General features: G+C 35.3%; 4 protein-coding genes across 4 annotated transcripts; 2 read left to right on the top strand and 2 right to left on the bottom strand.

Moving 5' to 3' along the window:
* Positions 1 to 10,348: 10,348 nt before the first annotated feature.
* On the bottom strand, positions 10,349 to 16,345 carry LOC138323507 (UPF0585 protein CG18661-like). The gene is made up of 5 exons (XM_069268160.1): positions 16,266 to 16,345; positions 14,266 to 14,325; positions 13,722 to 13,789; positions 13,073 to 13,151; positions 10,349 to 10,634 (listed from the first exon to the last, which is right to left on the bottom strand). The coding sequence occupies exons 1-5, from the start codon at positions 16,296 to 16,298 to the stop codon at positions 10,584 to 10,586; spliced, it is 291 nt and encodes a 96-aa protein (XP_069124261.1). The 5' UTR covers positions 16,299 to 16,345; the 3' UTR covers positions 10,349 to 10,583.
* Positions 16,346 to 44,962: 28,617 nt separating this feature from the next.
* LOC138324376 (uncharacterized) lies at positions 44,963 to 46,002 on the top strand. The gene is made up of 2 exons (XM_069269449.1): positions 44,963 to 45,098; positions 45,302 to 46,002. Exons 1-2 carry the CDS (start codon positions 44,963 to 44,965, stop codon positions 46,000 to 46,002), a joined length of 837 nt encoding a protein of 278 aa, XP_069125550.1.
* A 4,922-nt stretch (positions 46,003 to 50,924) lies between these two features.
* On the bottom strand, positions 50,925 to 51,302 carry LOC138324375 (merozoite surface protein CMZ-8-like). The gene has a single exon (XM_069269448.1). It carries the CDS (start codon positions 51,300 to 51,302, stop codon positions 50,925 to 50,927), a length of 378 nt encoding a protein of 125 aa, XP_069125549.1.
* Positions 51,303 to 56,865: 5,563 nt separating this feature from the next.
* On the top strand, positions 56,866 to 65,244 carry LOC138323506 (methyltransferase-like 26). The gene is made up of 7 exons (XM_069268159.1): positions 56,866 to 57,022; positions 57,642 to 57,846; positions 59,166 to 59,331; positions 61,280 to 61,339; positions 61,818 to 61,885; positions 62,451 to 62,529; positions 64,959 to 65,244. Exons 1-7 carry the CDS (start codon positions 56,983 to 56,985, stop codon positions 65,007 to 65,009), a joined length of 669 nt encoding a protein of 222 aa, XP_069124260.1. The 5' UTR covers positions 56,866 to 56,982; the 3' UTR covers positions 65,010 to 65,244.
* Positions 65,245 to 72,089: the final 6,845 nt, after the last annotated feature.

The raw sequence follows: 72,089 nt of genomic DNA, 5'->3' as shown, positions 1-72,089 counted from the left end.
TGTCAAGGATGTGATGACAAAAGTCAACAGTGACCAATGTAGCTACAGATTCATACCACCTAAAAATGTCACAGTACATTACTGTTTTCTGGATTTTAACTACACAATCATATCTGATGCTTCTGGACTTGACTACAACTCAACTTGTAGTAACCGTGTGGTTAGTCCTATTTATATTTATCTTGGTAATTCCAAAAACATGTCTTACTTCAGAAACGTACAATGTCTTATTGCTGCTATAGGTCCAAAGTATCAGGACCGTCTGGAATTTGTATACTGTATTAGTGCGATCACAAAATACCACGGTACATTGGAAACAACATTGAGCAGTCTTATAGATTTCTCGTCAGTCATTCAAAGACAAACAACTAAGTGTAAAGATGAAGAAATCTATTTATCTGACGAGGTAAGTACATACTGTAAGCAATTTGTTTTTGCATAACAAATTACACACTTGTAAATTACAAACCAAAATAAATAGCGGTAATATGATTTAAGGGCGAAAATGTAAAAAGAATATATATAAAGGCTATGGACAAGTTATTGTTAAATTCACTTTAGTTCCTACAATGTATTTTGAGTTCTTGCTTAATACTTGGGTTGTCAACGGTCAAACAGTTACCCAGTCGGAGGTCTGCTAACCGGTTTCAAAAATCTGAAACGGAATAATCAGATTTGTATATACATTTGTTTGCGTGTGTCATTATTTTGCAACGGGAAACCCTATCTTTATTTAAGTTCGACAGATGTAAAATGTATCTATTGAGACAATACCCAAGACGTATAAACACTTACCGCTAATGCAATAATTTATGCGACTAATGACTTGATATCTTGTTCGTTTTATACAAATATGTATGAAAACGATGATCTAAAGGTAGCCGTATGATGAGATTTCGTTCAACTCGTTGAAAATGTAGCGCATTATTATTAACATTATTACGTACATGTATGTTTAAATGTCAATTTCATCGATTTCATCGATTAACCGGTTACTCGATCGGAAGATATTCTAAGTAAGCGGTTAGTGAATTTTAACCGGTGTGACATTCCTACGTAATATATTTTGTGTATATAGTAATCTAAAAAGGCTACAGAACACGTGCTTTATTCAAATGTTTTAAACAAAACACACAAACAAAACTGTAAATAACACTATACATGTATATTACATTTGCTTGAAATCCGCATGAAATGCGAATAAATAATCACACACAAATATCAGTTTATCAACCGATCAAAGCAGGTTACTACATTTAATGTAATGCCCCGTGGTGTAAAACAAGAATTTTATATAAAAAAGTAAAACATCCAAGAGAAGATATTAAATGATATGAATTCAATGCTCTTTTCAGAAGTAGGTAAAGGACCATGGAAGTATTCAGTCGAGCTGCTATTTGTATTGTTAATTAGAGGACACGACGATATAATGTAAACTTATACAAAGATCTCTTTCTTGTAATGAAAATGAATCCTTTTATCGAAATAGAACTAAACTACCATACTATCAAACATGGAAGCGTATTGTAGAAGAAATTGACTTTTAATATAAACCATTATTTATTTCTTTCCTACATGCACGTTCATATCCTAAATAGGTGTATTGACAATTCATAAAATAATTAAGCTTAGAAAATTAGAAATGTCAGTCATATTAAATTTGCATTTACATCTATTTCAGACTGGCTGTCAGCGTTTGTACTGCCCCGTCCGTTCTGAACCATTTGCTGGGAAATGTGTCGACGTAAAGTATACAAGTGATGGTGTTATACTAGATCTATTGTTTCAAGTTCATTCATACCCATTTTCTAAAAGTGCATTGTTCTTTATGTTCAATTAGATTATACAGAGTTTCTTTACTGCTATAAGAATACAGACAGGTTTAGCTCTGATAACTAATTGGTCTTTTCTCAAATCTGAAAACCCTTTCATACAAGGAATACTAATGAATTCCACAGAGAAATGCTACATTATTGATATATACAATGTATTCGAAGCAACCATTGATCACGCTCTTGAATCAGAAATGTGGACCGCAAATTACTTCAGCAACTTTACCTTCATCGACACAGATGGAAGCATTGTGACACATATATCGAACACTGAGGATATTTCGTGTCAGACAAATGTTTCCTTTCACAACCCATTATTTCTTAAAGAGTTGATTTCAGTCGACAATGATTTACCATGTCCGGGAGTTAAACTACAACACAGTGGAAATGAATCTGATGTTGAAGGCAATATTGCTAATACGTCAAGCTTGCTCTTCAATCTAAATGGAATAAACATCTCACCATCTGATGTTGTATTTGCAAACGGAGATAACTTTTTGTGTGTAGAGACGTTTTTCTCGAAATACATGTATAACGCTACTTTCCAATCATATAATTTCTTTGATTGTTACAGAAGTTACATCAACATAGCATGTGCTTCTATTTCAATAATATGTATGTTGTATTGCCTGGTTCAGTATTGTGTTATTCCAATTTTCCGAGATGGAAAATCTGATCTGTTAGTTGTCCTACTATTGTTCCTAATTCTTGCCCAGACCTGCTTCTTGCTTTTGTCTAATTTGGCAGTTGGAGACCACGTTTGCGAATGGGTAGGAACCTTTCACCATTTTACGTGGTTATGCGCATTTTCGTTCATGTTTCTTGGTCCATATCGTTTAAATAGCGAGATCAGAGACCTTCAAACCTACACCAAGAGAGAGAGATTGGTTATCACAATCAAGTACATGTTAGTTGGAATTTCTTTGCCTACATTCGTAGTCATCTGATCAAAGTTGGAAACCTAATTCTATCTCCTACAGAGAAATGGTACGTTGGGCGTCTCTGTTTTATTTCACAGCCATATATTGTGCTGTTTGGATTCGTTGTCCCAATACTTTTGATTTTATGTGGAAACGTCGTCTTATTTATTTGTATAATTCGCTATATAACATCTACATCCAATTCTGTCAATTCAAATAAGTCCAACCTTTTGGTCTTCATCAAAATATCGACAGTAATGGGGTTTAGTTGGATAATCGGAATTGTTGGAATACTATCGCAGTCGGATGTTGTACTTCTAGTCTTTGAAGTCTTGTCAAATTTGCAGGGAACTTTTATTACAGTTTCCTTTTTGTGTAACAATCGTGTCTGGACATTTTACAAAGATTGGTTTCAGCGACTCAAAAATAATTCTAGGACAGAAAATGTACCCATTTAACTCACTCAAGTAACGAATTCGTTAGGTTGATTGCAAAGCTAATATTTGTTCTTCTGGAAATATTTTCAGTATTTTAAAATTGTTTTTTGATCCATTTATTTAAAAGTCTCAACTTGCGTGTTTTATCATTATAGTGTATTTTATTCTCTGTTAAATGAATGAGACTTCCTCTGTTGTTCGCCTAGACACGAAATTGACAGATTACACACAACACATTATCAATCCTGATAGATCTCGTCCGTAATGTCGACACTACATTCAAAAGTAAAGATAGAAAGGTTAAATGGTCCCTGTAACGCTTCTGTTAACGATACGTCAGATATCACGGGATGCCGACGCATCAGGAAGGAACAATCAATCTTCGGTCCATACACGGATCACTGCCATTTGAGCAATTTTACTAGAAAAGTGTTTGAACAATGTAAAAATGTATTTTTGAAAATGAAAAAGGAAACACACTTATAACAAAAAGCAAAATTAAATCAATCTAAAATAGTACTTACTTGTGATTGTATCATACAGATACAATGGTATTTTTATCCCCCGCCCAACGAAGTACAGAGGAGGAAAATGTGGGCATACAGTTCGGCCATGAAGCCAAGATGTCTGTAATTTCATTTCTCATATTTACAGTATTATTAGTAATTGCAAAGTGAGTTATACCGGTATGTTTCTATCTAAACATAGACATAGATAATAAAAAATAACATTTTTAGGATTTCAATAGTTTAATTCATCAAACCTGATGGTTTTCAATAGATTACAAAAGACAAAATTATGGGTTACAATTTACGCCCAAATAAATTTCCTATTGTTAACGGCACAGTACCTTTCGGAAACGGCTTTTAATTTTCAAAATGGGAAAGAAAACGAGATTGATTTTTTTATTTTCAAAACTCGGGTTGTATTAGGTTTCCCGCCATCGTTCGTATTACCGCGCGGTAGTCTTCTATCACTTCACCGAGCGGCAAAACAGCGACATTAATCTTCACTATTAAAGCATTTGTTTAATTATGCAGGAGATCTTATCTTGTATTTGTTTTGTGTTGTAATAATCTCATTTTATGCCATCGATATGTTCTCATGCTATCATCTGCCCTGCAGGTAGGGCGTTAGAATTGTACCTGCTGCCCCTATTGCATGATCGTAAAAGGCGACTAAATTTAGGATCTTATCTTTTCTCTTCTTCCTAACTGACTTTATCTTTCCTAATGCTTCCCTTGGCACCGCCTCACGTTTGGCCATGAGTTGAGCGTTCGACCCTACGAGGAAGGCTCTGGGTTGTGTCCCCTGGTCGAGACACACCAAAGTCTATAAAAATTGGTAATTTCTTCTCCTGCTTAGCGCTCATCATACAAGGAGTGGGACGACTGGTTCGCCAGTTGTCAGTATAATGTGACCGGGTGGGGTGTGTTGCTTGGTGTCTTCGGCGGCGGTGTGTATTGGAATCATCCATGATAATGATAGCAAGAATTTTGGTCGAACTCATAAGAGAAGGAAACCACGTTGGTTGTGTACATTTCCAATAAAACATTATCAATTATTTAACCTATGTAGTTTTGGCTTTTATTATGCTCCGGTAATAAAATATGGTCTTCCGTAAACGTTATCGATAACAAATGCTATCAAGACAACTTATATACGACGACGGACAGAACAGGATTAGAATAGTAGCATTACTTCAGACTTTGTCATAGTTCCACTATACAAGCAGACACAACACGAACATACCGCAGTCTCCCAGTACACTCACCTCGCACAGCATACACGCAACGCAGTACATACATGGGAGGCCGTCCTTACATTACCATAGCTGTTAATAGGACGTTAATAAATCAAACAAACAAATCAGACTTTGTCTCAGTTAAACTAAAAATCCTATTATGACAATTTATCAATAAGTTAAAAACGAATTTATCGAATTTTGTTGGTGTTATTCTATTGATCCCTAGATTCACACGTCTTATTTGGGAATGAAAACAAAACAAACATCAAGCGACAATATGGAATTTGTTTTTTTTCTTGAATATGAATTGGAGTCATTATGTATCTCCGTATTTATTAACATACTATAGTAACATTTTAATAATGAACATTTCATTATACTCTATCGCAGATAATATGAAAAGTGGCATGATATGGTCAATTTAATCAATCAAAAATGTCAAATTAGAAAGAATCAAATAAATCAGAATATTTTCAACATATTTTGTTACATATACACCGTTCGGTAAAACATTGCTATTTTTAGTTACAGAGTATTGGTGCTTTAGCGTAACCAAGCTACATTTAAAAACAATCAAACATAGGAAAGTTTGTAAAAAGGATTCTAGATATCAAAGAATTATTAATTGCAGTCAATTACATACATTTTATTCAACACAAGAATTCTACGGAAGTGTATGTGTCGCCTGCACAGCAGTTCAAACATTACAAAAAATGGTTATGCACAGTTGAAAATATTGTTAATAGTTAAGTAAAGTTATCAAGTCCCGTAACTCTTGCAAATATCGACAGAATTTGACCAGTATCAAATCCACCTGAGATCTTATTGAAATAAAGCAATATACATAATTTGGTTGGAATGGCATAATAAATACAAAAGTTATTGAGCAGTAACCAAGAAATTGTCTGGTTTGATGATTTTAAAGTCCCGTAACTCTTGCAAATATTGACGGATTTTGACCAGTATCAAACCCATTTTAGACCTCATTCATATAAAGCAATAAATCAAATTTGGTTCATATCGAACAAAAAATACTAATGTTATCGAGCGGAAACCATGGATTTATCTGTTTTGACGATTTTAAAGTACCGTAACTCTCGCAAATATTTACGGACTTTTGACCAGTATCGAAGCCATCTGTGATCTCATTGATATAAATCAATATGCCAAGTTTGGTTGGCGACGACGCCGCCACACTTATACCTGTGTGTCGCACTTGTGTTGCAGGCGACATAAAAAGTATCTGATGTTAGATATGTGACAAACAAGGTGGCAGCCATGTTTTGCTTTCTGATATAGAAATTTAATTAAATATAGTAATAAAATAAAACTAATTCAGTGAATAAATTAGGTTTAAGATTGTCTCTGCACCTGATTGTCAAAACCATTTTTAATAGTAACATCAAATTATATTATTCTAAAAGACATTGTCCCTTCATGATTTTTACAGAATTAGCAGAGAAAATATTAGCTCAGCAAATACAGTGTAAGCATCTAAGAGCATGATTTTTTTACCAGAAACAATTTAAATTAGATATGTCTTTTACAAAATTCGAGTAAGAAACGTATCATATCAGAAAAGAGCTACTAATAAAATAAGCAAATTCAAAAATAAAAGAGAGATTAAGGTAATATAACATATGTATCAGATTATCTGAAAAATTATGGATTTTAGTTTAATTGCGTAATTTTTCTCAATTTTGCATTTTACCGCGTAAAAATTCCCAATTCATTGGACCCTGGTCCCAAGTAAAATATTGTAGAAAAATCCGAAGTTGATAAATCTGCATGATAACTGGCAACGGAAAGAGATCATAAATCGGCGAGACATTAAATTCTTGTAAAAAGAGAAATTTCCCTTCATGATCTCTCATTATAAAGGTACAGAACTGAAATAATGCATACGTACAAATAATTAGTCATTTTTAATCATTCCAAAGCTAGATACATCTGCATAAATAATTATGCATCAAAAGAAATTAAAAAAATCCGTAAGTATAAATAATACTGCATAAATAGAAATAAAAAAAGAACAAACATCGTATGCAGGAACGTCTGGAAATGATACACTCAATCCGTATTTTAATATTTAATTGAGAACAATGTCAGATATCAAGAGATGGAAAATAATTAAAAAAAATTCTTTGGTCTTTGACAGGTTCAACAAAAGTTTACCCATGAATTTGTTTTGATATCATATTGTTGTTATATGTAATGAAATCGATACTCTTTAGGTCCTCAAATATGATTTATTATAATACTATGTGGATGGTTTATTCTTAAATCGTGTCGGAGAAAGGACAAAGAGTTGTTAATGTCAGGTAAATCCTCCCTTAAGGTCTATAAACATGACTTTATAGGGTGGTGTCAGGGTTTGACGTTACATCAAGATAAATATAACTTCGTTTACGGGTACGAGTACTTTATAAATTATGGCAGCTTCATTTTATACTACAGAGATCTAATGTTATTGACTATTTACAGAGTATACATAAATGGACACACAAACACTATGTTACATAGTGTACATATAAAACATGACATATCATGACATGGCAATACCCTGCATTACATATGCATGTGCATTGTATGCATACCAGTACGACACAACATACATACTTGCATGCATACATACATGTACATACACACATGCATACATAGATATTATAGACTTTGAATAGCGCATCGAAAAAGAAAAAAGAAAAAGAAAAACGATGGTTATGAAACGAACTATTTTTGTCTGTGTAGAAATTTTATAGAACCCATTAAAACCCTAGATTTTTTGATATGTTAGTATTATGATATTGAGCGATCTATATATATATCATATCTTACTCAATTTTATCCTTCGATAGAATCACCGGAAATATACTTTTAAAGATGTTCCATCGCCGACAGAGCATAAACGCCACTCATCATGTGAACAATAATTCGTGTTTAATCGTGTATATATATATGTGTCATTAGCACAAAATATAATATAAATAATTTATTTTGCTTTCGGTGCATGCGCACCACACAGAAAACAGTGAGACTGCACGGAATTTTTTCGGGATGCAATTAATTATTTTTCATATTTTCAACTTGAAGTAAAATTAGAATCTCAAACTTTTCGATGGTGGTAATGGTGTTAAGAAACTTTTGTAACTGAAGAAAAAATACTAATTTGTCTGCTCCTGTTTTTGATAGAGAAACAAAAGGCCCAAAGTGCCTGTATCGCTCACGTGGTTTGTAATGCTAAAGGAATTTAATATTTACTTCTAAATTCCCCTATTTGGGCCCTACTCTTTCTGCTCCAGGTGGTCAAAGCCAAAATCTATACAAATTATGTTACCCTTCCTCCTTGGACTATTCTGGACCAAAGGTTACAATCAATGCAGAACTCTTGGACTAGTAGCGATTTAAATGATTTAACTCTATTCCCCCTATTGGGCCCGCCCCTCCTGCCCTGAGGGGTCAGAACCAACATTTATACAAACTCTGTTCCCCCTTCTCCTGATGATTTTGGCAGGATTTGGTTTCAATCCATGCAGAACTTTTTTAAAGTACCTGTTGGCCCTGCCCCTCCTGTCCCCTTTTCTCCTTACCCAAAGATGTTTTTGGCAAAAATTTGGTTTCAATCAATGCAGAACTCTACGACTAGAAGCGTTTTACACGATTTACCTCTATTCCCCTTACATGTATTCCCAGGAGCTCAGATACCCAAAATTACACAAAGTCTGTTTCCCTTCCCCAAGGATGTTTTGGCCAAATTTAGTTACAATTCATGCAAAACTCTATGACTAGTAGCGATTTTAAGAAAATGTTAACGGATAGACGACGAACAGAGGCGACGCCGGACGTCGCGCCATGACATAAGCTCACCAGCCCTTCGGGCCAGTTGAAACAAAAATACAGTTTGTCCAACGGTGGAACATCTTTAATCCTTATATGTAGTCGTATTAATGATTTTATGAAGCATCAAATAAAGCTACTCGAAGTTGACAGGAATTCCCGCAATTCATCAATGAGCATACACATATTATTTCCGTCTAATGAAATATGTATTTTGAGGTTTTCCCGATATGAAACTGTCAATCGTTTTAATAATTTTATCAGACTCTTCAAAACTCCACAAATCAGGTAGATTTTAGGCGATTGCATAAAATCATTACACACACTTAAAATTCATAACATGGCAAGATGTTTAACGTAGTTGCGACGCGGTGTCGGGTTCAAACCTGATGCGTCTAAGAGGTTTGACGATTTGATTTTGATTTAAACATATTTTATTGCAAAATGTGCAATGGGATTCGGCACAAATTGTACAACTTATATAAAGCCCGTTCCCAAAAAATAAAGCATTCAAATCACATAGACAAAATGGCATTTATAAGATATATATATAATATACATGTATATAAAGTTGTATTTGAGACTGAGACAGAGAGAGAGGGAAAGGTGTGACGAACAAAGATTCAACGTTGCGATCACTATAATTCTACTTTGATCAGTACACGTTAAACATTTCTTGAATTCAACGAAATTTTACTGGTTCCGTATATCATTATTTCTGGATTTTGGATGATTACAAACACAAATAGGCCTTCTGCTGTAAACATACCGGATTTAAGAATATAAACATAAAGTTGCATCGTTGTTTCAATTACTTCTGAATCAATTCATTGTATATATATCGATTATAAGTATCATAAAAACAATGACTGAGGATTCAGTTTCATTACTATTTTGAAACACCGAAACAGGTAGAGTAATCTTAATCTGACGAATGGGATTTGTCGGTCCCTCGAGCTGAATACAATGTATTGTTGTGCTACTAGTAGCATGTCCATTTTCAACTGGACAAACTTTATGTAACTCAAAGACTGTTGTTGACCTTCCATATTTCATCCTTTTGCGTGCAACGAAACCAAAATCCACTATACAGATGTGCGATAATGAGCCAAAGGAAGAGGGACAAAATATGTACTGTCGCTATTCCGTCTTTGCATATTACAGAGTTAGCTCCCTTGGGGGTAGGTATCGATTGTAACGTCATTATTTTGTGAGCGCAATTCACGTCGTTTTCTCCGAAAAGTATGACGTTACGCTCGTAAACACATGACGTGATAATCAATACCTACCCACAAGGGCAGATGACTCTGTAATATCCACATACAGAATTTGAATGACGCACAGCTATCGCTCTCCAAATGACGGATTATCGCTCGTCGCATGGCGGGATCGCCAATACAACATTGCCAAAAGTTTCCACCATACGACACGGAATTTCAATTGTAGCAATACATATACTGTTTACAAGTGCTTCATGTTTCTTGCATTCATTTCAGTACTGTCTGCGTTTCGTGGAAACAATCTTTTTTTCTTAGTGAAAGTTTGTATTTCGTACATAAAAATGATAAAACGCTAACATTTGAATTGTTAATTTTTACTCAAACATAGTTTTGAATATGAATACATCCACAAAGCACAAATGGGCATAAATGATGTGGATCAAATGATTTGTGGCACAGGTTCGACTGCCTGGGAGGCCAACATACTTGTACACAGCAATATGTTTGTGGTTATGACACAACATCATTATAGACATGAACGTCAATTAACATAAAACATGTAACACACTTTAAAACGTTAATTGTATCCAATGTCATGACTCTTTAACGAATATCAAAATTTTGTTGTTGGCGGGCATGTCAACCTGTAAATAAATAAGGTAGGTGCGCTTAGTTTCACTTCTTGTATTTGGATAAGTGATATGTTTTAAAAGCAAGATGAGATTGATAGATAACAGAACAGAATATATATATATATGTATATCAAAGCAGAAAAATCAACAAAAGAATTATTATTATTGAGCTTGTGGGTTTGGAGTTTCAGCTAGTCAATAAACTTTTGCATTTTTGTTTTTCTCGCAAATCAACCCTTTTTTCACTAAAACAATTTTTACTCAAGATTAATTTTAAAACAAGAGGCCCATGGGCCTTAACGGTCACCTGAGTTAGAATATATAATGAAATAAATAAATAATGAAACAAATTAAAGACATATAAACACTATATGCTGGGCCTTGAAATTGGTCAGTGATTTATAAATTTGACCTTTTTAGACTATGAAGAGTATTTGCTTCCATCAAACCGGTGAACTTAGAGGTATTTTTTAAAATTTTAATCAATTTGAGTATTTGACCCTGTTTGGTCCTGCCCCTCTGGTCCCCCGGGGGTCATCGAGGACGGATATGGATGTTAAAATGCTATATCTTAGGCTAATAATTCTGATCAAGTTTGACTAATTTCCTACGAAAATTGGGCAAATAATGTTCACAAATATGTTTTTCCTATATAAACTAAAGTAAACTTGACCCCTCCCCAGGGGGTAACGTGAGACCCCAAGGTCATATAATTCACAGTTTTTATAAAACACATGAAGACCTTTCCATCTATAATTATTTGATTCTACTATATCCAGAATTTTAAAAGATTTTTGAAGTTTTAGCCTATTTGACCCTTTTTTAGTCCCGCCCCTCTGCCCCCAGGGGGTCGGCCAGGTTCAATGTGGATATGATATTAAAATGCTATCTGAGGCTAATAATTCTAACCAAGTTTGACTCATTTCCTATGAAAATTCAGCAAAAAATGCTTATTAATGTGTTTTTCCTATATAAACTATAGTAAACTTGACCCCCTCCCCAAGGGGAAACAGGAGATCCCAGGGTCATATAATTTACAATTTTTATAAACAAACTTTAAGATATTTTCATCTATAAAGTGTATTTGATTATACCATTTCCAGAATTTTAAAAGAATATTTTTGAAGTTTTAGCCTATTTGACCTTTTTTGGTCCCGCCCCTCTGCCCCCAGGGGGTCGGCCTGGACCAATATGGATATAATATGGATATGATATTAAAATGCTATCTCAGGCTAATAATTCTAACCAAGTTTGACTCGTTTCCAATGAAAATTGAGCAAAAAATGCTCATAAATGTGTTTTCCCTATATAAACTGTATAGTAAATTTGACCCCCTCCCCAGGGGGAAATGTGAGACCCCAGGGTCATATAATTCACAATTTTTGTAAAGGACCTTAAGACCTTTCTATTTATAAAAAGTATTGGTTTCTACCATTTCCAGAATTTCAGAAGAAGATTTTTGAAGTTTTAGCCTATTTAACCCTTTTGTAGCCCCGCCCCTCTGCCCCCAGGGGGTCGGCCAGAACCAATGTGGATATATTAAAATGCTATCTCAGGCTAATAATTCTAACCAAGCTTGACTCGTTTCCAATGAAAATTGAGCAAAAAAAATGCTCATAAATGTGTTTTCCCTACATAAACTATAGTAAACTTGACCCCCTCCCCAAGGGGAAACGTGAGACCCCAGGGTCATATAATTCACAATTTTTGTAAAGGACCTTAAGACTTTCTAATTATGAAAAGTATTTGATTCTAGAAGATTTTTGAAGTTTTAGCCTATTTGACCCCTTTTGACCCCGCCCCTAAGGCCCCTTGGGGTCAGTCATAGAAAATTTGTAAATATGATTATATGGCCATCTCATACTGATAATTCTGACAACATTTGACTCATTTCCTATTACAAATGGCCAAATAATGCGCAAAAATGTGTTTTCTCAATATAAAGTATAGTAAACTTAACCCCCTCCCCAGGGGGAAACTAGAGACCCCAGGGTAATATAATTCACAATTTTTGTAAAGGACCTTAAGACCTTTCTATCTATGAAGAGTATTTGATTCTACCACATCTGTGAGTAGAGAAGAAGATTTTTGAAATTTTACTCAATTTTACCCCTTTTGGCCCCTCCCACAGCCCCCTGGGGGGTGGGGACCATATAATTCACAATTTTGATTGGCCTTATGCCTTAGAAGGTTTGTGCAAAATTTCATTGAAATTGCTTCAGCAGTTTTGGAGAAGAAGTCGAAAATGTAAATTGTTTACGGACATACGACGGACGACGCACGACGACGGACAAAAGGCGATTAGAATAGGTCACTTGAGACTTCGTCTCAGGTGACCTAAAAATCGAATATCATTATCTTTGTCAACTAGAAAGTGAAGATGAATACAGTGTTTATTTCTAATATTTCTGTAAGGTAGTATCACAAGGGCCAATCAGTTTTATACTTACCATCTGATGTAACTTAAGGAGGTTTGTCTGAGCCAATTTCTCCAGATCATCTATATCCCTCACTCCCCATCTACAATCTCTGTCAATGACATAGTACATGTACACTTCAACAATTCTCCAATGAGCCAGGTTACATAGTTAGAGATTACAGTATTTTAAGGGACTGTCAGAGACCGCCTATCATTCGCACCATTCCCAATGCCAATGGAATTTTTTCTTCCGTGTTTACCATTATTCACAAAGGATGTAAGTACAAAAATGTATTACGTGGTTACGTGCCTTGGTGAGCTACATTCATTGATGCATAATATTGTAAAAATGGTTCAGCAATTTCGCTACATTTCATCAATATTCTTTTAATTAAGGAAATTACTAACCTCAAACTGCCACCATAAAAAATTATACAAAAAGGAAACGGTCCCCAATTTAAGTTTCTCTGGGTAACCTTTATGTTTCTCTGGGTAACCTTTATGTATGGGACATCACTGAATTGAGGATTGTTTATTGAACTGCATATACATGTAGTAATTAAAATTATACATTTTACATTCAATATTTAGAGGACGCTTAGAATTTCGGAACACTTTGATGTATAGTCACGGTAGACTACTGATACAAAAACGTAGCAGGTGGCTGCTACAACACTTACTGTGATTTTAAATACTGGTCAAACTTCACATTACTTTCCGGTGTCAAACTGCCGTGTATAGCGAATGGCTGGAAAACAAAGTCGTAATTACCTCATCATGTTGTTAGAACTCCCGAGGTATCCTCCCGATTTCGGTATTATATAATGACAGAAAAACTAGTGTTGAAATTAGCAATTTAAAATGAACGACAATAAATTCATTTGACTATCAAAGATAACACAATTTATAAAGATTTATAAAATCATTAATTACAATAAATGATCAACTTTTTTTGTTATGTTTTAAGATTTCAAATATCTACTACTTTTTAGCACAAGCGACTCTTTCTTCAGTGATGTATTGAGTAAAAATAAAATAATAGATAACTGGAAAGTCACTATAAAAATGATACACATCCCACAATGTGAGTGAGTATCGAAGTAAAATATTAAAAGTAGAACAATATTACCGCATGTAAATAAATAGTAATCACATGGACAAACTTGTGTGATATGTCACACGCAGTGACGTATCACACACATTTCAGTTCTCTATAGTACTTACTCCGTATATAAAAAGGTATCCTCCCGATTTTAGTAGGTAATTAGCTCCCGCAAAAAGTCCCTTAAAAAGAAAAGGCGTAAATGTAAATAATATGCAAATGTAGTTTTATAGCACTTCCGAGTTCTGTGAACGTTCTCAGAATTATTATATGGTATGCTATCATGAATTTCAAAGAGGTCTTTAACTCATTCACCCCTGAAGACACATTTGAAGTCTTCTAATTCAAAGGCTGGAAGAGTCTATTGTGAATTTTCAGGGGAAAATGAGGTAAACAAATCACAGGTGTTCGTTTCTAATATAAGTATAAGTATAATACTGGGTCAAGGTCTATAACTCGGCCGGCCATATAACACTACCCAATTTCAGAAAAAGTATGATTATTAACCAACCGTATAGGATATAATAATAGGAATACTCTCAATCGACAGCCAGATAATTTATCTTTAATTTGGTATATGATACAATATATATCATGCCGTATAAATGTCACTAGGTATCCAGAAACATCGGAAAACAGCCAGATTTCAACTGGTCGGACACTGTGGTGTCCTCCGATAAACACGCCAGGGCTCTAATGGGTAGCTCAAAAACCACTGCATGTCAACACTTCAGCGTCATAAGAATGAAAGTTTGGTAGAAAACAAACTTACCGGTTAGTAAATCCCTGGATAAATACCATCCATTTGCCTAACGTAGCCCTTTGAAATTTCCGATTGAAAAAAAATATGTCTCTAGCCGCCATGTAAGTATGTGTGCAGTAGATTTGTTTTGTCGGCGTTGATTGGCTCTCGAAAATTAATTGACCAATCAACGCCGAGAAAACAAATGTACTACACACATATCAACATGACGGCTAGAGACACACATTTTTTCAATCGGAAATTTCAAAAGGCTGTATTGCGCAAATGGATGGTACATAGATAAACACTAACATACCGGTAAGTTTGTTTTTTACCAAACTTTAATTCCTATGAAGCTGAAGTGTTGACATGCAGTGGTTTTTGAACTACCCATTAGAGCCCTAGCGTGTTTATCGGAGGACACCACAGTGTCCGACCAGTTGAAATCTGGCTGTTTTCCGATGTTTCTGGATACCTAGTGACATTTATACGGCATGATATATATTGTATCATATACCAAATTAAAGATAAATTATCTGGCTGTCGATTGAGAGTATTTCTATTATTATATCCTATACGGTTGGATAATAATCATACTTTTTCTGAAATTGGGTAGTGTTATATGGCCGGCCGAGTTATAGACCTTGACCCAGTATTATACTTATACTTATATTAGAAACGAACACCTGTGGTCAACTGACTACATTTCATATAAAAGCTATCAAAGTTCGTATTAAACCATAATACACCATTACTTTGGCTGCAGACTTCTAGACAGATAATGGTGTCGTCTTAAGAAAGCTATATTCATTCTGATCATTGCCATGTAATAAAATACGTAATCGCATAACCGGCCCGTCCAGCCATGTCATACGCCAAGTCATAAATATCGTAAGACACATCTGTAATAACATTGTTAGGACTACACATATAGATTTGACATCATAATATTTGTATGACGTCGCATGATTGTTTCAGTATACGGAAATGTCACATCCGAGCCGGATTTCTACTGTTATATAGAGACGAAATTTAAAGTTTTGCTTATATTTCTATTAATAAAAGTTATGTGATAAATAGAATCTTAAAGTCGTGACTAGGTGAAATGAAATTTATCAAACTCGTTAAATACAATTACAATTAAAGTATTGAACTCGTTTGATAAATTCCATATCACATAGTCACTCATGTAAGATCCTCCATCTATCACAGAATCCGCTTGATATCCAGTGGTTTCGCAGATGTAATATTTTTGTATTTGACACTACTGCAATATGATTTGGAGCGATTTTCAATGGCTGAAAATTCATTGTAACGCCAAGACAGAAACAATGAAAAAACATTTGAAAAAAATGACGTGATCTGTGTCCGACAACTTACCACAGCCGTATCCCAGGGCGAGATATGGATCATATTGGCGTTGAGTATGACAGTAAGGGACCCCTCCCCCAGACCTCCTCCCCCCCCCCCCCCCCCCCAATACACACACATACCTGATTGATTGTCATGTTATTTCAGGTTCCTATTCCAGGCATTATTCCTAAAAACCAAAAAGGGTATACACACTGTGTACTCTCAAAGGAGGGGAACCACTTCAATCAAAAATGGAATTTACAATTTCATCTTAATTTTGAAATTTTCAATTTAATTATTAATTACTGGACTATTAAAACAGTATAGAACCCCTCGGCTACAGACAAAGTACTGTGGTACACATTTCTCTTAATTAATTACTTTTCTTCAACTCAATCATCTTTTTCTCCAGAACACAAAAAGCACAGGAAACAACAGAAAAGGAAAGTAACATACATGTAGGCCTATATGTTTTCTGGAAATATATATGATGTGTTAATTCTCACAGCATAGGCCTACATGAATGTAAAGAATTAAATATTATCAATGTTTGAGAGAATTTCCTAGTTGTAATTCTATAGCAGCTACATGGAATGTACGTTTACATATATACATTGTACGATACATATACATCATAAAAGTTTCTTTCCTTCCAGCTGGACATTCATGTCATCTCTCTCCAGAACTCAAATATTGTTTACAAAAAAAAAAACCAGAGACATAGATAATTTAATTAAATCTCTGCAAAAAACTACACGAATAATTGAACACATATATTGTACTTGTTTTCACATCTTTAACAGCTACATGCATGGACGTTCTATGGAACGTTTTCGTGTGGTTTTACATGGGAAATTATGTTACGATTATTTGTATTTAACCTTCATGATTCGGTTGATGTAAAATACGACGAATGCGATGCTGCAATAATTGCCCCTTGCCGGGGCCCCATCTCTGCATCGGCCATCAATATTTGTGTCGATTTCCATGTACAAGATGCTTTTATCGAAAAATGATTACAAAGCATTGTCATTAATGTAAGAATACTTCATTTGCATCAAATGTATCATCTCAAAACAACAATTTGCATACCGCATTAGTGGTTTATCACACGAAACGAAACCGACACGACTGAGAAACACATGTCCATGTTGACATTTCCACGCAGCCTCGTTTTCAAAGAGTTTGGCGAATTTATATTTAGAACTGTGCTAAATTTACACGGGGCTTCCCCAAAATTTCAATGGTCAAAACTAGACACCGTAAGCAGAACTTGACCATCATTATGGTATACAATGACTTTTGGAAGGCCAAAGAACGCATTTAGACTGGTTTCCTTTGCCCGACTATTCACTTTAACTAATAATTAGTTTGTATTTCAACTGGTAGAGAAAAAAAAATAACCAAAGGAATACATATTATAATGTGTTAAAAGCCAATTAATTCAAAAAAAACTATCATGAACTTGTAGTGTTCTATTGGCCTATATTAACTGTTGTTGTGAATAGTATAAAAATAAACATGTAAACTGCGCTTTCAAGCGTTAAAATTAATATAACCGTATGTAAAATGTAACAATATAGTTGTCTTTATCTACGGGTATTATCTCAGGTAATACATTTTATACTTATAACAATTTCATATATGCAACACTTATTGGATAATTATTACTTATTAATCAATGTTTATTTCTTTATGTTGCAAAAACACAGACATTGAATATGTGCAAACTATATGAAAACATAACAAAGGTATAGCATACATGTATAGTTTATGAGTTACTTTCCTTACATTTTTTTAACTCTGTGTTTTTCTTCTTTTTTTTTCTTTTTTTTTTTGAGTAAGTAACTTTGTGAATTGTATTAGATAAAATGTAAAATGTTTTGTTGTGTATGAGAAAAATATACCTATACCTGCAAAATTTCATAAAAATGTGTAAGTAAATATATATAATCAATGTTACTTTATTGATTCGATTAGCTTAACCTTGCATATGATTGGATTGGAATGCTTGAGGGAAAAAACCTATATACTTATGTATCAGCTAATATGTACTAATTACGACCTCGAGGACATGTTCACGATGTTATTGCCATAGGGTAAATGACAAGTAATTAGTAAAGCGTCTGGCCGACGTACGTACTTGCGGCTTAACTCAGACATGATGCAATCTAGATGACCACTCATCAAAGAAAGTTCCATAAGTCTAATAAGTGTATATGTAAAATGAATAATGTAGGAGAAAACTATCAAAAATATAACCTTGCATTCAATTGCATCCGGTAATACTTTCCTCCAATAATGAAATAAATAATATAATCATAATGTGTATTATGTCGTATGAGAACTTGTTATGTATATAAAAAGTATAATGTACGTATTATGTTATATGAGGATCAGAGCAACTACAAATTAACGTGTGTGTTTAATCACATCACTACTCTGCTCCTAACATAATAAATGGAAAGTTACTAAGACATATATTTCTCCGTGAGTAATCACGTGAGATAAAACTTCCCAATAGGTAAAAATATGTAAAATGTGTATTTGTGTAATAGAAAAATAGTATATGTATATAAACATTAAGGAACCTCTTAAATTTATGATGAAAACAATTAACATAATTCATGAACATGTCACAGGAGAGAAATAGTTGAATCAATGATAAAAATGATAAAACAGTGAATATGTTAAATGTGGCAACTTATCGTAGTAAAAAAATAACTAGCAAGGTTATCAATAATTTTATATTATCAAACGTTTCCATAACACTAAGATGAGTTGTTTATTTTGATGTATATGTGTGCGTTAGATGTATTTATGTGGTCAACTCCCTGTGGTGCATGTCTGTGTTTTTGTGTACGTTTTATGTGTGTATTTCAAAGTAAATTTACATACTGCTTTTAGTTAATAAAATTTACTTTATATATAAAGTTAACAATAATTCTCAAGAATAAGTATGGTTCTCAGTGGTGAAATTGCCATGGTAAAACGGTAATATGATTTTGTGCAAGGAAAATTTGTGGTACAAATAATTGCTTTTAAAAGAGTTTAGACAAATCCACGTACCTGTGAACCAATGATCGTTAGTGGCAGCAGTTTCGCGAAGTGTCCAAACCCAGGTTGTTTTTCTCTGCACAGCGCCAGTGAAGTAAAAGCTAATGTCGAGTGGGGTGTAGATGTTGTAGGGTAAAGTTGGGTATAAGTCAAATGCTGAGTTGTGGTTTCAGTACTTTATTTCGCATGGCAAAGTATGGCCCAGTACTCATGGTCAAGTACTGGGGGAAGTTGACACTCTATGCATGGTTTGCTTGCCTTTAAATAGCCCTACATGTTTGTGTTGAGTAATATCTATAAATCAATGTTAATCACAGAGTTATTCTAAGTTACATCGAAATGCTGACCTTTAGCAGACATGATAAATCATAGTCATGTGTAACTGTTTTGGTTAAATAGCTTTCATCAATGTCTCGACAACATGTTACGCGACACGACGACAGGTCCCTAAGGCTAGGCCACATGTACAGACATGGGTTAAAGATATGTACAGTTTACAAATAATATATTTAACTTAAACTTTTCCCTATAATGCCACACTACCAAATATGAACCAAATTGAGTCAGAAATATTTATCAGAGTTATATCACTTTTAAGAGGATTAGTTAATATTATCTATTTTATAACCTAAGAGCTTCTAACCAGACCACACACTTGTACTTTCACATAGGTGCTATCTTTACAAAACTAGATAAAATCGTAAGGAAATGATAACACGGAACACATGGCGTAATATTCGAGTTTTGATGGAACTTTTTGAGAGTATTGGTGGCCTATAATGGCCTTTGGATTATATTTCGTTGCACACGTCAATTGATTCTGGTGTAACGTGTTTGAGCTGTGCTGCATTGTGTCTTCCTCCACCTTGGAACCGTCTTGTTATGGTACTGCAATAGTTGTTGTTGATGCTCCATGAACGACTCGATGTATCTTTGTCTAAAAAGCAATAGGACAAAATGGTATGCCATGTTCTTCACCGTCCTCTTTTTTCTTCCAAATGGTGTGCTTCTTTGTATCAGGGGACCGTAGCGTGGTTTTTGAATGTGTGACAAATCCTCTCCTCTTTTCTTCTGAGTTTCGGTATTGCCTGTGTAGACGTATGCAAGAAAGCCCGTGATTTGTTTCATGTTCCCTTCATCGATGTCATTGATTAGGTTATTGAGCTCGGCGGTGTTTCGATCACTTTACATTCTTATCAAAATATCTATCTCCACTTCTCTAATCCTCGCCATCTTCTGTCTTCAATATTTTTCGTAGTAATAGTATTATGTAGGATCCGCTTTATATATGTGGTTAATTCCACGTTTCCTTATATAAGGTGATCGACACACCGATGGATTGAAAAAGAAGGGCAGGGCTATAACACAACGGTGCATCATAAGGCAAGAACACGGAAATACAGAAGAAATTGCAATGGCGTATGCGTTGCTACCTCGACATCCGAAATTAACAGCATCGGTGAATACACGTGAAGGTAGCATTCCCAGTCTTCCTGATTTCGATATTTTTGACCACCAGTACAAAGAGTAAGGGCGATGGATCTGAAACATATGATAGATAACACAAAAAAGGGAGACAGATCTTCAACGACCTCGCGGAACCCATCGAAGAGTTTAGCAACTTTAATATACCAAACAAATATCACACCATATGGTTAGTTATCATCAGTGTTATACCATTCTTCATAATTTTGGTTAAGTTATCTGGGTTTCGGGTCTGTAAAAGAAAATCACTCAACTCCATCCCTTAAATAACCACAAAAATGGACAATATAAGCAACCACAGTAATGGACAATATAGATAACATCAGTCATTCAATCCCATAGGTGGTAAGAAGCAATTTTTATTTTATTAAGTGATATTTTAAGAATTTTTATATATTCTGATCTGATTATAAAATATGACATCTTTATTCCTGCATGATCATCCAGAGAATATAGTCATCGATGTACTCTATCTTCAGGGCTCTGTGAAGGTGTCTTTGAAGGGTGATGATTCGCCTCTTTTTGGTTGAAATGGAATCTGCCCGTGTGATGCCCCTGAGTAATGAAGGTGCGTGGTTTCTGTCTTCTTCTGAGTTGGCAATGTTTCCTTCTAAAAAGTTGGTGAGAAAGTTGGAGAGGCACATGATGTCCTTCTCTTTAGCTTCGATGATCGTTGTTCTCATGTCTTCTCCAGAGCTTATCTTCCGACAGCATTCGAAGAAAACGCTACGTTAATGATGTCGGGTTGAGCCATTCTGTCTTAATGATACATATCGTGTACGTCTTCATATATGTATATATCGCCTTGGTTGGCAGTGGCCACGCCCACATCATATAGTAATCGGCCAAACAAATGTATTTATTACGAAAACCAAATGCAAATTAACATTACAAGAAACGAGAACAAGCCAATCTAACTCTTTGTTTTGTGTCCGTCTAATTAGACCCAATATCAACGGTCCGAAAACAAACAATCAACAATACACAGCAAAAGTATTCATATGATTAATGTCCATTTCCATTTGTAAAATCACGTTTTAGTTGTTATCTGCGTCTCATCCCATCGGCTCCCCTTGTTGCCATTTCATGTTTTTCATGGTATCTCGTCGTCGTCCTATATCCTTAATGTTTCGCTCGGTTGTTAATTTGCGTCTTATGCCGTTGTCCCGTATTATAAACGTCTTTTTTGGCTGATTTTTGTATCCTTTCCTCGTCCTGTATCCTTGTTTTCTGGAAATATATATGATGTGTTAATTCTCACAGCATAGGCCTACATGAATGTAAAGAATTAAATATTATCAATGTTTGAGAGAATTTTCCTAGTTGTAATTCTATAGCAGCTACATGGAATGTACGTTTTACATATATACATTGTACGATACATATACATCATAAAAGTTTCTTTCCTTCCAGCTGGACATTCATGTCATCTCTCTCTCCAGAACTCAAATATTGTTTACAAAAAAAAAAAAACCCAGAGACATAGATAATTTAATTAAATCTCTGCAAAAAACTACACGAATAATTGAACACATATATTGTTTTACAGTACTTGTTTTCACATCTTTAACAGCTACATGCATGGACGTTCTATGGAACGTTTTCGTGTGGTTTTACATGGGAAATTATGTTACGATTATTTGTATTTAACCTTCATGATTCGGTTGATGTAAAATACGACGAATGCGATGCTGCAATAATTGCCCCTTGCCGGGGCCCCATCTCTGCATCGGCCATCAATATTTGTGTCGATTTCCATGTACAAGATGCTTTTATCGAAAAATGATTACAAAGCATTGTCATTAATGTAAGAATACTTCATTTGCATCAAATGTATCATCTCAAAACAACAATTTGCATACCGCATTAGTGGTTTATCACACGAAACGAAACCGACACGACTGAGAAACACATGTCCATGTTGACATTTCCACGCAGCCTCGTTTTCAAAGAGTTTGGCGAATTTATATTTAGAACTGTGCTAAATTTACACGGGGCTTCCCCAAAATTTCAATGGTCAAAACTAGACACCGTAAGCAGAACTTGACCATCATTATGGTATACAATGACTTTTGGAAGGCCAAAGAACGCATTTAGACTGGTTTCCTTTGCCCGACTATTCACTTTAACTAATAATTAGTTTGTATTTCAACTGGTAGAGAAAAAAAAATAACCAAAGGAATACATATTATAATGTGTTAAAAGCCAATTAATTCAAAAAAAACTATCATGAACTTGTAGTGTTCTATTGGCCTATATTAACTGTTGTTGTGAATAGTATAAAAATAAACATGTAAACTGCGCTTTCAAGCGTTAAAATTAATATAACCGTATGTAAAATGTAACAATATAGTTGTCTTTATCTACGGGTATTATCTCAGGTAATACATTTTATACTTATAACAATTTCATATATGCAACACTTATTGGATAATTATTACTTATTAATCAATGTTTATTTCTTTATGTTGCAAAAACACAGACATTGAATATGTGCAAACTATATGAAAACATAACAAAGGTATAGCATACATGTATAGTTTATGAGTTACTTTCCTTACATTTTTTTAACTCTGTGTTTTTTTCTTTTTTTTTCTTTTTTTTTTTGAGTAAGTAACTTTGTGAATTGTATTAGATAAAATGTAAAATGTTTTGTTGTGTATGAGAAAAATATACCTATACCTGCAAAATTTCATAAAAATGTGTAAGTAAATATATATAATCAATGTTACTTTATTGATTCGATTAGCTTAACCTTGCATATGATTGGATTGGAATGCTTGAGGGAAAAAAACCTATATACTTATGTATCAGCTAATATGTACTAATTACGACCTCGAGGACATGTTCACGATGTTATTGCCATAGGGTAAATGACAAGTAATTAGTAAAGCGTCTGGCCGACGTACGTACTTGCGGCTTAACTCAGACATGATGCAATCTAGATGACCACTCATCAAAGAAAGTTCCATAAGTCTAATAAGTGTATATGTAAAATGAATAATGTAGGAGAAAACTATCAAAAATATAACCTTGCATTCAATTGCATCCGGTAATACTTTCCTCCAATAATGAAATAAATAATATAATCATAATGTGTATTATGTCGTATGAGAACTTGTTATGTATATAAAAAGTATAATGTACGTATTATGTTATATGAGGATCAGAGCAACTACAAATTAACGTGTGTGTTTAATCACATCACTACTCTGCTCCTAACATAATAAATGGAAAGTTACTAAGACATATATTTCTCCGTGAGTAATCACGTGAGATAAAACTTCCCAATAGGTAAAAATATGTAAAATGTGTATTTGTGTAATAGAAAAATAGTATATGTATATAAACATTAAGGAACCTCTTAAATTTATGATGAAAACAATTAACATAATTCATGAACATGTCACAGGAGAGAAATAGTTGAATCAATGATAAAAATGATAAAACAGTGAATATGTTAAATGTGGCAACTTATCGTAGTAAAAAAATAACTAGCAAGGTTATCAATAATTTTATATTATCAAACGTTTCCATAACACTAAGATGAGTTGTTTATTTTGATGTATATGTGTGCGTTAGATGTATTTATGTGGTCAACTCCCTGTGGTGCATGTCTGTGTTTTTGTGTACGTTTTATGTGTGTATTTCAAAGTAAATTTACATACTGCTTTTAGTTAATAAAATTTACTTTATATATAAAGTTAACAATAATTCTCAAGAATAAGTATGGTTCTCAGTGGTGAAATTGCCATGGTAAAACGGTAATATGATTTTGTGCAAGGAAAATTTGTGGTACAAATAATTGCTTTTAAAAGAGTTTAGACAAATCCACGTACCTGTGAACCAATGATCGTTAGTGGCAGCAGTTTCGCGAAGTGTCCAAACCCAGGTTGTTTTTCTCTGCACAGCGCCAGTGAAGTAAAAGCTAATGTCGAGTGGGGTGTAGATGTTGTAGGGTAAAGTTGGGTATAAGTCAAATGCTGAGTTGTGGTTTCAGTACTTTATTTCGCATGGCAAAGTATGGCCCAGTACTCATGGTCAAGTACTGGGGGAAGTTGACACTCTATGCATGGTTTGCTTGCCTTTAAATAGCCCTACATGTTTGTGTTGAGTAATATCTATAAATCAATGTTAATCACAGAGTTATTCTAAGTTACATCGAAATGCTGACCTTTAGCAGACATGATAAATCATAGTCATGTGTAACTGTTTTGGTTAAATAGCTTTCATCAATGTCTCGACAACATGTTACGCGACACGACGACAGGTCCCTAAGGCTAGGCCACATGTACAGACATGGGTTAAAGATATGTACAGTTTACAAATAATATATTTAACTTAAACTTTTCCCTATAATGCCACACTACCAAATATGAACCAAATTGAGTCAGAAATATTTATCAGAGTTATATCACTTTTAAGAGGATTAGTTAATATTATCTATTTTATAACCTAAGAGCTTCTAACCAGACCACACACTTGTACTTTCACATAGGTGCTATCTTTACAAAACTAGATAAAATCGTAAGGAAATGATAACACGGAACACATGGCGTAATATTCGAGTTTTGATGGAACTTTTTGAGAGTATTGGTGGCCTATAATGGCCTTTGGATTATATTTCGTTGCACACGTCAATTGATTCTGGTGTAACGTGTTTGAGCTGTGCTGCATTGTGTCTTCCTCCACCTTGGAACCGTCTTGTTATGGTACTGCAATAGTTGTTGTTGATGCTCCATGAACGACTCGATGTATCTTTGTCTAAAAAGCAATAGGACAAAATGGTATGCCATGTTCTTCACCGTCCTCTTTTTTCTTCCAAATGGTGTGCTTCTTTGTATCAGGGACCGTAGCGTGGTTTTGAATGTGTGACAAATCCTCTCCTCTTTTCTTCTGAGTTCGGTATTGCCTGTGTAGACGTATGCAAGAAAGCCCGTGATTTGTTTCATGTTCCCTTCATCGATGTCATTGATTAGGTTATTGAGCTCGGCGGTGTTTCGATCACTTTACATTCTTATCAAAATATCTATCTCCACTTCTCTAATCCTCGCCATCTTCTGTCTTCAATATTTTTCGTAGTAATAGTATTATGTAGGATCCGCTTTTATATATGTGGTTAATTCCACGTTTCCTTATATAAGGTGATCGACACCGATGGATTGAAAAAGAAGGGCAGGGCTATAACACAACGGTGCATCATAAGGCAAGAACACGGAAATACAGAAGAAATTGCAATGGCGTATGCGTTGCTACCTCGACATCCGAAATTAACAGCATCGGTGAATACACGTGAAGGTAGCATTCCCAGTCTTCCTGATTTCGATATTTTTGACCACCAGTACAAAGAGTAAGGGCGATGGATCTGAAACATATGATAGATAACACAAAAAAGGGAAGACAGATCTTCAACGACCTCGCGGAACCCATCGAAGAGTTTAGCAACTTTAATATACCAAACAAATATCACACCATATGGTTAGTTATCATCAGTGTTATACCATTCTTCATAATTTTGGTTAAGTTATCTGGGTTTCGGGTCTAAAAGAAAATCACTCAACCCCATCCCTTAAATAACCACAAAAATGGACAATATAAGCAACCACAGTAATGGACAATATAGATAACATCAGTCATTCAATCCCATAGGTGGTAAGAAGCAATTTTTATTTTATTAAGTGATATTTTAAGAATTTTTATATATTCTGATCTGATTATAAAATATGACATCTTTATTCCTGCATGATCATCCAGAGAATATAGTCATCGATGTACTCTATCTTCAGGGCTCTGTGAAGGTGTCTTTGAAGGGTGATGATTCGCCTCTTTTTGGTTGAAATGGAATCTGCCCGTGTGATGCCCCTGAGTAATGAAGGTGCGTGGTTTCTGTCTTCTTCTGAGTTGGCAATGTTTCCTTCTAAAAAAGTTGGTGAGAAAGTTGGAGAGGCACATGATGTCCTTCTCTTTAGCTTCGATGATCGTTGTTCTCATGTCTTCTCCAGAGCTTATCTTCCGACAGCATTCGAAGAAACGCTACGTTAATGATGTCGGGTTGAGCCATTCTGTCTTAATGATACATATCGTGTACGTCTTCATATATGTATATATCGCCTTGGTTGGCAGTGGCCACGCCCACATCATATAGTAATCGGCCAAACAAATGTATTTATTACGAAAACCAAATGCAAATTAACATTACAAGAAACGAGAACAAGCCAATCTAACTCTTTGTTTTGTGTCCGTCTAATTAGACCCAATATCAACGGTCCGAAAACAAACAATCAACAATACACAGCAAAAGTATTCATATGATTAATGTCCATTTCCATTTGTAAAATCACGTTTTAGTTGTTATCTGCGTCTCATCCCATCGGCTCCCCTTGTTGCCATTTCATGTTTTTCATGGTATCTCGTCGTCGTCCTATATCCTTAATGTTTCGCTCGGTTGTTAATTTGCGTCTTATGCCGTTGTCCCGTATTATAAACGTCTTTTTTGGCTGATTTTTGTATCCTTTCCTCGTCCTGTATCCTTGTTTTCTGGAAATATATATGATGTGTTAATTCTCACAGCATAGGCCTACATGAATGTAAAGAATTAAATATTATCAATGTTTGAGAGAATTTCCTAGTTGTAATTCTATAGCAGCTACATGGAATGTACGTTTACATATATACATTGTACGATACATATACATCATAAAAGTTTCTTTCCTTCCAGCTGGACATTCATGTCATCTCTCTCCAGAACTCAAATATTGTTTACAAAAAAAAAAAACCCAGAGACATAGATAATTTAATTAAATCTCTGCAAAAAACTACACGAATAATTGAACACATATATTGTTTTACAGTACTTGTTTTCACATCTTTAACAGCTACATGCATGGACGTTCTATGGAACGTTTTCGTGTGGTTTTACATGGGAAATTATGTTACGATTATTTTGTATTTAACCTTCATGATTCGGTTGATGTAAAATACGACGAATGCGATGCTGCAATAATTGCCCCTTGCCGGGGCCCCATCTCTGCATCGGCCATCAATATTTGTGTCGATTTCCATGTACAAGATGCTTTTATCGAAAAATGATTACAAAGCATTGTCATTAATGTAAGAATACTTCATTTGCATCAAATGTATCATCTCAAAACAACAATTTGCATACCGCATTAGTGGTTTATCACACGAAACGAAACCGACACGACTGAGAAACACATGTCCATGTTGACATTTCCACGCAGCCTCGTTTTCAAAGAGTTTGGCGAATTTATATTTAGAACTGTGCTAAATTTACACGGGGCTTCCCCAAAATTTCAATGGTCAAAACTAGACACCGTAAGCAGAACTTGACCATCATTATGGTATACAATGACTTTTGGAAGGCCAAAGAACGCATTTAGACTGGTTTCCTTTGCCCGACTATTCACTTTAACTAATAATTAGTTTGTATTTCAACTGGTAGAAAAAAAAAAATAACCAAAGGAATACATATTATAATGTGTTAAAAGCCAATTAATTCAAAAAAAACTATCATGAACTTGTAGTGTTCTATTGGCCTATATTAACTGTTGTTGTGAATAGTATAAAAATAAACATGTAAACTGCGCTTTCAAGCGTTAAAATTAATATAACCGTATGTAAAATGTAACAATATAGTTGTCTTTATCTACGGGTATTATCTCAGGTAATACATTTTATACTTATAACAATTTCATATATGCAACACTTATTGGATAATTATTACTTATTAATCAATGTTTATTTCTTTATGTTGCAAAAACACAGACATTGAATATGTGCAAACTATATGAAAACATAACAAAGGTATAGCATACATGTATAGTTTATGAGTTACTTTCCTTACATTTTTTTAACTCTGTGTTTTTCTTCTTTTTTTTTCTTTTTTTTTTTGAGTAAGTAACTTTGTGAATTGTATTAGATAAAATGTAAAATGTTTTGTTGTGTATGAGAAAAATATACCTATACCTGCAAAATTTCATAAAAATGTGTAAGTAAATATATATAATCAATGTTACTTTATTGATTCGATTAGCTTAACCTTGCATATGATTGGATTGGAATGCTTGAGGGAAAAAACCTATATACTTATGTATCAGCTAATATGTACTAATTACGACCTCGAGGACATGTTCACGATGTTATTGCCATAGGGTAAATGACAAGTAATTAGTAAAGCGTCTGGCCGACGTACGTACTTGCGGCTTAACTCAGACATGATGCAATCTAGATGACCACTCATCAAAGAAAGTTCCATAAGTCTAATAAGTGTATATGTAAAATGAATAATGTAGGAGAAAACTATCAAAAATATAACCTTGCATTCAATTGCATCCGGTAATACTTTCCTCCAATAATGAAATAAATAATATAATCATAATGTGTATTATGTCGTATGAGAACTTGTTATGTATATAAAAAGTATAATGTACGTATTATGTTATATGAGGATCAGAGCAACTACAAATTAACGTGTGTGTTTAATCACATCACTACTCTGCTCCTAACATAATAAATGGAAAGTTACTAAGACATATATTTCTCCGTGAGTAATCACGTGAGATAAAACTTCCCAATAGGTAAAAATATGTAAAATGTGTATTTGTGTAATAGAAAAATAGTATATGTATATAAACATTAAGGAACCTCTTAAATTTATGATGAAAACAATTAACATAATTCATGAACATGTCACAGGAGAGAAATAGTTGAATCAATGATAAAAATGATAAAACAGTGAATATGTTAAATGTGGCAACTTATCGTAGTAAAAAAATAACTAGCAAGGTTATCAATAATTTTATATTATCAAACGTTTCCATAACACTAAGATGAGTTGTTTATTTTGATGTATATGTGTGCGTTAGATGTATTTATGTGGTCAACTCCCTGTGGTGCATGTCTGTGTTTTTGTGTACGTTTTATGTGTGTATTTCAAAGTAAATTTACATACTGCTTTTAGTTAATAAAATTTACTTTATATATAAAGTTAACAATAATTCTCAAGAATAAGTATGGTTCTCAGTGGTGAAATTGCCATGGTAAAACGGTAATATGATTTTGTGCAAGGAAAATTTGTGGTACAAATAATTGCTTTTAAAAGAGTTTAGACAAATCCACGTACCTGTGAACCAATGATCGTTAGTGGCAGCAGTTTCGCGAAGTGTCCAAACCCAGGTTGTTTTTCTCTGCACAGCGCCAGTGAAGTAAAAGCTAATGTCGAGTGGGGTGTAGATGTTGTAGGGTAAAGTTGGGTATAAGTCAAATGCTGAGTTGTGGTTTCAGTACTTTATTTCGCATGGCAAAGTATGGCCCAGTACTCATGGTCAAGTACTGGGGGAAGTTGACACTCTATGCATGGTTTGCTTGCCTTTAAATAGCCCTACATGTTTGTGTTGAGTAATATCTATAAATCAATGTTAATCACAGAGTTATTCTAAGTTACATCGAAATGCTGACCTTTAGCAGACATGATAAATCATAGTCATGTGTAACTGTTTTGGTTAAATAGCTTTCATCAATGTCTCGACAACATGTTACGCGACACGACGACAGGTCCCTAAGGCTAGGCCACATGTACAGACATGGGTTAAAGATATGTACAGTTTACAAATAATATATTTAACTTAAACTTTTCCCTATAATGCCACACTACCAAATATGAACCAAATTGAGTCAGAAATATTTATCAGAGTTATATCACTTTTAAGAGGATTAGTTAATATTATCTATTTTATAACCTAAGAGCTTCTAACCAGACCACACACTTGTACTTTCACATAGGTGCTATCTTTACAAAACTAGATAAAATCGTAAGGAAATGATAACACGGAACACATGGCGTAATATTCGAGTTTTGATGGAACTTTTTGAGAGTATTGGTGGCCTATAATGGCCTTTGGATTATATTTCGTTGCACACGTCAATTGATTCTGGTGTAACGTGTTTGAGCTGTGCTGCATTGTGTCTTCCTCCACCTTGGAACCGTCTTGTTATGGTACTGCAATAGTTGTTGTTGATGCTCCATGAACGACTCGATGTATCTTTGTCTAAAAAGCAATAGGACAAAATGGTATGCCATGTTCTTCACCGTCCTCTTTTTTCTTCCAAATGGTGTGCTTCTTTGTATCAGGGACCGTAGCGTGGTTTTGAATGTGTGACAAATCCTCTCCTCTTTTCTTCTGAGTTCGGTATTGCCTGTGTAGACGTATGCAAGAAAGCCCGTGATTTGTTTCATGTTCCCTTCATCGATGTCATTGATTAGGTTATTGAGCTCGGCGGTGTTTCGATCACTTTACATTCTTATCAAAATATCTATCTCCACTTCTCTAATCCTCGCCATCTTCTGTCTTCAATATTTTTCGTAGTAATAGTATTATGTAGGATCCGCTTTATATATGTGGTTAATTCCCACGTTTCCTTATATAAGGTGATCGACACCGATGGATTGAAAAAGAAGGGCAGGGCTATAACACAACGGTGCATCATAAGGCAAGAACACGGAAATACAGAAGAAATTGCAATGGCGTATGCGTTGCTACCTCGACATCCGAAATTAACAGCATCGGTGAATACACGTGAAGGTAGCATTCCCAGTCTTCCTGATTTCGATATTTTTGACCACCAGTACAAAGAGTAAGGGCGATGGATCTGAAACATATGATAGATAACACAAAAAAGGGAAGACAGATCTTCAACGACCTCGCGGAACCCATCGAAGAGTTTAGCAACTTTAATATACCAAACAAATATCACACCATATGGTTAGTTATCATCAGTGTTATACCATTCTTCATAATTTTGGTTAAGTTATCTGGGTTTCGGGTCTAAAAGAAAATCACTCAACCCCATCCCTTAAATAACCACAAAAATGGACAATATAAGCAACCACAGTAATGGACAATATAGATAACATCAGTCATTCAATCCCATAGGTGGTAAGAAGCAATTTTTATTTTATTAAGTGATATTTTAAGAATTTTTATATATTCTGATCTGATTATAAAATATGACATCTTTATTCCTGCATGATCATCCAGAGAATATAGTCATCGATGTACTCTATCTTCAGGGCTCTGTGAAGGTGTCTTTGAAGGGTGATGATTCGCCTCTTTTTGGTTGAAATGGAATCTGCCCGTGTGATGCCCCTGAGTAATGAAGGTGCGTGGTTTCTGTCTTCTTCTGAGTTGGCAATGTTTCCTTCTAAAAAGTTGGTGAGAAAGTTGGAGAGGCACATGATGTCCTTCTCTTTAGCTTCGATGATCGTTGTTCTCATGTCTTCTCCAGAGCTTATCTTCCGACAGCATTCGAAGAAACGCTACGTTAATGATGTCGGGTTGAGCCATTCTGTCTTAATGATACATATCGTGTACGTCTTCATATATGTATATATCGCCTTGGTTGGCAGTGGCCACGCCCACATCATATAGTAATCGGCCAAACAAATGTATTTATTACGAAAACCAAATGCAAATTAACATTACAAGAAACGAGAACAAGCCAATCTAACTCTTTGTTTTGTGTCCGTCTAATTAGACCCAATATCAACGGTCCGAAAACAAACAATCAACAATACACAGCAAAAGTATTCATATGATTAATGTCCATTTCCATTTGTAAAATCACGTTTTAGTTGTTATCTGCGTCTCATCCCATCGGCTCCCCTTGTTGCCATTTCATGTTTTTCATGGTATCTCGTCGTCGTCCTATATCCTTAATGTTTCGCTCGGTTGTTAATTTGCGTCTTATGCCGTTGTCCCGTATTATAAACGTCTTTTTTGGCTGATTTTTGTATCCTTTCCTCGTCCTGTATCCTTGTTTTCTGGAAATATATATGATGTGTTAATTCTCACAGCATAGGCCTACATGAATGTAAAGAATTAAATATTATCAATGTTTGAGAGAATTTCCTAGTTGTAATTCTATAGCAGCTACATGGAATGTACGTTTACATATATACATTGTACGATACATATACATCATAAAAGTTTCTTTCCTTCCAGCTGGACATTCATGTCATCTCTCTCCAGAACTCAAATATTGTTTACAAAAAAAAAAAACCCAGAGACATAGATAATTTAATTAAATCTCTGCAAAAAACTACACGAATAATTGAACACATATATTGTTTTACAGTACTTGTTTTCACATCTTTAACAGCTACATGCATGGACGTTCTATGGAACGTTTTCGTGTGGTTTTACATGGGAAATTATGTTACGATTATTTGTATTTAACCTTCATGATTCGGTTGATGTAAAATACGACGAATGCGATGCTGCAATAATTGCCCCTTGCCGGGGCCCCATCTCTGCATCGGCCATCAATATTTGTGTCGATTTCCATGTACAAGATGCTTTTATCGAAAAATGATTACAAAGCATTGTCATTAATGTAAGAATACTTCATTTGCATCAAATGTATCATCTCAAAACAACAATTTGCATACCGCATTAGTGGTTTATCACACGAAACAAAACCGACACGACTGAGAAACACATGTCCATGTTGACATTTCCACGCAGCCTCGTTTTCAAAGAGTTTGGCGAATTTATATTTAGAACTGTGCTAAATTTACACGGGGCTTCCCCAAAATTTCAATGGTCAAAACTAGACACCGTAAGCAGAACTTGACCATCATTATGGTATACAATGACTTTTGGAAGGCCAAAGAACGCATTTAGACTGGTTTCCTTTGCCCGACTATTCACTTTAACTAATAATTAGTTTGTATTTCAACTGGTAGAGAAAAAAAAAATAACCAAAGGAATACATATTATAATGTGTTAAAAGCCAATTAATTCAAAAAAAACTATCATGAACTTGTAGTGTTCTATTGGCCTATATTAACTGTTGTTGTGAATAGTATAAAAAATAAACATGTAAACTGCGCTTTCAAGCGTTAAAATTAATATAACCGTATGTAAAATGTAACAATATAGTTGTCTTTATCTACGGGTATTATCTCAGGTAATACATTTTATACTTATAACAATTTCATATATGCAACACTTATTGGATAATTATTACTTATTAATCAATGTTTATTTCTTTATGTTGCAAAAACACAGACATTGAATATGTGCAAACTATATGAAAACATAACAAAGGTATAGCATACATGTATAGTTTATGAGTTACTTTCCTTACATTTTTTTAACTCTGTGTTTTTCTTCTTTTTTTTTTTTTTTTTTTGAGTAAGTAACTTTGTGAATTGTATTAGATAAAATGTAAAATGTTTTGTTGTGTATGAGAAAAATATACCTATACCTGCAAAATTTCATAAAAATGTGTAAGTAAATATATATAATCAATGTTACTTTATTGATTCGATTAGCTTAACCTTGCATATGATTGGATTGGAATGCTTGAGGGAAAAAACCTATATACTTATGTATCAGCTAATATGTACTAATTACGACCTCGAGGACATGTTCACGATGTTATTGCCATAGGGTAAATGACAAGTAATTAGTAAAGCGTCTGGCCGACGTACGTACTTGCGGCTTAACTCAGACATGATGCAATCTAGATGACCACTCATCAAAGAAAGTTCCATAAGTCTAATAAGTGTATATGTAAAATGAATAATGTAGGAGAAAACTATCAAAAATATAACCTTGCATTCAATTGCATCCGGTAATACTTTCCTCCAATAATGAAATAAATAATATAATCATAATGTGTATTATGTCGTATGAGAACTTGTTATGTATATAAAAAGTATAATGTACGTATTATGTTATATGAGGATCAGAGCAACTACAAATTAACGTGTGTGTTTAATCACATCACTACTCTGCTCCTAACATAATAAATGGAAAGTTACTAAGACATATATTTCTCCGTGAGTAATCACGTGAGATAAAACTTCCCAATAGGTAAAAATATGTAAAATGTGTATTTGTGTAATAGAAAAATAGTATATGTATATAAACATTAAGGAACCTCTTAAATTTATGATGAAAACAATTAACATAATTCATGAACATGTCACAGGAGAGAAATAGTTGAATCAATGATAAAAATGATAAAACAGTGAATATGTTAAATGTGGCAACTTATCGTAGTAAAAAAAAAACTAGCAAGGTTATTAATAATTTTATATTATCAAACGTTTCCATAACACTATGATGAGTTGTTTATTTTGATGTATATGTGTGCGTTAGATGTATTTATGTGGTCAACTCCCTGTGGTGCATGTCTGTGTTTTTGTGTACGTTTTATGTGTGTATTTCAAAGTAAATTTACATACTGCTTTTAGTTAATAAAATTTACTTTATATATAAAGTTAACAATAATTCTCAAGAATAAGTATGGTTCTCAGTGGTGAAATTGCCATGGTAAAACGGTAATATGATTTTGTGCAAGGAAAATTTGTGGTACAAATAATTGCTTTTAAAAGAGTTTAGACAAATCCACGTACCTGTGAACCAATGATCGTTAGTGGCAGCAGTTTCGCGAAGTGTCCAAACCCAGGTTGTTTTTCTCTGCACAGCGCCAGTGAAGTAAAAGCTAATGTCGAGTGGGGTGTAGATGTTGTAGAGTAAAGTTGGGTATAAGTCAAATGCTGAGTTGTGGTTTCAGTACTTTATTTCGCATGGCAAAGTATGGCCCAGTACTCATGGTCAAGTACTGGGGGAAGTTGACACTCTATGCATGGTTTGCTTGCCTTTAAATAGCCCTACATGTTTGTGTTGAGTAATATCTATAAATCAATGTTAATCACAGAGTTATTCTAAGTTACATCGAAATGCTGACCTTTAGCAGACATGATAAATCATAGTCATGTGTAACTGTTTTGGTTAAATAGCTTTCATCAATGTCTCGACAACATGTTACGCGACACGACGACAGGTCCCTAAGGCTAGGCCACATGTACAGACATGGGTTAAAGATATGTACAGTTTACAAATAATATATTTAACTTAAACTTTTCCCTATAATGCCACACTACCAAATATGAACCAAATTGAGTCAGAAATATTTATCAGAGTTATATCACTTTTAAGAGGATTAGTTAATATTATCTATTTTATAACCTAAGAGCTTCTAACCAGACCACACACTTGTACTTTCACATAGGTGCTATCTTTACAAAACTAGATAAAATCGTAAGGAAATGATAACACGGAACACATGGCGTAATATTCGAGTTTTGATGGAACTTTTTGAGAGTATTGGTGGCCTATAATGGCCTTTGGATTATATTTCGTTGCACACGTCAATTGATTCTGGTGTAACGTGTTTGAGCTGTGCTGCATTGTGTCTTCCTCCACCTTGGAACCGTCTTGTTATGGTACTGCAATAGTTGTTGTTGATGCTCCATGAACGACTCGATGTATCTTTGTCTAAAAAGCAATAGGACAAAATGGTATGCCATGTTCTTCACCGTCCTCTTTTTTCTTCCAAATGGTGTGCTTCTTTGTATCAGGGACCGTAGCGTGGTTTTGAATGTGTGACAAATCCTCTCCTCTTTTCTTCTGAGTTCGGTATTGCCTGTGTAGACGTATGCAAGAAAGCCCGTGATTTGTTTCATGTTCCCTTCATCGATGTCATTGATTAGGTTATTGAGCTCGGCGGTGTTTCGATCACTTTACATTCTTATCAAAATATCTATCTCCACTTCTCTAATCCTCGCCATCTTCTGTCTTCAATATTTTTCGTAGTAATAGTATTATGTAGGATCCGCTTTATATATGTGGTTAATTCCACGTTTCCTTATATAAGGTGATCGACACCGATGGATTGAAAAAGAAGGGCAGGGCTATAACACAACGGTGCATCATAAGGCAAGAACACGGAAATACAGAAGAAATTGCAATGGCGTATGCGTTGCTACCTCGACATCCGAAATTAACAGCATCGGTGAATACACGTGAAGGTAGCATTCCCAGTCTTCCTGATTTCGATATTTTTGACCACCAGTACAAAGAGTAAGGGCGATGGATCTGAAACATATGATAGATAACACAAAAAAGGGAAGACAGATCTTCAACGACCTCGCGGAACCCATCGAAGAGTTTAGCAACTTTAATATACCAAACAAATATCACACCATATGGTTAGTTATCATCAGTGTTATACCATTCTTCATAATTTTGGTTAAGTTATCTGGGTTTCGGGTCTGTAAAAGAAAATCACTCAACCCCATCCCTTAAATAACCACAAAAATGGACAATATAAGCAACCACAGTAATGGACAATATAGATAACATCAGTCATTCAATCCCATAGGTGGTAAGAAGCAATTTTTATTTTATTAAGTGATATTTTAAGAATTTTTATATATTCTGATCTGATTATAAAATATGACATCTTTATTCCTGCATGATCATCCAGAGAATATAGTCATCGATGTACTCTATCTTCAGGGCTCTGTGAAGGTGTCTTTGAAGGGTGATGATTCGCCTCTTTTTGGTTGAAATGGAATCTGCCCGTGTGATGCCCCTGAGTAATGAAGGTGCGTGGTTTCTGTCTTCTTCTGAGTTGGCAATGTTTCCTTCTAAAAAGTTGGTGAGAAAGTTGGAGAGGCACATGATGTCCTTCTCTTTAGCTTCGATGATCGTTGTTCTCATGTCTTCTCCAGAGCTTATCTTCCGACAGCATTCGAAGAAACGCTACGTTAATGATGTCGGGTTGAGCCATTCTGTCTTAATGATACATATCGTGTACGTCTTCATATATGTATATATCGCCTTGGTTGGCAGTGGCCACGCCCACATCATATAGTAATCGGCCAAACAAATGTATTTATTACGAAAACCAAATGCAAATTAACATTACAAGAAACGAGAACAAGCCAATCTAACTCTTTGTTTTGTGTCCGTCTAATTAGACCCAATATCAACGGTCCGAAAACAAACAATCAACAATACACAGCAAAAGTATTCATATGATTAATGTCCATTTCCATTTGTAAAATCACGTTTTAGTTGTTATCTGCGTCTCATCCCATCGGCTCCCCTTGTTGCCATTTCATGTTTTTCATGGTATCTCGTCGTCGTCCTATATCCTTAATGTTTCGCTTGGTTGTTAATTTGCGTCTTATGCCGTTGTCCCGTATTATAAACGTCTTTTTTGGCTGATTTTTGTATCCTTTCCTCGTCCTGTATCCTTGAAGCCTCTTTAGGTTATTGTCCAGCGAATTGAGTCGTCGTAGTGACACATCTTGTCATTGTCATAATTTATTGGTCCAACCAGATGATTCTTTGTCCATTTTCCGCATTTGGTACGCCTTAGTCGAAGGTAAATTCTTCATTATAACTAATATCTCTCACTGCCTGTAGAAATATGTGTGGTCTTCTTCTGATTGCCATAGCATTGGATTGCAATTGAAGTTTGTTTTGGAGTGGCTGATTAATCTCCCCACGGTTCCTTTTAACAATCTTGGATGGCATTCACATGGCACTCTGTTTTCGTTTACACACATCTTTTTCCCTCCGTGAGAATAAAAAAGTACATAGTTGGCATCTTCGTCTCGTTCCTCGGTCCTAATGGCGGCGGCTTCTTCTTCAGCGGTTGTGTGCTTTCCGTGATAATCACATATTATTTTCCCTTCCCTCATATATGTCCCGCATATACTTTACACGTCTTATTATCCGTCCTGCAATATCTTTGTTGACCTTGTCGCTCCCGTCAGTGTATAATTCCTTCTACTGATATCATAGATTACTTTGTCTACTAGTTCATTTATCATGACATCTCTGCTGATCCCTTCTGTTTCTTTGTCTGAGCTTATCAGGTGTTGCTTCCCTTAAATCGCACACTCCTTCGCGTATCTCCTGCTGTTCTGCTGCAACTCCCACTGGAGTTTCCTTTGTTGTCTTTGTGATGGTTGTTACTGTCTCAGATAGGTCGTTGCCTCGCAAGTAGTCTATTGCCTCTGCTGCGGTTATTACCTTTGATTGATCCAGGTGTCTATAATGCCTATCTCTAATGTTCTCACTATGGCAGAGCAGCGTAGATAGAACATCTTGCTGATTTTCGCCAAGGATTTGCGAGCTGGTTTCACTCGCTTTTCTGGTAACCTTCGCTGTTAAGATGCTCTTACATTTGCACATCTGCTAAATTTTCTTGACTCCATCCGTCAATATCCTGAACACGTTCCCGTCATGTTGGAGTATCAAATGGGTCTTTTCTCTCATTCTCTCTACGACATATTTCCTGACATTTATGTATATAATGTTCCATGAACGACACCATGTGATCCTTCAACACTAATTTTGCCTCATACTGACTCGCAGTCTTGTGCTCCTTTATGTTGACGACGACATACTCCTTTCCATTACGTGTTTCTTTCTTATGAAGTGCTCTTTGGTAGTCTTCAAGTAAGATGTTCGTTACGGAACCGGGTCGCATTCCAAGGCCTAAGTATGCGTATGCTCCGATGTAGTAATTGAGGTGTGCCACTTCCTCTCGACTCTTTGGACCCGTTTTCTGCACTAGTTTCATCAGTTTTTTTCGCTTTTTCTATTACTTCAAAGCATTCATTTACCGTTGGTGGCGTCTCTGCTCTCACCCTGTTCTGCCTGTGCTCCGCATTTACAGTCCTCTCATTGCCTGTGAATTGGTCGTTATTTTTTATTGAAACTCATTGAACGAGTCGCTGCTGTTCTGTTGTCAGTTGCTCGAATTTCTTCTCTTGTAAGAACTTAATCCATATCTTCAGGCTCTTCAGGAAGTTGGCGATTGTAGACGGTCGGCCCTGCAGGTAGGGCGTTAGAATTGTACCTGCTGCCCCTATTGCATGATCGTAAAAGGCGACTAAATTTAGGATCTTATCTTTTCTCTTCTTCCTAACTGACTTTATCTTTCCTAATGCCTCCCTTGGCACCGCCTCACTTTTGGCCTTGAGTTGAGCGTTCGCCCCTGTGAGGAAGGCTCTGGGTTCTGTCCCCTGGCCGAGACACACCAAAGTCTATAAAAGTGGTAGTTTCTGCTCCTGCTTAGCGTTCAGCATACAGGGAGTGGGACGACTGGTTCGCCCGTTGTCAGTATAATGTGACCGGGTGGGGTGTGTTGCTTGGTGTCTTCGGCGGCATGCTTCAGTGATATAGCACTATAAAAAGGGCAACAGTTCCACTATACAAGAAGACACAACACGAACATACCGCAGTCTCCCAGTACACTCACCTCGCACAACATACACGCAACACACCGCATACATGGGAGGCCGTCCTTACATGACCATAGCTGTTAATAGGACGTTAATAAATCAAACAAACAAACAAAAACTTCCTAACGACTCTTTGGACCTGTTTCCTGCACTAGTTTCATCATTGTTTTTTTTTTTTAGCTTTTTCTATTACTTCAAAGCATTCATTTACCGTTGGTGGCGTCTCTGCTCTCACCCTGTTCTGCCTGTGCTCCGCATTTACAGTCCTCTCATTGCCTGTGATTGGTCGACAATTTTTATTGAAACTGATTGGACGAGTCGCTGCTGTTCTGTTGTCAGCTGCTCTAATTTCTTCTCTTGTAAGAACTTAATCCATATCTTCAGGCTCTTCAGGTAGTTGTCGATTGTAGACGGTCTTATGTGAACCCCCTTCAAAAGTTCTACGAAGTTTTTGAATCCTGCAGCTGACATATGTTCCAATCCAAATATCGGGTTTCGCTCTCCCATATGAAACATAACCCTCGTTATGTAACTGACGTGGTGGTTGTTGATAACATGTTGACATTTCTGTAAGGCTACCTTCCTGTCTTTAAACTCGCAGAAGTAATCTTGGTCCTTATAATCTTGTGGAACACGTAGAATCTAGTCAAGGTACTCCCTCTTCGATTTCGTCTCGTACAGCAAATTTTTTGTATCTTTCTTTTTGTGGCTTGGTGATGGTTTAGAGGATACAGTTACACTGCCCTTCTGTTTATTTTTCTGTAAACACAGAAATGAGGAGACTATTCAATTATCATAATGTACCATTTGTAAAATATTGTAAACATTATGCTTCAAAACATTTGATAGACATTAACCAAAAACACATGTTATCGTTACAGTTATGAGTCGTGATATTAACAACATGTTTATAACGTTATAATTAAGTTTGCATTCCTAAGAACTCCATTTGTGAAGCAAACATATTTATGATCTTCGTATTTATGTTTGTTTGTTTGTTTGATTAATTAACGTACTATTAACAGCTATGGTCATGTAAGGACGGCCTCCCATGTATGTGGTGTGCTGCGTGTATTATATGCGAGGTGCGTGTTTTGGGAGAAATAGTGACACATTGCTTTGAAAGTACATTTAAGTTCACAGGTATTGGTAATACAATATAGACAATATATATCATGTCTGCAGTTTCAACTGCCTCCAAATCACATGATTAGAGAAAGAAAAAACGAATTCTTAAAACAGGAATGAACATTGTCAAATTTCACAGGTAAGCCGGATGTAATAAGATTTGGTTATAGAAAGGGTTAGTATCGCAGGTAAATATACTGGATAATGAACGAGGGTACATCTACCCACGCCTATGACGTAACTTATGCCCGTAGAAAGTGTTGAGATTAAATCACTCTTGGCATCGTGCTAATGGATGTACGTATATAAGATTAATGAACAAAGAAACAATGGGAAACTCTCTATGATAACTTCCTCCTCGCTCCGGAAAGACTCTATCCCAGAGTCTTAATGGAATTGTCATAATGTAAATTTAATAGTTGTTTTTAAAATTTACACATAAAAGTGGATATTCTTGTTTTAAACAGACTTTCATTTCATAACTTCCTAATAATATAGAAGCATTATACTCTAAGCACTGGTTTCGCAAACTACTAAAAAGGTATTTATAGTAGTCCAATTGGTTTGGCCGAAAAGGATGGTTATAATTAGGAGGTGCATAATTTTGGTAATTTTGTTGAGGGGTTTAATAAAAGTTTACAAAACAGTTTTCTTTTTCAGAATTTTGAACTTTGTTTTCAAGATCAGCTATTTCTTTCTTGAAACTTGTGATATCTTTTTCGAGACTTTCAAGACTATAAAACTTTTAGATTTATATTTCTGATTGCATTGGTCCGAAATTGGGAGCTTTTACAAGTAGGCCCCTGAAAAATGTCCGAATTTGCCACATTCGAAGCATTGGGCTGATTTTGCTTGACATGTTCAATTAACGTGCTCTTGAAAACAATGAAATACCCACTTACCACACCTAAAACACTAATCGTGGCGAAGTTGGTCTGATTGATGATATCGGGGGTCCCTGGTGGCCGTTATTTGACAGGCGTCGTTGGGTGCTAAGGTCCATCTCCGGTTGGCCGTTTAGTTGGGTAGGTACATAGTTCGCTTAGTTTGGGGGAATGTTGTCTGGTACGTAATGTTGTTTCGGAATATGGCATACATTTCTTACGTCTTCTCTTCAAAAGCCAATGTTGCGACAATGTTGGTCTTCCAAGGATGGGATTCACTGAGGTTCCCGAGATCTTGTACAAACCTACCTTGGCTTTCAAATATAAATTTGCAAGTTACATCGGATTCTCGCACCAAATATCATTGGAATATTTGTGCTGTGTATTGTTGATTGATTGTTTTCGGATATTGAGTCCAATTAGAAGGACACAAAAAAAGAGTTTGATTGCAATGATTGGCCTGTACTCGTTTCTTGTATTGTTAATAGTGGCACATTGCGAAGAAAGTAAATTTAAGTTCACTGGTATTGATAATCCAATATAGAGAATATATATATATTATGTCCTTAAATGGCAATCCATCAATAAGTCCACAGTTTCACATAAGTTGTTCACTATTTGGAAATCCAACCTTGAAAAGTATAATGAATATCAAATGGTTGACGTCCTGTCCGTTTGATCATTGACAATCCAACTGCCTTCAAGTCACATGGTTATGAATTCTTAAAACAGGAAAGGGGATTGGGCACACATTGTACAACCTATATAAAGCCCTCTCCCGAAATTTAGAATATTTAAATTTTATAGACAAGATGGCATTTACAATTATATACATGTACAATACATATTAAATAAAGTTGTATTAAAGACGGAGAGGAGAGATTTAGTGAGATATTTTATAACCATTATACTACTCAGTGATATAATGTAATCGTCTACTAAATTTTGTTTGTTTGATTAATTAACGTCCCATTAACATTATGTTGCATAGTGCGCATAGGGATCGATTTATTTTCTCGGGTCAATATATGAATTGCAAATGAACTAGAAATGCTGGGGAGCCGTAATGACATTTGTGATCTGTTACCAGATTGCCTTTGAACAAATTATTACGTTAACAACTTTCTTAGCGTAATCATAAATATGTATATGTATTATATAGGGATTGGATTGCGCTTTTATGTTAACCGTGCTTGTATGAAGCAATTCCTCTAAGAATATATTCTATGGGGCGTATTGAATATATTCTTAGAGGAATTGCTCCATACAAGCATGGTTAAGGTAGGTCCATACTTTTGAAAATCGCGCCAATTTATATGACGCTATACCGGAAGTTGCGGAGGTTGTTTTGAATTCCAGAATGGTTTCCGATACGCCACGACATCACACTTGGATATTTTTTCAATGGGTGAAAATTGTCTACATATAATATTGAATGTTTAAAATCATTAAATAAATCAAATAAAGGCAGTGAAGTGAAAATGATATGCTATCTCTGTGGTTTTTGCGGTCCCTGTCGGATTTTTAAACACATGAAGTGGTGTTCGTCGCTATAAATCATAAGAGGGGACCCGGCCGGACCGAAATTCCGGAATTCTAAAAAAATCGCATACGGATTTCCTTTAAACACACAATTTGGAGAAAATCATAAAAAACAAACAGACATAAACCAGATAGTATATCATAAAAACGTATGAACTGATGTGGAATGTTTTTTTGAGGCATGATTTTCAAAAAATAGTCAAATATAACCCATCTTAGCACTGGATGAAATGGGGGTAGGGTTGCGAGTTACAAACTTCAAGCTTACAAAATTGTGAAATTTTGATCGAGGACCCCGTGTTTTTATATGATATTTGAAAAACATATTACCTTGGGCATATCATATACAAATATTGTGAAATTGACATGGGTTTTCATTTCCTTTTTGGTCTATTCATTGATTTTTTACGGGCGAAAATATGGCAAAACATGATAATTACGTATAGAAAGGGTCCTGGGAAATAACAAAAATTAGTTAGCATTTGTAAAAATAAAATAGTTTTGTATATTGTTCTATCGTAAGAAATTTAGGACAAAAAATCAACAGGATCGAGACTATATTCACCCTAATATTACAGAAAACATAATTTTACGAATTTTTCTATTTTCGGTCAGCAAATTTGCATGGATGGTATATTTCAAGCTCAAATATCTCAAAAAGTAGTTCGAGAACACCCATTTATCTTTACAGATTTGAAATCTACATGAAAAATGCAAGAAAATAAGACCTGTAAGAAAAAAAATGACATGGGTTTTCCCAAAAGTATGGAGTTACCTTAACATAAAAGCGAAATCCAATCCCTATATTTACACTCATACGACTTTTTTATTTATATTTTATGGCATAAAATCGTCATTTGAATTTGACGTAATTATTCAATAACAGTCGGTCAAAAGTGGGAGGAGCTTACTCAATTGAACAGCGAAAGATGAGTCTTCACGTAAGTTAGAATTATTCATCCGCGACGACAATAAAGTTCAATATTTCATTGTAAAATAAACATGACAAATAAAGTAAATTTCAGAGGAAATTTTATTTCATCAGATCAGAACTTTAAATATATATTGAATTTTGCTAAAAGTTAATATATAGCGTAATAACATAAAAAATTTGTACTCGGCCACATGTGTGAACTCGGTGACCGTTTTTGTGCAGCGAGGCGAAGCTGACGCACGCTTACACACTGGAGTTTGCCGAAGTTGTTACACCCGGTCCACCCCAACTGCGAATGATAAATATTATGAAGTTCCTTACCGTCAATCGATTGATTTGTAACACAGCGAGAAATTCTGTACCGTGTAGCGATAAACTCTACCACTCTACCGACACAGCGTGGCTATTTTTAACAACGCGGCTATTTTTAGATTTGGGTCATTTACCGAATGCTCGCTGAAACACGGGCTGTGATTGGTCAATTCTACCATGTGAACAGACAGCGCGAAAACGAAAGTAAACAGACCACCATTTTGATCACAGCAAATCAGTCGAGATTATGGACAGAAACGTCGACATCAACGTCAATGGTCGTGTGTATAAAAAGGGAAAGCCGTTAGACGATGACAGTAGGAACACGGTCATTTGTCTTCGTGATTCAGGACTGCCATATTCAAAGATTTCCAAACAAACCGGTGTGTCGGCCTCAACTTGCCATAAGATTGCCACGAACAATTTGACGACACCCATCAGAGTTAAAAAAAAAAACCTGTTTCGGTAGGTAAAAAGATCACAACACCTGTAATGAAATTTATTGAATTCGAAAGTGTTAAAAGACCCAGTATATACGACAGAGAAATACGAAGTAAGCTGTTGACATCAAATATTTGTACCGCAGAAAACGTTCCATCGAAAACTTCCATCAACAAAGTTCGACATCAATATTTGGACATGACTTTCAAAAAAATTTCACAGATACCCGAGGAAACAACAAGGCCAAATCACGAAGACACTGTCACAAGATTTATTGCCAAAATGACAAATTTCACACCACAACAAATGCACTTTTTTGACGAAGCATCCGTAATTTCGACATCAGGAAATCGGTCATATGGTCACAGTACGATTGGAAAAAAAGCATATGAAGTTCAGAGATATGCTAGTAACAAAACATTTACAGTTAATGCGTGTTGTGGATATTTCGGTTTGGACTACTTTGATGTGTTGGAAGGTCCGTCTAATGCCATGGAAATGTTAAGTTTTTTTGAAGAAGCTTTGCGGCAAACGAATGACTTGGGAAACAGAGTGTTCGCAAGGGGGGACGTGGTAGTGATGGATAATTGTGGCTTTCACCACCAGCGAGCCGGGGAGAGAATATTGAGGACAATGTTGGACAATGCGGGTGTGGAGTTAGTTTTCCAGCCTCCGTATTCACCACAATATAATATTGCAGAGTGTGTGTTCCATGCCATGAGGTGCCGTCTACGTGACAATACATCATTCACAGAGAACTTTACAGAACTAGCTATCGTGACAGCATTAGGGGATATCCCAAACCGTGAACTAGCAAATTATTTCAGGTTATGTGGTTATGTTTAGCAATTGTATATTCTCTTGGTTTCTTTGTGTTTAAATATCGGGACCGAAAATATCTGGAATATACATAATTGGCTTCTAAGGATGAAATAAAATTGTGGTTGAACATAATTTTTATTTATTTATTTTTTTTTTGTTTCAACTCAATTCAAGTACGGTCTGTCCCAGTTTGTCCGGAAATGGTCTTTCCAGCAATATTTTCAAAAATATTTAATAGATTTCAATGTTCCACACACCTGAAGCATTTCATTTGTTGCAACAGAAATCAATATTGGCCGAGAAACAAGAAAGTTTCGTTCTTGTTTGTCATCCAATTCAAATATACTGGTAGGCAAATGGAAGGCTGAAGAATAGAACATTAAATTCCGTTGAATATTTTCCAAACTACAACAGAAAATGACATGTCTGTACTAAGGAGGGAAATGGGTCACACAATATAGGTCATCATTAAGAAATATTGGATTTAAATACGAGTAAGTTCTGAAAATCAAGCTGCTAGAAGCATTTTTGATAATTCAGATTCTATGACCTTGACCTCTTCAGTCCATGGTGCACCACCCTAAGCAATTTGAAGATCCATGCAATCCTTGGAGGTATTTTCTGCTCCATTTAGTAACCTGGATTTGTGCGGTTAATTATGAATACAAGGACGATTTATCATTGACCATCCAAATAGAGCATTACTAATTGCTCCAAGTTTGACCTTGACCTCCATACTCAATAGGTGTCGTACTTGGATCATGGTATATGCACCCATTAGTGAAGTTTGATGAAGATCTGTGCAACGGTTCAATTGTTATTGTTGACCATCCATATGTAGCTATATTTTGTTAAAATTCTCTAAGTTTGACCTTGACCTTTTAACCTATGACCTGCATATTCAATAGGCCTCATCCTTGTACCATGGCACATACACCCACCAAGTTTGATGAAGATCCATATGTAGCGCCATTTTGTCAAATATTTCTCCAAGTTTTGACACACTGACAAACAAACACGCACACACATTGATGATTCGCGTTGCTATATTTCCCTAGCGAGGGGATAAATAGGTCAAAAGGAAATAGACTACATAAATTTTGTGATTGAGATTTTATTGGCAAACTTCAAACACAATGCATCACTCAGATTAATGCTCATACCCAAAATAAAACATTGAATGTTTGCCATAACCCAAATATTATATTTTTTACAGTTTCATGAATGCTAAGTTGGTTTTTTTTTAATTGCATGGTGTCTAATTGTCAGGTTATCACTTACAAAAATTAAATAAAGTGTGTATAGTAACGGAAATTTAAAAAAAAAAATAGGGAAGCGGAGAAGTTTTTGTTCCAAATAAGAACATGGTCACATCAAAAGCAGAATAAAAAAAATCCTACTAATACCCATCATAAAACTCAGTATAAAATTGTGTTGGTTTAGGTTATGGCAAACAATATACCGTTTTACCGTCCAACTAGGATTAGCCAGATAACAGAAAATCTTGTAAAATTTCTTAAAGAATTCTCCGATTTTATCAACTCCAGAGATGGGTCAATGGATAAATTTATATTTGATAGACACAACTGGAAAATGAATATAATATTTCTACCTACATAAAATGATGAATAAAACACTATTGATAATAAATATTAATATAGCCTATGCATATGGGAAATCAACATTACAAAGGTCAGATGACTCTTGTGTAAGACAATGAGTGTCCATTGTTCCCATTGTCTCGGATAAGAGTTGTCTGCCATTTGCAACGTTAATTTCCCATAGACAATTAAGTTTGTAAATAGCGTTTTTATTTCATTTCATAATATAAAATTTTTATATTCATTTTGCAGTTACGTCTATCAAATTATATGAATCCAACGAGCCATATTCCAATAAAATCGGAAAGTTTTTGAAGAAATGGCACCTATTTTTTCATTATCTGCCTGTAAAAACTTTTTCTAAATTTATATAAAAAAACTTGGGCTAAATTCCACCAATAATAACTTTGAAGACTGACCAGTCTCCTAAAGGCTAAAATATCATTTATCAAAATGGAACCAAAATGAATAAAAAAACCTCTTTGAAACTAAAATATTTTGACCTTGAACTTCAATATACTGCATCGTATAAGGCGACTAAATTTAGGATCTTATCTTTTCTATTCTTCCTAAACTGACTTTATCCTTCCTAATGCCTCACTTTTGGCCTTTAGTTGAGCGTTCGCCCCTGTGAGGAAGGCTCTGGGTTCTGTCCCCTGGCCGAGACACACCAAAGTCTATAAAAGTGGTAGTTTCTGCTCCTGCTTAGCGCTCAGCAAAAAGGGAGTGGGACGACTGGTTCGCCCGTTGTCAGTATAATGTGACCGGGTGGGGTGTGTTGCTTGGTGTCTTCGGCGGCATGCTCCAGTGATATAGCACTATAAAAAGGGCAACAGTTCCACTATACAAGAAGACACAACATGAATATACCGCAATCCCCCGAAACACGCACCTCGCACAACATACACGCTGCACACCGCATACATGGGAGGCCGTCCTTACATGACCATGGCTGTTAATAGGACGTTAATTAATCAAACAAACAAACAAACAAAACAAACAAAAATCAATATACTGTAGGTGTCATCCTTTAACTGCAAGCAACTTACCACCAAGTTTGAAGATCAATGGAACAGTTCAAATTATCTAGTTTGAAATCGCATTGTATTAGTTTCAATTCTCCAAAGTCAAATCTGCATCCAAAACAATTGACATTTTGTAGACCAAAGCTTGCTCAATTCTAAAAAGCGTTTCAGATAATCATTTTCAATCTCTGCTGATCTCTAATAAATCCATAACAAGTATTAACAACATTGCTCTAATAAATCCATAACAACATTGAACAATCTCAAATTATTCTTCCATATCAATTATCAAAAAAAATAATACACAATACTGATACATTTCATATTGCGGAGTAGTGCTTACCATTTATAAAACTAAAAGTCTAATCTGGATCAAAAACAAAAATACAGCAAAACTTACTGTTTGTCCCATTTTGCTCAGAACAGCCGTTTTCTTCGATATTTCAGAAAATATTCAACAGAATTTCATGTTCTATACATCAATCTGCAGCATTCCATTTGTCGTAACAGCCTACAGAATTTGAAAAAAATCGGATAACAAACAAAAAATGTTCCTTCTTAGACACTAGTAAAAGTTTGTCCCATGACGTCCCTATTACGCCATAATAAGAAATGACGTCAAAACACCATCAATTTTACTAGTGTCTAAGAAGGAAAAAAACTTGTTTGTTATCCAATTTCCTTCAAATTTTGTACGCTGTTACGACAAACAGAATGCTGCTGATTGGTGTATAAATCATGAAATTCTGTTGAATATTTTCTGAAATATCGAAGAAAACGGCTGTTCTGAGCAAAATGGGACAGACAGTAGGCAAAAAACAATTCTACCTTTCCGACCCTGTAAATAGCAAATTGGAACAAAATACTACTTGTATTAAAAGTTAACTTAAAAAATGTTATTTTTATATTAAATGTCCATCCATTTTTCATAAAATGCATCATGGCGAGGCATCAGAATGCTATTGACAAAATAATTTTCTACAGGAAATTAACAATACAGAGGGCAGACAATTCTTATGCGAGACAGTGGTATCAAAAGTCTACGTACTTTACATGTAAGAGGATGAATGTTCATCATTCCCATTGTCCGAATTTGTCTCCGATAAGAATTGTCTGCCCTTTGCAATATTAATTTCTCATAGGCATTTTATTTTGTTAACAATAACCGTTCTTATTTTCACTAAAATTTCACATGATGTTTTGCTTGTATATACTATAGGACATTGGAAAAACTTCTAAATAAAAAAATGTACTCGGTCTCCAATAATGACATTGATCATGCTCATAAAATATTCATCAGAATAGAACCAAAATGGAAAGAAGAAAACGAAATTTCTTAAACTTCAATATACAGTAGGCGTCATCCTTACACTGTGGTCTAAACAACTTTTAAAATAAGTTTGAAGATCAATGGAAGGCTCAAATTTCCAATTTGAAATTGCATGCATTGTAAATGTTCCAATTTTTAAAGCAAATTCTGCATCCAAAACAATTTACATTTTGCTCTGAAAAACACTTTTGATAATTACTCTCAATGTGGTATAAACCCATAACAAAAATCTCAAATTATTTTTATCGAAACATAAATTGTTTTCGACATTTTTGGTTTCTAGCACCACTGATGAGTCCTAAATGGATGAAATAGTACTTTATGGTGCAGCTCAATTCTCTTTTCGACTTACTGCATCGTTAAAAAATAAATTAATTATAATTAGGTGCAATTCAACTGCGTGTATCTTTTGTACATCGTTTTTTATAAATACCGATACATTTCCTGCTGACAGTGCTGTAATGTATTGTTACCGAGTAGCACTTAACAATTTATAAAAGGCAAATAGCTCTACATCAAAAACAAAAATACAGTGAAACTCAGGCCAAGAATAAAATATTTATGTTTCACCCAAAATTTTTTGGGAAAACAATGCTGAATCGATAATTCACCGAGATTTGAAAAATTATATGCATCAAATGAAACAGAATGTAACCAGAAACACATATTATCTTTTTGGCCTTCATACTGTAAAAAGTAAAAAACATGATCATTGAGATTCCTTCCAATGAAATTTCATTATATTCATATTTGTAAACCTGTTAATGCATTTCAGCTTTCAAAATTTAATATGCCATATTATATTCAATGACATACATGTTATTTGAAATTTCTCTCCTACATTGTATACATATATGTGTCCATCTTTCAATGTTATATGTCAGGATTATTATTTAAACTTTAACATTAAAACAAGCATTTGCTTAAAAATAGCAAATTTGAACAAAATACTACTTGTATTAAATGTCCATCAATTTTTCATAAAATGTGTCATGGCGAGGCAGGTGGCGAGTCATCGGGCAGTGGAGGCAGTGGAGGATTCTCCGGGGGGTCCTCTGGTGGTAGCGGAGGAAACACAGGAGGGTTCACATACGATGTCTGCGCAGGCGAATGCATAGGCAAATTATAGGGCGACGAGTTCAGCATAGGATTCATATAGTTAAAGTTCAACATTGGATTCATGTAGCTGTAGCCAGTATAGGGCGATTGAGGCAAGTTCCATCCCTGGAAAACGGGTTGAGCAAGAGGTTGGAGTTGCGGACCTTGCAATGCCGTCATAGAATAAGATGTTGAAGGTGCTGTCATAGATGTTGAAGGTGCCATCATATATGTTGAAGGTGCCGTCATAGATGTTGATGGTGCCGTCATAGATGTTATCAGTGTCGCGGAAGTGACAACTGGAATTGAGGCGGCATTTGTGGCACTCTGAGTCTGACTTTTCCCTTGACGGAGTAAATTTAATATCGTATCCTTGGTGAGGTTTTGTTCATTCGGAATCTTTCCATTGCATGCTATTTTTAAATATCACAGGTCTTTTTGTAGGACTTGACATCCTGATGAACCGATGTATTTGTCCGGAAAATTTGACTTCAAGAAAGGCCTCAATACACTAATGAAGTTAGTTGTGTTATGTTTGAGAAAAACATCTATCGATGTTTTTTCTTCATCTATGCTTTTAATTCTTTTCTCCAGATTCGAAATTTCTTTATTAACCTGAAACAGAAAAAGTACAATCAAAACAAATTAAAATAACTACACTGTGACTGTGAGGGATGTACATCACGTAATCCACTGGAAGTTGACAGATTTGTAGGGGTTCCCTGTGAATATTGTAATATTTTTGACAAATGATGTGATTCCATTTATGCCTCGCATTTAACATGGTCCTGAAATCAGTTACAGTACAAAAAACTTTGGGACGAATTGTCTTAGAATTGTATGAAGTCACGCGGTATAGTGTTGAAAACGTACAAGACAATTACTGTTTGTCCCATTTAACTCAGAACAGCACTATTTCGAAAAATATTCAACATAATTTCATGTTTTATACATCAATATCCAGCATTCCATTTGTCGTAACAGCGTACCGAAATTGAAGGAAATCGGATAACAAACAAAAAAAATTCCTTCTTGGACATTAGTAAAATTATTGGTGTTTTGACACTGTTTTGTCATTTCTTACTATGGCGTAATAGGGACGTCATGAGACAAACTTTTACTAGTGTCTAAGAAGGAAAAAAAAATGTTTGTTATCCGATTTGCTTTAATTAGTTTAAATTCGGTACGCTGTTACGACAAACGGAATGCTGTATATTGATGTATAAAACATGAAATTCTGTTGAAAATTTTCTGAAATATCGAAGAAAACGGCTGTTCCAAGCCAAATGGGACAAACAGTAGTCACACAGGTAAACAAAACAACATTGTAAACAAACAGATTCATTTCAAGACAACATGACACTGACAGCTCATTAATCAAATACGTGTTGATCGATATCTCCGGCGATCTTAGAATACATTTTAAATTTTTATAAAATATGATTTTGATTGAGCTGTCTCGATGCCATAGTAAATTTCGATTTTTGTCATATGATGAACTTGACTCTGCCCTTCATACTTTCTTACAAAAGTAACAATTTACAATGTCAACCTTATTTTTCCTGTTATATTACCGTTTTGAACTCGATGCGAACTTTATTTAGAAACTTTTCATTTGCAAGATTGACACGTCATTTTCTATGACCTGTCCTGTCATTATTGAATGCCTTACTAATGTATTGTGCCAATTTGTGGTTGGGTTGAGGGGCGTTTACTTACTTCTGTAACTGCTGACTTGTGCTCTGGGTGTTTCGTAAGAAGGCCACAGTACTGGAATCCTGTACACTCCTGGAATTTACAGTCCCTATTTCCTTTATTGCCCTTACTTCTATGTCCCTTGTGATGGCACCGGTCACAAATAAATTTTGTGACTGGGTTACCAGGGATGTTTAGAGGCTCAAGTTCCCTCGGGGGAATGGACAAGTCCTTCTGTTCATCCTTCTTGTGCGATAATAAAATTGCCAATGTGGCCTTCTCATCTTTAAGGCGTTCTAATTCAGACAGTATGTGGCCATCACTAGATGAAATAGAACAGTTTGGAGTGGCCATGGGGGGGTCACTTGCTGGACGACAAACTGTCACTGGCACTTCATTATCATTCACATCACACTCAAAGAGTTTTTTGGGTTTTTTAGGTTTCAAATTCACAGGTTCGTCTTCGAAATCAGTCTTTTTCATTTTTTCCTTTGTTTCTGGAGTTTGGAGGTTTGTAATTTTTTCAATCAGCATTCTCTTGTAGACTATCGGAATTGACATGTTATCGTAGACTTCCTGTGGCCTCAGAAATCGCAATGTTTCGTTGTTGACAACGTCTAATTTAACGAATTCCTCTTTGTATTTTACCAATCCCGGATTGATACCGAGTAGGAATTGATCGATGTCTTCGTGACGTTCGTCCATTTCGAAATATTCCTCCGGAACCAGGAAAATGTCTGCGTTTTGCACAAATCCACGATCCAAACAACACTCAACTGTCTGACTTCACTTTCTGTTTCGCGCCGTCTGTCGACAAGCTCAGCCAATCAACCAATCACAGCCCGTGTTTCAGCGAGCATTCGGTAAATGACCCAAATCTAAAAATAGCCGCGTTGTTAAAAATAGCCACGTTGTGTCGGTAGAGTGTTAGCGTTTATCGCTACACGGTACAGAATTTCTCGCTGTGTTACAAATCAATCGATTGACGGTAAGGAACTTCATAATATTTATCATTCGCAGTTGGGGTGGACCGGGTGTAAAACACCGATGTTCAAGTTGCTCAACGTGTTTGAGATTGTCGTCCGACTTGACGATATTACATCCTTGGGAGCCATGTGATTATATTATTTACGCTTAGATCCATCGCCATCTAGCCCACAGACGGAACATTTTCACTTGTTTTCGATATAATGTATTTGTGGTGACGCGTAACTGTCAACACGTGGATTACTAGCGGTGCATGTTTTATAATACACATGATTAAATTCTGAAAGAATAAAGACAAGAGGATACGTTTATAACTGACCTCTGTCAGAGGGCCTCACGCCCGTCCACCCCAAAGCACGATCGTAGGATGAACAGACACAGAGGTAATGTTTACATTTGACAGCACTGCACGTCGCCCCGGTCGGGATATTTTTCCCGTTTTTTTTTTCTACAATTGTTAATAAAAAAATATTGGTATCATATATAAATATAAAACATATATGTATTGTTTACATTTTCCAAAATTCTATGAAAAACAACAATATACACGTAATGTTGCGTCAAAATGTAAACAAAGCCATGTGTTTCTTTTTAAAAAAGTAGCCCCTTAATATTGCATTGAACATTTCCATACGCAAGTTCAAAGCTCAATGTTACCATGCAGTTATGGTAAACAAAATCGGCTAGTATTTGCGTATAGTGAACAAGCCTAGCAAGTGTAAATATATATTTATGTATTATGGTTAACACGCACCTCGCTCTTTACACAAGCTACACACTGCATACATGCGAGGCCGTCCTTACATGACCCTGATTGTTAATAGGACGTTAAAATAATCAAACAAACAAATAAATGTATTATGTTTAGATTGCGGTCTCCAATAAGACGAAATCGTGTATTACAGGTAAGTCTTGGTTGCGAAATATATGTTTAGATATGTAGATTGACTCACTGTGCCTGGTGTTTAGCAAGTTGGTTCCATTAACGAATGGTAAAATAGAGATATTCGATTAATGTTTATTATTTGAAAATGTTTAATTTTATGCATTACGAAATTTTGTTGGGTGTTATCAGCAACAATAGGAGGGAGGAAATGTTTGTAAATAGGTTAGGGTAAGTCCATGATGTTTTTTATTTAAAAAAAAAAACAACGCTGTGGAGTTTTCAACGACACTATCTGTTAGACAAGGGCTCATAGCCAGTTTCACAATATAAACAGGATGTCTACTTAAAAGAAAGATGGCAAACCCAAAAACAATACAACTTGCTTTAAATTGTAATTTTTCTAAAAAAATATATATCGGCGACCGAAAAACCGTCATACAACTTCCAATAATTGTATGAAGAATGAAAGTTTATTTTTATCTACAGATAATGTTTGTTTGATTATTTTAACGTTCTCTAACATCCAGGGTCATGTAAGGACGGTCTCCCTTGTATGCAGTGTGTGGCGCACGTATGTGAAGTGCGAGGTGCGTGTTTTGGGAGATTGCGGTGTGTTCGTGTTGTGTCTTTTGTATAGTGGAACTGCTGCCCTTTTTATAGTGCTATATCGCTGAAGCATGCCGCTGAAGACACCAAGCAACACAGCCCACCCGGTCATATTATACTGACAACAGACGAACCAGTCGTCCCACTCCCTGTTTGCTGAGCGCTAAGCAGGAGCAGAAACTACAACTATTATAGACTTTGGTGTGTCTCGGCCAAGGGACGAGACCCAGAGCCTTCCTCATAGGGGCGAACGCTAAACTCAAGGCCAAAAGTTAGACGGTGTCAAGGGAGGCATTAGGAAAAGTCGGATAGGAAGAAGAGAAAAAATTATATCCTTAATTAAGTCGCCTTTTACGATCATGCATTAGGGGCAGCAGGTACAATTCTAACTCCCTACCTGTAAGGCCAAAGAGAGAATGATGTTTTAAGTCGCCAGGTGTCCGTATGATGTGATTGGGTGGGATGTGTTGCTTGGTGTCTTCGTCGGCACGCTTCAGTGATTTCGAACTATAAAAAAGGCCAAGAGTTCCACTATATCGGAACGCATAACACGAATATACCACCCAAAACACGCACCTCGTACTTCACACACGCTACACCACATACAAGGGAGGCCGTCCTTACATGACCCTGGCTGTTAATGAGATGTTAATTAATCAAACAAACAAAATAATTTCCGAAGAACTCCTTGTTGCTTTGTAACAGTTTACATATATGGTGTCTTTGTCTGCCGCTTAAGACCAACATTGTCGCAACAACTTAAAATCATAATCCATGTTAATCCTAGATGTCGATGATTTTTAACAAAATTAACAGTAATATTATTAAAAATGATATCAATTACGCAATTCAGGTCAAATTCGAGATAAAAATTGTCCCATTTAACGGCCAACAACTCTATATAGCACTATAAAAAGGGCAATAGTTCCACCATACAAGAAGACACAACATGAATATACCGCAGGTTCCCAAAACACTCACTTCGCACTACATACACGCAACACACCGCATACATGGGAGGCCGTCCTTTCATGGCCATAGCTGTTAATTAATCAAACAAACAAACAAACCATATTCAAGAGATAGGACAGACCCTTGCTACACCCCTGCATGCCTTCTAATAACTTTTGTGATGTACCATAGTTATAGTATTTGGCTTCCTATCCTATCCACTGTGCCACACTGTCGAACGCCTTATAAATATCACAAAATAATAAACAGGTTTGTTGTCTTTTTTCCAAAGTATCACATATATCTAAAAAAAAAACTATTTAAGGTAATCAGTTGTAGAATAACCAGGTGTAAAAACCAAACTGGTGTGTATAAATAAGCGAATTACCTAACAAATAATCATGTAAATATTTGCAATTATATAGTGACAGGATGTGTTCAGCATTGTGAAACATATTAACAAAAAATAAAAAGTTACGTAAATCCCATGCTTTTTCGCCTCCGTTTTAGGAATAAAACTCGCCCCTACGAACTGTTCAACTGGACTCGCGGCCAATTGTAACCGAACTTTATTTAATTGCAATCTAATTAAAATAAATTATATTTTGCTAAGTTGTAGCGATATACAGACCACTAGTCGACGTGCAAGATTAATCTAGTATCGGAGCAATAAAGTACACCTATACGAAATATTTAAAATTGATTACCGAGATACCGCTCTTAAATGACCTACTCGACACAAGGGTTGTGTACACTTAACAGACTGAATTCCTATACCGCGGTCGGGTCCGTCGTACACGTTTTACCCCAAGAACAGAAGATTTAATGATAGGCCTAGCACGGCTGGTCGGTGGAGCGCGTACAAGTAAGTACACCGTAGTATTCATTCTAACGACTTTCAGTCAATACCTTTACAATTAGCCTCATTACAAAAGTATCAGAACATGTACTGTTGAATGTCATAAGAAATCGTGTCGATTGCTAGTTGTAGACATACTTTATTAGGCTGGGACGACCATATACAGTATTACCGGAAATACAGCGATCATACTAGTTTTGAAAACGGATTCGGTTATTGAAATCACGAATTTATCACACAGTATGAATTACGCGTACAAATATTTACATGATTTGAGTAATTTCTAGACACTTGCATAAGAATAATTCTAAAAGATGGTCGATATTATTTTTATGATATCTATTATAGAAGCACGTTATAGGTCTGTTCTAGGAATTAATCACCGTCACAATTTTTGGCCCAGGTTAAAAAAAAAAATCGTACTGTCGTGTTTTTAAATTCCGAGACATGTATACGTAGCATACGCGATGTAATCTACCTAAGTGTGACTCAACACATTTCATTTATAAAAGAAATATCCACAAAATATTCATGTTTATGCATAAATACTTGTGTAGTCAAGGCCAGATAACCAGCTGTGTTAAGATAAGCTTACACTTGAAATCTACCTTTTAATTTTAACAAGAGTTCAATAGGATGTTGCATTTCCCGGCGACCGAGAAGAATAAGGGACCGATCCTTGAGGTTCTAAAGAAGGCTCTTCCACAGGACAGAGAGGGGCTCGCATTAGAGGTGGCATCAGGGAGCGGCTCCCATGTTACACATTTCGCCCCTCACTTCCCCCGTCTAACATGGCTGCCTACTGAAATCGAAGACAGAAATTTACAAAGGTAAAGCATATAGATAATTTAATTCAACGATGCTATTTAAAACAGCGAATCAATAAAAACATTAAATTACATGTATCAACGTAAGACAGGGAAAACAGACCAATATAGCAAACTACGTTGGGGGTCTCAAATAATGTCACACAAGACAGGTAATCTATATATACAGTGAGTCCGCAGACAGTCTCGACTGTATTTATAAAAACGTGATTAAGAAACTGGAGATTTTCTTAAGTACGAAACTGGTGATATTGATTTTCTGAAGTAGATAGTGGTTTAAATATCTGGTAACAAGAATCGTATATATTTCCGTTCAGTTCTTTATTAATTTTTGAACATTTGGTTCATCAGTGAAGCTAGTAGAATCATATTCCTTTAAAACATAATTGAAGATATTTGATTTAATATGTTTATTTTAACTTTGGGAAAACCAAGTGAAGGGCATATGTGTATTTCAGGAACGTAAAGAACCGAATAAGAAAGAAGTGTTTTATTATAGCAATTTTGAATGAACTCTTGAAATATGTGTAAGAAATAAATAAATGAAAAACTCCGATGTAGGGTATGACTAAAATTGATTTATCTTAAGAGGCGTGTACGGCAGTGTTACCATATCATCATATGCCTGTCGGAACAATAAGAAGTCATACATGATTTAAAAGTGAAATATCCAGAAAAGAAATCCATTGTTTAAGAAAGATAGTTTATTAGTCCCCTGTAGGTGAAACCGGAGGGGACTAAAGTGTTTGTCTGGACGGATGACTGTTCCCAGACAATAACTTGAAACGGATTGATGAATTTTGTTTAAACCTCATTTAATAATAGCTTTTGAGGTAACACAGCTAGGGATAGATTTCGGTGCCAAAAGATCAACTACAAAGCTCACTGTTACTAAAAATGGATAGATTTGGCAATGTTGGTTTCATGGATTTTGTTGAAACTTCATACAATAGTAGCTTTTGAGGTAAAACAGCTTGAAAACAGTTTGGTATTGATTTTGTCGTCAACTACAAGGTACTTGGCAGTACTATAAATAGTTTTGGCAAATGTTGAGTTTCCAGATGATAATTAAAAAAGTAATTGTATTTTCAAGCAATATCACGTGATGGTAGCTTATGAGATAATACAGCTTGGGATTGATTATGGTGTCAAAAAGACATCTATAAAGGTCATTATTACTACAAATAGGCTATGGCCAGTGTTATAGTATGTGGGGATCGACATCGGACGTTATTACTTCAGCAGTTCTGTCACTTTCGGAAAACTGAAATAGCTTTATTAACTTTTATATGCTATTCCTGACATATATCATTGTGTTGTAGTATTTCAGCATTTATACAACATACAAAGGTAACAAATGTGAAAGAACCGGTGATATTGGATGTCACCACCGACCCCCGGGGGTGGGGAGGAGGTCTGGGGGAGGGGTCCCTTACTGTCATACTCAACGCCAATATGATCCATATCTCGCCCTGGGATACGGCTGTGGTAAGTTGTCGGACACAGATCACGTCATTTTTTTCAAATGTTTTTTCATTGTTTCTGTCTTGGCGTTACAATGAATTTTCAGCCATTGAAAATCGCTCCAAATCATATTGCAGTAGTGTCAAATACAAAAAATATTACATCTGCGAAACCACTGGATATCAAGCGGATTCTGTGATAGATGGAGGATCTTACATGAGTGACTATGTGATATGGAATTTATCAAACGAGTTCAATACTTTAAATTGTTATTTTTAACGAGTTTGATAAATTTCATATCACCTAGTCACGACTGTAAGATTCTATTTATCACATAACTTTTATTAATAGAAATATAAGCAAAACTTTAAATTTCGTCTCTATATAACAGTAGAAATCCGGCTCGAATGTGACATTTCCGTATACTGAAACAATCATGCGACGTCATACAAATATTATGATGTCAAATCTATATGTGACGTCCTAACAATGTTATTACATATGTGTCTTACGATATTTATGACTTGGCCGTATGACATGGCTGGACGGGCCGGTTATGCGATTACGTATTTTATTATGTCAATGATCAGAATGAATATAGCTTTCTTAAGACGACACCATTATCTGTCTAGAAGTCTGCAGCCAAAGTAATGGTGTATTATGGTTTAATACGAACTTTGATAGCTTTTCATATTTGATGATTTGATCACAGGTGTTCGTTTCTAATATAAGTATAAGTATAATACTGGGTCAAGGTCTATAACTCGGCCGGCCATATAACACTACCCAATTTCAGAAAAAGTATGATTATTATCCAACCGTATAGGATATAATAATAGAAATACTCTCAATCGACAGCCAGATAATTTATCTTTAATTTGGTATATGATACAATATATATCATGCCGTATAAATGTCACTAGGTATCCAGAAACATCGGAAAACAGCCAGATTTCAACTGGTCGGACACTGTGGTGTCCTCCGATAAACACGCTAGGGCTCTAATGGGTAGTTCAAAAACCACTGCATGTCAACACTTCAGCTTCATAGGAATTAAAGTTTGGTAAAAAACAAACTTACCGGTATGTTAGTGTTTATCTATGTACCATCCATTTGCGCAATACAGCCTTTTGAAATTTCCGATTGAAAAAATGTGTGTCTCTAGCCGTCATGTTGATATGTGTGTAGTACATTTGTTTTCTCGGCGTTGATTGGTCAATTAATTTTCGAGAGCCAATCAACGCCGACAAAACAAATCTACTGCACACATACTTACATGGCGGCTAGAGACATATTTTTTTTTCAATCGGAAAATTTCAAAGGGCTACGTTAGGCAAATGGATGGTATTTATCCAGGGATTTACTAACCGGTAAGTTTGTTTTCTACCAAACTTTCATTCTTATGACGCTGAAGTGTTGACATGCAGTGGTTTTTGAGCTACCCATTAGAGCCCTGGCGTGTTCATCGGAGGACACCACTGTGTCCGACCAGTTGAAATCTGGCTGTTTTCCGATGTTTTTGGATACCTAGTGACATTTATACGGCATGATATATATTGTATCATATACCAAAATAAAGATAAATTATCTGGCTGTCGATTGAGAGTATTCCTATTATTATATCCTATACGGTTGGTTAATAATCATACTTTTTCTGAAATTGGGTAGTGTTATATGGCCGGCCGAATTATAGACCTTGACCCAGTATTATACTTATACTGATATTAGAAACGAACACCTGTGATTATCTAAGTTAATTGATTACCTCATTTCCCCCTGAAAATTCACAATAGACTCTTCCAGCCTTTGAATTAGAAGACTTCAAATGTGTCTTCAGGGGTGAATGAGTTAAAGACCTCTTTCAAATTCATGATAGCATACCATATAATAATTCTGAGAACGTTCACAGAACTCGGAAGTGCTATAAAACTACATTTGCATATTATTTACATTTACGCCTTTTCTTTTTAAGGGACTTTTCGCGGGAGCTAATTACCTACTAAAATCGGGAGGATACCTTTTTATATACGGAGTAAGTACTATAGAGAACTGAAATGTGTGTGATACGTCACTGCGTGTGACATATCACACAAGTTTGTCCATGTGATTACTATTTATTTACATGCGGTAATATTGTTCTACTTTTAATATTTTACTTCGATACTCACTCACATTGTGGGATGTGTATCATTTTTATAGTGACTTTCCAGTTATCTATTATTTTATTTTTACTCAATACATCACTGAAGAAAGAGTCGCTTGTGCTAAAAAGTAGTAGATATTTGAAATCTTAAAACATAACAAAAAAAGTTGATCATTTATTGTAATTAATGATTTTATAAATCTTTATAAATTGTGTTATCTTTGATAGTTAAATGAATTTATTGTCGTTCATTTTAAATTGCTAATTTCAATACTAGTTTTTCTGTCATTATATAATACCGAAAACGGGAGGATACCTCGGGAGAGTTCTAACAACATGATGAGGTAATTACGACTTTGTTTTCCAGCCATTCGCTATACACGGCAGTTTGACACCGGAAAGTAATGTGAAGTTTGACCAGTATTTAAAATCACAGTAAGTGTTGTAGCAGCCACCTGCTACGTTTTTGTATCAGTAGTCTACCGTGACTATACATCAAAGTGTTCCGAAAGTCTAAGCGTCCTCTAAATATTGAATGTAAAATGTATAATTTTAATTACTACATGTATATGCAGTTCAATAAACAATCCTCAATTCAGTGATGTCCCATACATAAAGGTTACCTACATAAAGGTTACCCAGAGAAACTTAAATTGGGGACCGTTTCCTTTTTGTACAATTTTTTATGGTGGCAGTTTGAGGTTAGTAATTTCCATAATTAAAAGAATATTGATGAAATGTAGCGAAATTGCTGAACCATTTTTACAATATTATGCATCAATGAATGTAGCTCACCAAGGCACGTAACCACGTAATACATTTTTGTACTTTACATCCTTTGTGAATAATGGTAAACACGGAAGAAAAAATTCCATTGGCATTGGGAATGGTGCGAATGATAGGCGGTCTCTGACAGTCCCTTAAAATACTGTAATCTCTAACTATGTAACCTGGCTCATTGGAGAATTGTTGAAGTGTACATGTACTATGTCATTGACAGAGATTGTAGATGGGGAGTGAGGGATATAGATGATCTGGAGAAATTGGCTCAGACAAACCGCCTTAAGTTACATCAGATGGTAAGTATAAAACTGATTGGCCCTTGTGATACTACCTTACAGAAATATTAGAAATAAACACTGTATTCATCTTCACTTTCTAGTTGACAAAGATAATGATACCCGATTTTTAGGTCACCTGAGACGAAGTCTCAAGTGACCTATTCTAATCGCCTTTTGACTGTCGTCGTGCGTCGTCCGTCGTATGTCCGTAAACAATTTACATTTTCGACTTCTTCTCCAAAACTGCTGAAGCAATTTCAATGAAATTTTGCACAAACCTTCTAAGGCATAAGGCCAATCAAAATTGTGAATTATATGGTCCCCACCCCCCAGGGGGCTGTGGGAGGGGCCAAAAGGGGTAAAATTGAGTAAAATTTCAAAAATCTTCTTCTCTACTCACAGATGTGGTAGAATCAAATACTCTTCATAGATAGAAAGGTCTTAAGGTCCTTTACAAAAATTGTGAATTATATGACCCTGGGGTCTCTAGTTTCCCCCTGGGGAGGGGGTTAAGTTTACTATAGTTTATATTGGGAAAACACATTTTTGCGCATTATTTGGCCATTTGTAATAGGAAATGAGTCAAATGTTGTCAGAATTATCAGTATGAGATGGCCATATAATCCTATTTACAAATTTTCGATGACTGACCCCAAGGGGCCTTAGGGGCGGGGTCAAAAGGGGTCAAATAGGCTAAAACTTCAAAAAACTTCTAGAATCAAATACTTTTCATAATTAGAAAGTCTTAAGGTCCTTTACAAAAATTGTGAATTATATGACCCTGGGGTCTCACGTTTCCCCTTGGGGAGAGGGTCAAGTTTACTATAGTTTATGTAGGGAAAACACATTTATGAGCATTTTTTTTGCTCAATTTTCATTGGAAACGAGTCAAGCTTGGTTAGATTTATTATCCTGAGATAGCATTTTAATATCATATCCACATTGGTTCTGGCCGACCCCCTTGGGGCAGAGGGGCGGGGCTACAAAAGGGTCAAATAGGCTAAAACTTCAAAAATCTTCTTCTGAAATTCTGGAAATGGTAGAAACCAATACTTTTTATAAATAGAAAGGTCTTAAGGTCCTTTACAAAAATTGTGAATTATATGACCCTGGGGTCTCACATTTCCCCCTGGGGAGGGGGTCAAATTTACTATACAGTTTATATAGGGAAAACACATTTATGAGCATTTTTTGCTCAATTTTCATTGGAAACGAGTCAAACTTGGTTAGAATTATTAGCCTGAGATAGCATTTTAATATCATATCCATATTATATCCATATTGGTCCAGGCCGACCCCCTGGGGGCAGAGGGGCGGGACCAAAAAAGGTCAAATAGGCTAAAACTTCAAAAATATTCTTTTAAAATTCTGGAAATGGTATAATCAAATACACTTTATAGATGAAAATATCTTAAAGTTTGTTTATAAAAATTGTAAATTATATGACCCTGGGATCTCCTGTTTCCCCTTGGGGAGGGGGTCAAGTTTACTATAGTTTATATAGGAAAAACACATTAATAAGCATTTTTTGCTGAATTTTCATAGGAAATGAGTCAAACTTGGTTAGAATTATTAGCCTCAGATAGCATTTTAATATCATATCCACATTGAACCTGGCCGACCCCCTGGGGGCAGAGGGGCGGGACTAAAAAAGGGTCAAATAGGCTAAAACTTCAAAAATCTTTTAAAATTCTGGATATAGTAGAATCAAATAATTATAGATGGAAAGGTCTTCAGGTGTTTTATAAAAACTGTGAATTATATGACCTTGGGGTCTCACGTTACCCCCTGGGGAGGGGTCAAGTTTACTTTAGTTTATATAGGAAAAACATATTTGTGAACATTATTTGCCCAATTTTCGTAGGAAATTAGTCAAACTTGATCAGAATTATTAGCCTAAGATATAGCATTTGAACATCCATATCCGTCCTCGATGACCCCCGGGGGACCAGAGGGGCAGGACCAAACAGGGTCAAATACTCAAATTGATTAAAATTTAAAAAAAATACCTCTAAGTTCACCGGTTTGATGGAAGCAAATACTCTTCATAGTCTAAAAAGGTCAAATTTATAAATCACTGACCAATTTCAAGGCCCTTTAATTTGTTTCATTATTTATTTATTTCATTATATATTCTAACTCAGGTGACCGTTAAGGCCCATGGGCCTCTTGTTTTAAAATTAATTTTGAGTAAAAATTGTTTTAGTGAAAAAAGGGTTGATTTGCGAGAAAAACAAAAATGCAAAAGTTTATTGACTAGCTGAAACTCCAAACCCACAAGCTCAATAATAATAATTCTTTTGTTGATTTTTCTGCTTTGATATACATATATATATATATATATATATATGTTCTATTATCATATCAATTCTCATCTTGTTTTAAAACATATCACTTATCCAAATACAAGAAGTGAAACTAAGCGCACCTACCTTATTTATTTACAGGTTGACATGCCCGCCAACAACAAAATTTTGATATTCGTTAAAGAGTCATGACATTGGATACAATTAACGTTTTAAAGTGTGTTACATGTTTTATGTTAATTGACGTTCAAGTCTATAATGATGTTGTGTCATAACCACAAACATATTGCTGTGTACAAGTATGTTGGCCTCCCAGGCAGTCGAACCTGTGCCACAAATCATTTGATCCACATCATTTATGCCCATTTGTGCTTTGTGGATGTATTCATATTCAAAACTATGTTTGAGTAAAAATTAACAATTCAAATGTTAGCGTTTTATCATTTTTATGTACGAAATACAAACTTTCACTAAGAAAAAAAGATTGTTTCCACGAAACGCAGACAGTACTGAAATGAATGCAAGAAACATGAAGCACTTGTAAACAGTATATGTATTGCTACAATTGAAATTCCGTGTCGTATGGTGGAAACTTTTGGCAATGTTGTATTGGCGATCCCGCCATGCGACGAGCGATAATCCGTCATTTGGAGAGCGATAGCTGTGCGTCATTCAAATTCTGTATGTGGATATTACAGAGTCATCTGCCCTTGTGGGTAGGTATTGATTATCACGTCATGTGTTTACGAGCGTAACGTCATACTTTTCGGAGAAAACGACGTGAATTGCGCTCACAAAATAATGACGTTACAATCGATACCTACCCCCAAGGGAGCTAACTCTGTAATATGCAAAGACGGAATAGCGACAGTACATATTTTGTCCCTCTTCCTTTGGCTCATTATCGCACATCTGTATAGTGGATTTTGGTTTCGTTGCACGCAAAAGGATGAAATATGGAAGGTCAACAACAGTCTTTGAGTTACATAAAGTTTGTCCAGTTGAAAATGGACATGCTACTAGTAGCACAACAATACATTGTATTCAGCTCGAGGGACCGACAAATCCCATTCGTCAGATTAAGATTACTCTACCTGTTTCGGTGTTTCAAAATAGTAATGAAACTGAATCCTCAGTCATTGTTTTTATGATACTTATAATCGATATATATACAATGAATTGATTCAGAAGTAATTGAAACAACGATGCAACTTTTATGTTTATATTCTTAAATCCGGTATGTTTACAGCAGAAGGCCTATTTGTGTTTGTAATCATCCAAAATCCAGAAATAATGATATACGGAACCAGTAAAATTTCGTTGAATTCAAGAAATGTTTAACGTGTACTGATCAAAGTAGAATTATAGTGATCGCAACGTTGAATCTTTGTTCGTCACACCTTTCCCTCTCTCTCTGTCTCAGTCTCAAATACAACTTTATATACATGTATATTATATATATATCTTATAAATGCCATTTTGTCTATGTGATTTGAATGCTTTATTTTTTGGGAACGGGCTTTATATAAGTTGTACAATTTGTGCCGAATCCCATTGCACATTTTGCAATAAAATATGTTTAAATCAAAATCAAATCGTCAAACCTCTTAGACGCATCAGGTTTGAACCCGACACCGCGTCGCAACTACGTTAAACATCTTGCCATGTTATGAATTTTAAGTGTGTGTAATGATTTTATGCAATCGCCTAAAATCTACCTGATTTGTGGAGTTTTGAAGAGTCTGATAAAATTATTAAAACGATTGACAGTTTCATATCGGGAAAACCTCAAATACATATTTCATTAGACGGAAATAATATGTGTATGCTCATTGATGAATTGCGGGAATTCCTGTCAACTTCGAGTAGCTTTATTTGAGCTTCATAAAATCATTAATACGACTACATATAAGGATTAAAGATGTTCCACCGTTGACAAACTGTATTTTTGTTCAACTGGCCCGAAGGGCTGGTGAGCTTATGTCATGGCGCGACGTCCGGCGTCCGTCTGTTCGTCGTCGTCTAACATTTTCTTAAAATCGCTACTAGTCATAGAGTTTTGCATGAATTGTAACTAAATTTGGCCAAAACATCCTTGGGGAAGGGGAACAGACTTTGTGTAATTTTGGGTTCTGAGCTCCTGGGAATACATGTAAGGGGAATAGAGGTAAATCGTGTAAAACGCTTCTAGTCGTAGAGTTCTGCATTGATTGAAACCAAATTTTGCCAAAAACATCTTTGGGTAAGGAGAAAAGGGGACAGGAGGGGCAGGGCCAACAGGTACTTTAAAAAAGTTCTGCATGGATTGAAACCAAATTTTGCCAAAATCATCAGGAGAAGGGGGAACAGAGTTTGTATAAATGTTGGTTCTGACCCCTCAGGGCAGGAGGGCGGGCCCAATAGGGGGAATAGAGTTAAATCATTTAAATCGCTACTAGTCCAAGAGTTCTGCATTGATTGTAACCTTTGGTCCAGAATAGTCCAAGGAGGAAGGGTAACATAATTTGTATAGATTTTGGCTTTGACCACCTGGAGCAGAAAGAGTAGGGCCCAAATAGGGGAATTAGAAGTAAATATTAAATTCCTTTAGCATTACAAACCACGTGAGCGATACAGGCACTTTGGGCCTTTTGTTTCTCTATCAAAAACAGGAGCAGACAAATTAGTATTTTTCTTCAGTTACAAAAGTTTCTTAACACCATTACCACCATCGAAAAGTTTGAGATTCTAATTTTACTTCAAGTTGAAAATATGAAAAATAATTAATTGCATCCCGAAAAAATTCCGTGGCAGTCTCACTGTGTTCTGTATGGTGCGCATGCACCGAAAGCAAAATAAATTATTTTATATTATATTTTGTGCTAATGACACATATATATATACACGATTAAACACGAATTATTGTTCACATGATGAGTGGCGTTTATGCTCTGTCGGCGATGGAACATCTTTAAAAGTATATTTCCGGTGATTCTATCGAAGGATAAAATTGAGTAAGATATGATATATATATAGATCGCTCAATATCATAATACTAACATATCAAAAAATCTAGGGTTTTAATGGGTTCTATAAAATTTCTACACAGACAAAAATAGTTCGTTTCATAACCATCGTTTTTCTTTTTCTTTTTTCTTTTTCGATGCGCTATTCAAAGTCTATAATATCTATGTATGCATGTGTGTATGTACATGTATGTATGCATGCAAGTATGTATGTTGTGTCGTACTGGTATGCATACAATGCACATGCATATGTAATGCAGGGTATTGCCATGTCATGATATGTCATGTTTTATATGTACACTATGTAACATAGTGTTTGTGTGTCCATTTATGTATACTCTGTAAATAGTCAATAACATTAGATCTCTGTAGTATAAAATGAAGCTGCCATAATTTATAAAGTACTTGTACCCGTAAACGAAGTTATATTTATCTTGATGTAACGTCAAACCCTGACACCACCCTATAAAGTCATGTTTATAGACCTTAAGGGAGGATTTACCTGACATTAACAACTCTGTGTCCTTTCTCCGACACGATTTAAGAATAAACCATCCACATAGTATTATAATAAATCATATTTGAGGACCTAGAGAGTATCGATTTCATTACATATAACAACAATATGATATCAAAACAAATTCATGGGTAAACTTTTGTTGAACCTGTCAAAGACCAAAGATTTTTTTTTAATTATTTTCCATCTCTTGATATCTGACATTGTTCTCAATTAAATATTAAAATACGGATTGAGTGTATCATTTCCAGACGTTCCTGCATACGATGTTTGTTCTTTTTTTATTTCTATTTATGCAGTATTATTTATACTTACGGATTTTTTTAATTTCTTTTGATGCATAATTATTTATGCAGATGTATCTAGCTTTGGAATGATTAAAAATGACTAATTATTTGTACGTATGCATTATTTCAGTTCTGTACCTTTATAATGAGAGATCATGAGGGAAATTTCTCTTTTTACAAGAATTTAATGTCTCGCCGATTTATGATCTCTTTCCGTTGCCAGTTATCATGCAGATTTATCAACTTCGGATTTTTCTACAATATTTTACTTGGGACCAGGGTCCAATGAATTGGGAATTTTTACGCGGTAAAATGCAAAATTGAGAAAAATTACGCAATTAAACTAAAATCCATAATTTTTCAGATAATCTGATACATATGTTATATTACCTTAATCTCTCTTTTATTTTTGAATTTGCTTATTTTATTAGTAGCTCTTTTCTGATATGATACGTTTCTTACTCGAATTTTGTAAAAGACATATCTAATTTAAATTGTTTCTGGTAAAAAAAATCATGCTCTTAGATGCTTACACTGTATTTGCTGAGCTAATATTTTCTCTGCTAATTCTGTAAAAATCATGAAGGGACAATGTCTTTTAGAATAATATAATTTGATGTTACTATTAAAAATGGTTTTGACAATCAGGTGCAGAGACAATCTTAAACCTAATTTATTCACTGAATTAGTTTTATTTTATTACTATATTTAATTAAATTTCTATATCAGAAAGCAAAACATGGCTGCCACCTTGTTTGTCACATATCTAACATCAGATACTTTTTATGTCGCCTGCAACACAAGTGCGACACACAGGTATAAGTGTGGCGGCGTCGTCGCCAACCAAACTTGGCATATTGATTTATATCAATGAGATCACAGATGGCTTCGATACTGGTCAAAAGTCCGTAAATATTTGCGAGAGTTACGGTACTTTAAAATCGTCAAAACAGATAAATCCATGGTTTCCGCTCGATAACATTAGTATTTTTTGTTCGATATGAACCAAATTTGATTTATTGCTTTATATGAATGAGGTCTAAAATGGGTTTGATACTGGTCAAAATCCGTCAATATTTGCAAGAGTTACGGGACTTTAAAATCATCAAACCAGACAATTTCTTGGTTACTGCTCAATAACTTTTGTATTTATTATGCCATTCCAACCAAATTATGTATATTGCTTTATTTCAATAAGATCTCAGGTGGATTTGATACTGGTCAAATTCTGTCGATATTTGCAAGAGTTACGGGACTTGATAACTTTACTTAACTATTAACAATATTTTCAACTGTGCATAACCATTTTTTGTAATGTTTGAACTGCTGTGCAGGCGACACATACACTTCCGTAGAATTCTTGTGTTGAATAAAATGTATGTAATTGACTGCAATTAATAATTCTTTGATGTCTAGAATCCTTTTCACAAACTTTCCTATGTTTGATTGTTTTAAATGTAGCTTGGTTACGCTAAAGCACCAATACTCTGTAACTAAAAATAGCAATGTTTTACCGAACGGTGTATATGTAACAAAATATGTTGAAAATATTCTGATTTATTTGATTCTTTCTAATTTGACATTTTTGATTGATTAAATTGACCATATCATGCCACTTTTCATATTATCTGCGATAGAGTATAACGAAATGTTCATTATTAAAATGTTACTATAGTATGTTAATAAATACGGAGATACATAATGACTCCAATTCATATTCAAGAAAAAAAACAAATTCCATATTGTCGCTTGATGTTTGTTTTGTTTTCATTCCCAAATAAGACGTGTGAATCTAGGAATCAATAGAATAACACCAACAAAATTCGATAAATTCGTTTTTAACTTATTGATAAATTGTCATAATAGGATTTTTAGTTTAACTGAGACAAAGTCTGATTTGTTTGTTTGATTTATTAACGTCCTATTAACAGCTATGGTAATGTAAGGACGGCCTCCCATGTATGTACTGCGTTGCGTGTATGCTGTGCGAGGTGAGTGTACTGGGAGACTGCGGTATGTTCGTGTTGTGTCTGCTTGTATAGTGGAACTACAAAGTCTGAAGTAATGCTACTATTCTAATCCTGTTCTGTCCGTCGTCGTATATAAGTTGTCTTGATAGCATTTGTTATCGATAACGTTTACGGAAGACCATATTTTATTACCGGAGCATAATAAAAGCCAAAACTACATAGGTTAAATAATTGATAATGTTTTATTGGAAATGTACACAACCAACGTGGTTTTCCTTCTCTTATGAGTTCGACCAAAATTCTTGCTATCATTATCATGGATGATTCCAATACACACCGCCGCCGAAGACACCAAGCAACACACCCCACCCGGTCACATTATACTGACAACTGGCGAACCAGTCGTCCCACTCCCTGTATGATGAGCGCTAAGCAGGAGAAGAAATTACCAATTTTATAGACTTTGGTGTGTCTCGACCAGGGGACACAACCCAGAGCCTTCCTCGTAGGGTCGAACGCTCAACTCATGGCCAAAAGTGAGGCGGTGCCAAGGGAAGCATTAGGAAAGATAAAGTCAGTTAGGAAGAAGAGAAAAGATAAGATCCTAAATTTAGTCGCCTTTTACGATCATGCAATAGGGGCAGCAGGTACAATTCTAACGCCCTACCTGCAGGGCAGATGATAGCATGAGAACATATCGATGGCATAAAATGAGATTATTACAACACAAAACAAATACAAGATAAGATCTCCTGCATAATTAAACAAATGCTTTAATAGTGAAGATTAATGTCGCTGTTTTGCCGCTCGGTGAAGTGATAGAAGACTACCGCGCGGTAATACGAACGATGGCGGGAAACCTAATACAACCCGAGTTTTGAAAATAAAAAAATCAATCTCGTTTTCTTTCCCATTTTGAAAATTAAAAGCCGTTTCCGAAAGGTACTGTGCCGTTAACAATAGGAAATTTATTTGGGCGTAAATTGTAACCCATAATTTTGTCTTTTGTAATCTATTGAAAACCATCAGGTTTGATGAATTAAACTATTGAAATCCTAAAAATGTTATTTTTTATTATCTGATGTCTATGTTTAGATAGAAACATACCGGCATAACTCACTTTGCAATTAACTAATAATACTGTAAATATGAGAAATGAAATTACAGACATCTGGCTTCATGGCCGAACTGTATGCCCACATTTTCCTCCTCTGTACATTCGTTGGGCGGGGGATTCAAATACCATTGTATCTGTATGATACAATCACAAGTAAGTACTATTTTAGATTGATTTAATTTTGCTTTTTGTTATAAGTGTGTTTCCTTTTTCATTTTCAAAAATACATTTTTACATTGTTCAAACACTTTTCTAGTAAAATTGCTCAAATGGCAGTGATCCGTGTATGGACCGAAGATTGATTGTTCCTTCCTGATGCGTCGGCATCCCGTGATATCTGACGTATCGTTAACAGAAGCGTTACAGGGACCATTTA

Source organism: Argopecten irradians, chromosome 5, assembly GCF_041381155.1.
Source record: "Argopecten irradians isolate NY chromosome 5, Ai_NY, whole genome shotgun sequence".
NCBI lineage: Eukaryota > Metazoa > Mollusca > Bivalvia > Pectinida > Pectinidae > Argopecten > Argopecten irradians.
This window is presented reverse-complemented; position numbering and strand designations above follow the sequence as displayed.

Excerpts from the sequence above, each read along its gene's own strand:
- LOC138323507 (XM_069268160.1), bottom strand. The coding sequence starts at position 16,298 with ATGATCCATATCTCGCCCTGGGATACGGCTGTG. Across the intron at positions 14,326-16,265 it reads CGCCCTGGGATACGGCTGTG|GGACTTTTTGCGGGAGCTAA; the intron begins GTAAGTTGTCGG and ends TTTCTTTTTAAG. Across the intron at positions 10,635-13,072 it reads TCCTTAAGTTACATCAGATG|GTTGACATGCCCGCCAACAA; the intron begins GTAAGTATAAAA and ends ATTTATTTACAG.
- LOC138324376 (XM_069269449.1), top strand. The coding sequence starts at position 44,963 with ATGGACAGAAACGTCGACATCAACGTCAATGGTCGTGTGTATAAAAAG. Across the intron at positions 45,099-45,301 it reads AAAGATTTCCAAACAAACCG|AAAACGTTCCATCGAAAACT; the intron begins GTGTGTCGGCCT and ends TTTGTACCGCAG.
- LOC138324375 (XM_069269448.1), bottom strand. The coding sequence starts at position 51,302 with ATGACGGCACCATCAACATCTATGACGGCACCTTCAACATATATGATG.
- LOC138323506 (XM_069268159.1), top strand. The coding sequence starts at position 56,983 with ATGATAGGCCTAGCACGGCTGGTCGGTGGAGCGCGTACAA. Across the intron at positions 57,023-57,641 it reads GGTCGGTGGAGCGCGTACAA|AGTTCAATAGGATGTTGCAT; the intron begins GTAAGTACACCG and ends AATTTTAACAAG. Across the intron at positions 57,847-59,165 it reads GAAGACAGAAATTTACAAAG|TATTTCAGCATTTATACAAC; the intron begins GTAAAGCATATA and ends ATTGTGTTGTAG.